This window comes from Sminthopsis crassicaudata, chromosome 5, assembly GCF_048593235.1.
Source record: "Sminthopsis crassicaudata isolate SCR6 chromosome 5, ASM4859323v1, whole genome shotgun sequence".
Classification (NCBI taxonomy): domain Eukaryota; kingdom Metazoa; phylum Chordata; class Mammalia; order Dasyuromorphia; family Dasyuridae; genus Sminthopsis; species Sminthopsis crassicaudata.
Window position 1 is genome coordinate 217816993 of NC_133621.1, and position 52851 is coordinate 217869843.

At 44.3% G+C, this 52851-nt stretch overlaps 4 protein-coding genes and 1 long non-coding RNA gene across 11 annotated transcripts; 3 read left to right on the top strand and 2 right to left on the bottom strand.

The window, feature by feature from the left end:
- Nucleotides 1–5274: 5274 nt before the first annotated feature.
- On the top strand, nucleotides 5275–20086 carry DCTN2 (dynactin subunit 2). The gene is made up of 14 exons (XM_074269883.1): nucleotides 5275–5560; nucleotides 7660–7728; nucleotides 15947–16043; nucleotides 16309–16370; nucleotides 16631–16729; nucleotides 16874–17034; nucleotides 17174–17324; nucleotides 17655–17720; nucleotides 18167–18205; nucleotides 18361–18438; nucleotides 18527–18598; nucleotides 18885–18987; nucleotides 19108–19199; nucleotides 19652–20086. Exons 1-14 carry the CDS (start codon nucleotides 5525–5527, stop codon nucleotides 19736–19738), a joined length of 1212 nt encoding a protein of 403 aa, XP_074125984.1. The 5' UTR covers nucleotides 5275–5524; the 3' UTR covers nucleotides 19739–20086.
- A 180-nt stretch (nucleotides 20087–20266) lies between these two features.
- MBD6 (methyl-CpG binding domain protein 6) lies at nucleotides 20267–27427 on the bottom strand. 4 transcript variants are annotated; one of them, XM_074269871.1, is made up of 13 exons: nucleotides 27167–27427; nucleotides 26253–26314; nucleotides 25915–26051; nucleotides 25520–25622; nucleotides 25227–25389; nucleotides 23908–24963; nucleotides 23050–23699; nucleotides 22687–22840; nucleotides 22338–22507; nucleotides 21784–22194; nucleotides 21639–21691; nucleotides 21345–21405; nucleotides 20267–21223 (listed from the first exon to the last, which is right to left on the bottom strand). In XM_074269871.1, exons 3-13 carry the CDS (start codon nucleotides 26025–26027, stop codon nucleotides 21149–21151), a joined length of 3009 nt encoding a protein of 1002 aa, XP_074125972.1. In that variant the 5' UTR covers nucleotides 26028–26051; nucleotides 26253–26314; nucleotides 27167–27427; the 3' UTR covers nucleotides 20267–21148. The 4 variants fall into 4 exon arrangements, with proteins under 4 accessions (XP_074125972.1, XP_074125975.1, XP_074125976.1 ...); XM_074269874.1 differs by having other exon boundaries at nucleotides 25915–26078; XM_074269875.1 differs by lacking the exon at nucleotides 27167–27427 and adding an exon at nucleotides 26650–26954 and having other exon boundaries at nucleotides 25915–26078.
- Nucleotides 27428–29752: 2325 nt separating this feature from the next.
- Nucleotides 29753–32391, top strand: DDIT3 (DNA damage inducible transcript 3). 2 transcript variants are annotated; one of them, XM_074269885.1, is made up of 4 exons: nucleotides 29753–29896; nucleotides 31173–31220; nucleotides 31516–31671; nucleotides 31860–32391. In XM_074269885.1, the coding sequence occupies exons 3-4, from the start codon at nucleotides 31534–31536 to the stop codon at nucleotides 32232–32234; spliced, it is 513 nt and encodes a 170-aa protein (XP_074125986.1). In that variant the 5' UTR covers nucleotides 29753–29896; nucleotides 31173–31220; nucleotides 31516–31533; the 3' UTR covers nucleotides 32235–32391. The 2 variants fall into 2 exon arrangements, with proteins under 2 accessions (XP_074125986.1, XP_074125985.1); XM_074269884.1 differs by having other exon boundaries at nucleotides 29755–29890.
- Nucleotides 32326–44166, bottom strand: MARS1 (methionyl-tRNA synthetase 1). 3 transcript variants are annotated; one of them, XM_074269877.1, is made up of 22 exons: nucleotides 43991–44158; nucleotides 43030–43120; nucleotides 42523–42601; nucleotides 42307–42441; nucleotides 42072–42147; nucleotides 41731–41903; nucleotides 41434–41546; nucleotides 40981–41097; nucleotides 40221–40424; nucleotides 38881–39082; nucleotides 38542–38616; nucleotides 38290–38460; nucleotides 37953–38048; nucleotides 37661–37778; nucleotides 35382–35595; nucleotides 34095–34226; nucleotides 33875–33979; nucleotides 33602–33788; nucleotides 33030–33101; nucleotides 32839–32862; nucleotides 32647–32730; nucleotides 32326–32565 (listed from the first exon to the last, which is right to left on the bottom strand). In XM_074269877.1, exons 1-22 carry the CDS (start codon nucleotides 44097–44099, stop codon nucleotides 32419–32421), a joined length of 2724 nt encoding a protein of 907 aa, XP_074125978.1. In that variant the 5' UTR covers nucleotides 44100–44158; the 3' UTR covers nucleotides 32326–32418. The 3 variants fall into 3 exon arrangements, with proteins under 3 accessions (XP_074125978.1, XP_074125979.1, XP_074125977.1); XM_074269878.1 differs by lacking the exon at nucleotides 32839–32862 and having other exon boundaries at nucleotides 43991–44166; XM_074269876.1 differs by having other exon boundaries at nucleotides 32647–32862.
- Nucleotides 43250–44231, top strand: LOC141544118 (uncharacterized). Its single transcript, XR_012482545.1, has 3 exons — nucleotides 43250–43343; nucleotides 43730–43825; nucleotides 44115–44231. It is a non-coding gene; the product is annotated as an uncharacterized LOC141544118 (long non-coding RNA).
- The last annotated feature ends 8620 nt before the right edge of the window (nucleotides 44232–52851 follow it).

Below are 52851 nucleotides of genomic sequence, written 5' to 3' on the forward strand. Positions count from 1 at the left end.
ATATTTAACATGTATAAGACTGCCTGCCATCTAGGGGAGGTGGTGGAGGGAGGGAAGGGAAAAGTCGGAGCAGAAGTGAGTGCAAGAGATAATGTTGTAAAAAATCACCCATGCATATCAATGCATGTCAATAAAAAGTTATAATAATAATAAAAAAAATTCTTAAGACTGATGATTCATGTGCAAAAATGTGGCAGCCTTTTTTTAGTGTCAAGAAACTGGAAACTAAGTAAATGTCCATTAGTTGGAGAATATCTGAATAAGTTATGGTATATGAATATCATGAAATATTATTGTTCTATAAGAAATGATCAGGAGGATGATTTCAGAGAAGGCTAAGTGAAATGAGCAGAACCAAGATAACATTGTATACAACAACCACAAGATTATGATGATCAACTCAGATGGACATGGTTCTTTTCAACAATGAGAAGATTCAGGCCAGTTCCAATGGTCTTGTGATTGAGAGAGCCATCTGCATCCAGAGAAAGAACTGTGGGTACTGAATATGGATCAGAACTCTTTTTGGTTTTGTTTGCTTGCATTTTGTTTTCTTCCTAAATTTTTTTTCCTTTTGGATCTGATTTTTCTTGTACAGAATGACAATTGTGGAAATATCTATAGAAGAATTGCTCATGCTTAACATATATTGGATTACTTGCCATCTAGGGAAAGGGGTGGAGGGAAGAAAGGGAAAAAAAATGGAACACAAGATTTTGCAAGGGACAAAGCTGAAAATTATCTTTGCATATGTTTTGAAAATTAAAAGCTTTAACAATTAAAAAAAAAGACTTTCCTGGTGGTTGTTGTTTTTTTAAATAATGACAAGTACCTTTCTTCCCTCCCATTCCTACTTCTCAAATACACATACAGTGAAAAACAAAAACAAAAACAAAAACTAAAACCTTATAATACATACGTATAATCAAGTGAACAGCTTACAGCATTGGATGTGTGTGTGTGTGTGTGTGTGTGTGTGTGTGTATGTGTTTGTGTGTGTGTATCTCAAATTGCATTCTGAATCTATCATCTTTCTATTAGGAGGCAGGTGGAATATTCCTCTGGAATCATGATTGGTCATTTCACTGATTAGAATTCTTAAGTCTTTCAGAGTTGTTTGTCCTTAAAAGTATTGTTGCTATATAAATTGTTCTTCTGGTTTTGCTCACTTTACTCTGCATCAGTTCATACATGTCTTTCCCTTTCCATTCTATCTGGGTCAATTTCCTCCTCTATAAGGGGAAGAGTTTAGACAAAAATCCTTACAACAATATGTATAGTCAAACGAAACAAGTTCCAGCTTTAGGTATGAATAAGGATAAAAAATGTATTCAATATGTATTCTGGGTTTGCCAATTTTTTGTCAAGAGATTGATATTGTGTTTGTTTTGTTTTGTTTTTAACTAAGAAGTTTTAAATCTGAGGGAGATTTTCTTAAAGTGATTTTATTACAAAATGAATAATTTTGATTATATTAAATTAGGAAGTTTTTGTGCAAATAAAATCAATGCAGACAAGATTAGAAAGGAAGGAGAAAACTGAGGGAAAAAATCTTACATCTAAGGGTTCTGATAAAGGTCTCATTTCTAAAATATATAGAGAACTGACTCAAATTTATAAAAACACAAGCCATTCTCCAATTGATAAATGGTCAAAGAATATAAACAGACAATTTTCAGCTGGAGAAATTAAAACCATTTATAGTCATATGAAAAGGGGGTTCTAAATCACAGAGAAATGCAACTCAAGACAACTCTGAGGTACCACTACACACCTCTCAGAATGGCTAAAATGACAGGAAAATATAATGATAAATGTCGAAGGGGATGTGGGAATACTGGGACACTAATGCATCATTGGTGGAGTTGTAAACTGAGCCAAACATTCTGGAGAGCAATTTGTGGAACTATGCCCAAAAAGCTATCAAATGGTGCAAACTCTTTGATCCAGCAGTGTTTCTACTAAGCCTATATCCCAAAGAGATCATAAAGGAAGGAAAAGTACCTACATGTGCAAAAATGTTTGTGGCAGCCCTTTTTTGTGATGGTAAAGAACTAGAAACTGAATGGATGACCATCATTTGGGGAATGGCTGAATAAGTTATGGCATATGAATGTTATGGAATATTATTGTTCTGTAAGAAATGATCAGCAGAATGAATACAGTGAGACCTGGAGAGACTTACATGAACTGATGCTGAGTGAAGTGAATAGAACCAAAAGAACATTGTACACAGCAACAATAAGATTATGATCAATTCTGACTGATGTGGCTCTTTTCAACAATGAGGTGATTCAGGGTAATTCCAATAGACTTGTGATGGAGTGAGCCATCTGCATCCAGAAAGAGGACTATCAGGATTGAATGTGGACCACAACATAGTATTTTCACTTTTTTTGTTGTTCTTTGCTTGCTTTTTATTTTCTTTCTCATCCCCTCTCCCCCGTTTGTTCTGTTTTTTTCTTGTGCAGCACAATAAATGGAAATATGTTTAGAAGAACTGTACATGTTTAACATATATTGGATTGCTAATTCTCTAGGGGAGAAGGGAGGGAGAAGGGAGGGAGAACAATTTGGAACACAAGATTTTGCAAGAATAAATGTTGAAAACTATTCTTTGTATGTATTTTTTTCCATTTTTATTTTTTAAATTAATTTTATAATTATAATTTTTTGACATTACATATGCATGGGTAACTTTTTTACAGCATTATCCTTTGTACTCACTTCTTTTCCAAATTTTCCCCTCCCTCCCCTAGATGACAGGCAATCCCATACATGTTACATATGTAACAGTATATCCTAGATATATGTATGTAAAACCGCGTTTCTTGTTGCATGGTAAGAATTGGATTCGGAAGGTATAAGTAACTTGGACAGAAAGACAATAGTGCAAACAGTTTACACTCATTTCCCAGTGTTCCTTCTCTGGGTGTAGCTGATTCTGTCCATCATTGATCAACTGGAATTGGATTAGCTCTTCTCTATGTTGAAGATATCCACTTCCATCAGAATACATCCTCATACAGTATCCTTGTTGAAGTGCACAATTACCTCCTAGTTCTGCTCATTTCACTCAGCATCAGTTGATGTAAGTCTCTCCAGGCCTCTCTGTATTCCTCCTGCTGGTCATTTCTTACAGAACAATAATATTCCATAACATTCATATGCCATAGTTTACCCAACCATTCTCCAAGTGATGGACATCCATTCATCTTCCAGTTTCTAGCCACTATGAAAAGGGCTGCCACAAACATTTTGGCACATACAGGTCCCTTTCCCTTCTTTAGTATTTCTTTGGGATATAATTCCAATAATAGCAATGCTGGGTCAAAGGGTATGCACAGTTTGACAACTTTTTGGGCATAGTTCCAAATTGCTCTCCAGAATGGCCGGATTCTTTCACAACTCCACCAGCAATGCATCAGTGTCCCAGTTTTCCCACATCTCCTCCAACATTCATCATTATTTGTTCCTGTCATCTTAGCCTTTGTATGTATTTTGATAATAAAAAGCTATTTAAAATAAAAAAAAATAAAAAATAATTTATTTCGATATGATGGATTTTCTTTATAATCCTATGTATTTATTTTATTCATTTAAAAATATTATTCTGAGGGGAGCCCTGAATGTCTTTTTTTTAAAGCACTTTTGAAGTGGTTTATTTCAAAGAACTTTGCAAAAGTATCTCATTTTATCTGAATAACAACTTTGGGAGATAGGTGCTAGTATCATCCCAGCTTTACAGATGAGAAAACCAGGCTTAAAGAAGTTAAGTGATTGGGGGCAGCTAGGTGGCGCAGTGAACAGAGCACCAGCCCTGAATTCAGGAGGACCCGAGTTCAAATCTGATCTCATACTTAACACTTCCTGCCTGTGTGACCCTGGGCAAGTCACTTGACCCCAGCCTCAAGAAAAAAAAAAAAAGGCATAAAGATAATAAGTGTCTCAAGCTATATTTAAACTCAGCTCAGGTCTCTCCTGATTCCAGGTATAGCACTCTATTCACTTTTCTACTTATCTGTCTATAAAATGAAATCTCTCCTTCAAAGGAGAGATTGCTGTATTAAATATATTAAATGCTTTCTAGCTTGTCTATTGACAACCTGGATGATCTGGGATAGTAAAAACCACAACAATATTGTTTAAAGTTTGCAAAGTATTTTACATGCATTTTGTCATTTTTTATTTCATATTTTTATTGCTTCCCAGTGACGTAAAATAATTTTTAACATTTTGCCTGATTATACCCGTACATTAAATTTTAATACACATATATGAATCATGTTGAGAAAGAAAAAAAAAAAAAAAAACAGAACAAAAGAGAAAAACCACGAGGAAAAAAAAAACAAGGAAAAAAAAGTGAGCATAGCATGTGCTGGTTTACATTCAGAATCCATAGTTCTCTCTCTAGATCAAGATGGCATTTTCTGTCCAAAGTCTGTGGGATTGCTTTGGAGCACTGAGCCGCTGAGAAGAGCCAGGTCCCTCATAGTTGATCACAGGACCAGCTTGCTGTTACTGGGTACAATGTATTATTCCTGGTTCTGTTTGTTTCGCTCAGCATCAGTGCGTGCAAATCTTTCCAGGCCTTTCTAAAGTCCGCCTGTTCCCTATTTGTTCCCTATTTGTTAAAGAGCAATACTCCGTTACTTCCGTCCTCCATAACTTATTCACCCAGTTGATGTAAGGTCCAGTTTCTCTCACTCGGTTTAATTTTAGCGCCTCCTTTCTGAGATTATCTTCTCTTTCTTGTTCCTACGGAGTTCTCCCACACGGACTGCGAGCCTCGGGGAAGCACAGTCTGCCTTTGTTTCAGAGTTTGCTGTTCACTTGTGTCCCGCTCTTCAATACCCCATTTGGGTGGGGTTTCTGGCAGACACTGGAGGGTTTGCCACTTCTTTCTCCAGCTCGTTTGACAGGTGAGAAAATGGAGGCAAACAGGGTCAGTAACTAGCCCAGGGTCACGCTATTAGTAGCCACTTTTAACCTCGGTTCTTCCTGACTCTAGGCTCTGGCTCGATCCCCTGAGTCGCCTAGCTGCTCTATGGGCTAAATAAATGCCTCGGTTTGCGCAGTCAAAAAAGGAGTCTGCTTTTTCGTTTAAATGATTCGCCTTCTAGCTGTACATCCATGATCCTGTTTCAAAGTCTTCAAAGGAAGCTAGTCTCCGATTAGCCCTCTAACTACACATCCCACAATCCTAGTCGGCACCCTTTCCCCATTACCTCATCTCTTTGCCTCGTTTTTGCTAGCTTCCACCTCTCGGTTGGTGGCGGGGAAGCGACTGAGAGGCCTGAGTTCTCGCGAGATCAGCTTCTGCCTCTCTCGGCTCAGCCTACTCCCGACCGTTCTTTCGCGAGACTTCGTGCCCCTCAGCCGCCCCTGTCGCCGCATCTGACTAAACCCCGGACTGGGATCCCGACCGGCTTCTTCCGCGGGCAGAGCTTGAGGCTCGGCTCCGGCCCCGCCGAGGCCCCGGACCCCCCCCGCCCTGTCTTCCCTGCCCTCCTCTGCCACTGTCATGGCGGACCCCAAATACGCCGACCTTCCCGGCATTGTGAGTAGAGGGCCCGGACAGCCCCCGCCCCGCGGCCCGGCACGGTCCCTCCCTGGCCACACAGCCTGGCCACCGCCGGGGACCCGCCCGCGGGCGCCGGCTCGAGCGCCCCGGCTCGCGCGTGGGCCCCGACACGCCCCGGCCGCCCGGCGGGCGGCCCCATCCCTGCCGGACCTTCCCCCGGCACCCCCTCCCCCGTCCCGGGGCGCGGCCGGCACAGAGCGCTGAAGCAGTCAGAGCCGAGTCCCGGTCCTGCCTGGCTCCCTGGCTCCCCACGCACCGCGGGCAAGTCACGGAACCTGCTTTGGACCGCCGGTCCTGCCTCGGTTAAACCAGGGGATTGCTCTAGCTGCTTTCCCAAAGCTCCCCCCTGTGGCTTCAGTCTGTGCCTCCGTCCTCCCCCGGGGCCAGCGGTAGGCCGGCCGCCTCTCCGCAGCTTCTTCCCGGCCTCCGCTTTAAATCACTGCTTCTTAACCTCGGTCCCTGAACTGTTGTTCTGCATTTTGATAACTATAGAATTGATTCCTTTGTAATCCTAAGTATTTAAAAAACTGTAGATTCATAGGTTTCATCAAACTGTCAAAGCTGTTTGTGATACAAAAAAAAATTAAGAAACACCCGCCCTTCTTTCTCCCTCCCCCCTTCCAAACCCGTCCAAGGATTCCCCCCCTTCCTCCTGTCAGATCTTCCCTCCAGGCTTCTGTCTCCACCCATCCTCCTTGTTTTGTAGCCCTCGCCTGAGTATTCTGACCACTTAGCTCCCTACATGAGCTCCTTTCTGTCTACCTTTTTTTTTTTTTTTTTCCATTTAATAAGCATTATTTTCTTCCCCTTTTCCCATTGGAAAAGGGGAAGGGAGGATAAAACCTTTATAACAAAATATGCATACTATTTTTTACAAGTATTTTTTTGGGGGGGGTAGGGTGAGATTAGGAGAGCCTGGAGGGAGAGAAAAGAGATGTTTGATATCTTTTAATTTTAATATCATAATGGTACCAAAAAATATGCAGTTAAACAAAAATCCCTATAGTAGCCTCCTCAAAAAGCGGTATATCCCATTCTTCCTCTGCAGTCCATCCCCTCTCTTTGAGGACGTGGATGGCATGGAATCTACCTCCTGGAATGCTAGCTGGTTGTTGTTGCATTGGTTACTTTTTAAATCAAAATAGGTTTGTCTTTACAATATTGTCATATAAATCGTTCACATTTATTGTCATATAAAAAGCTCTGTGAGAGCTTTCACCCTCCCTTTGTTTTCTTCTCTGTTAGTGTGCTCTTTCAGACTGCCAATAATTCTCTTACAATGTAGTTTTCTTAGACTATTCCTACACCCAAATTTCATCCACCCTCAACTTGTACCTTAGAAACTTGTCCCCTTCTCACAATAAAACTTGATTCCTTCCTCTTCTCCTATTAACCAGAAAGGATCCTCTTTTCCTATCTTGTCTTCCCACTCATTTCCATTGCATTCTGCCTCTCCTAAACTGTCCCTACCATTTCATATTTTCTATCTATTACCAATACGCCCCCCAGCCTCCTGTACCTGATATTTCACCAAAATGAAACAAATATTGACTCAACAGCCTTTGACACTCCCATATTATGATCTGTGTACTCCTTGCTGCCTATTTCCACTTTTGCCAGAAACTTAGGACTGACTAATGGTGGATATGAGGTTGGAGCAATGTTCATTCTCAGATTGGGTTTATAACTCTTTGTCTAAAACTCTAAAAACTGCCATCCCATAAAAATACATTTGATGTACCCTGTAGTTGTGCTGTTATCCCCATTGACACTAGTATGGTGAAAAGAGCTGTCCCTGTCCATCTCATGCTGTCTTCTCAGATTAGTCAAAAGTACAGTGCTTAACCCTCAGCTGCATACAGTCTCTTTGTCATAACTCACATTCATCTTCTACCATTTAGTTTCAGTTGCTTCAGCCACCAGCCTTGTGAAGGTTCCCTGGGCTAGGTGAAGGATAAGGGACAGGTGATATGGGAATCATCCTGTCTTCTCTATTAGCCATGATTAGTGGAATAAGGAAGGGAGTTGGTTGATACTTTGTCATGAAGTGGGTTGGTCACTTCTTCTACCTGCAGGCCAGAAATGAGCCAGATGTTTATGAGACCAGCGACCTCCCAGAGGACGACCAAGCAGAATTTGATTCGGTAAGACCATATGTTGCCCCACAAGTCCCTTGATACTTGACCTCTTATCCCCTTTGCTAATAAGCCACAACAAACAGCTGGTGTTCTAGTGTATTTTGAGTTGTTGGTCATAGAAAGCATTTAGACTTAACATTTAATCTGGAGCATGAAGGAGAAATACCAAAGACAGTTAATTCTGACCTACAAAACTCTAATCTTGAGTTCAGCTGGTACAATCTGAGCGAAATAACTGAGGTTAGGAAAAACTCATACTCCTGGGACTTGGTTATTGTTTAAAAACAAACATGAAACCTGAGATGCTATAAACTTTCCAAGGTTGAGTCATGTCTTCAGACAGTATTTCACTCAATATTCTCTTTCCTGGGAACTGGTGACTTACCTAGTGCAGAGCTTCATAGGTTGAAGAAAGGATTGTGGTTTTGGAGCTTTTTACAGAGAATGGGGAAAGGTCATGATAAAGAAAGATTACAGAGGAATTGATTCATTTAGCAAAGTTAAGAGAATTTTAAATGTAGGAAGATGTTCGGAGAAGAGAGATGATATGGGGAAAACTGTGGATGTGGTCCCGGACAACAGAACATTTAGCACATCATCTATTCAGGACTCCCTTATATAGAGAGCTTTGTGTAGTAGAAATGAAGAAATACAGTCCTTTTCAAGGAACACAGCCCAAAGAGTATATAAGACCTAACAAAGAAGTGCATATTAAAAGGTACAAACTAGGGTGAGGGTACCAAAAGCTATCTGATTAGTATATCTTGCCAGGGCAAGACAACCATCCATGACAAACAGTGGTGCCCTGAGAGGCCTATGGCACAGCCAGCAGTGTCCTGGTCTCTTATGTAGCTTGTTCAACCTTTGAAGATAGGTAGAATTGACCCTTCTTTATCTCTGAAAAAGAAACAGCAGGTTATTTCCCTCCCTTTTGTGGGGGGGATAAAGAATATGCTTAATTGTATTTATTAACACATTTATTATGTGTTTCTGGTATTCCTACCATGTCCTGGTCTAGAGTGAACAAAAAACAGTATGGCTTACCATCCTCAGGAGGCAGGCTTCATATATATATATATATATATGTATGAATCTTTTGGCTGTATTTGGGAGTTTTCTGGTCAATTGGGGGGGTGCTGAATGCTGGCTGATAATGTGTGGCTTGGCATACTCACTTTTTCCGTGTTTGGCTCTCCCACATGGCAGTAGCCCTTGATTTGCAAACAGACCTTATCTTCTACCCCACCCCACTTTCTGTGGTGTGTGTCTCTTGTGGCATCTCTCTCCCTAGTTGCTCGCATGTCATGTCCCAAAGCTACAGTCATATGGAGTTGGATGTAATGTGATGCAGTTGTCCAAAGAATAATGTGTGAGTGTGGCTGAAGCATCTTTTATTGCTCATGAGATATTCTTACCTGTCACTATAAAGGCTATTCTTAAAAGTCCTGCAAATTAGTCATCTCTTTCCTCTTTAAAGGTCATAAGTGGGAGGTGCCGAGCACATCACCATAATGCCACAATTCAGGAATTCTGCCAGTTTCAGTTTTGGCCTGTTTAGAATCTAGAAGAAATGTTAAGTTTTCATGGAGAGATACTGAATGGGACTCTACTGATGACCAATAAATTCAAGGACAGAAATACATTTCAGAGGAACCCTACCAAGATGAAAAATAGTGATTTTTTTCTTTTGAAGTATTCCTAGTGTCCAAGGAAGTTTCTCCTTAAGAAGCAGAGCCACTGAGCCGAGGGTAACATGCCTGGCTATGCCTCACTAGCCAAGGAATAGGCTTAATAGGCTGATAAGTACCTGAGAAAGAAGAGCCAAAAAAGATGTCCATTCCTGGTCAGCTGTTTCTCCCCCAGATAGAACATAAATAGGTCTTTTCCAGACTCCAATAATCTCTTACAGCAAATAAGAAAGATGAGTAATAATACTTATTTCCCTGAATCCTTTGTTCAGTATCCATGAATAACAGGGCTAGGAAACTGGGGAAATGATGACATAAGTTTACTTGCTTTCCCTCAACATTCCTTTTAGTGACTCTAGCACTGAAAGTAGAGAAATAAGTATGCCTTCAGCTGCTTTAGGAGTGGCCAAGGCTTTGGATGTTTTCTGCCATAAAGCTAATGCATCTGATTACAGCTTGTCCCTTTGGACCCTGGAGAGATGGTTTGAAAATGAAGCCAAGTAATGGCTCCACTTCTGTTTTTAATTCAGATTTAAATTTGTAATGAGATGTGTATGAATTAAAATTTCAGCAATTTTAATTTCTTTGATAGCTGTACTTCTCCCAGTGTCTGTCTCCTTAAAAGATATAAGGTGGGAGAAAGGCACACATTATCATCATTATTGAGTCTCTCACATAAATTCATATAAAGCCCCTATTCCACTACCCTAAGTAATGGTATTCTCTAATTCGATCTCCAGACTTTTGATTAAAGGAACAATGAAGTAGCTTTAGCATGAGTAACATCAATATGGTAACATCTATTAGTTCATTGTAAATGAAACTTTGTCTGGCCCAGCGATCTTAAATTAAGCCACAAATAGTGATGGTGACTTAAATAAATAAAATGTATCCAGATTTTTATAATTGTTACTTCATAGTATACTTGGAAAAAATGTTGCTATTCTCAGAAAGCTGTCAGTGGAAAGGTATATAAATGGTCCTAAATTCTTCACAATGCATTGAAGTAACTTCAGCAAGAAATGATATTTCAAAACAGGAGCGAGCCCAGGGTGCTGGGCCAACTAAAGGGCCTTGCTGATCTAACCATATCACTCCTCTCATACTACAAGTTATCCTTCACTGCTCTGCAAACACAAGTTTGGTTTTCTCAGGCCAAGTTCCAAAATAATTGGGAGATGTATATTTTTTTTTTGGTAGGATTAAAAAAAAAAAATCGAGGAAAGTTAATTCCCTAAGGTAAACTCTATCTTCCACACTTTACCTGTCAGTACTTGACTTTAGCCTATGAATTGGTCTATTCATGGTTTTTGAATCTACTAGAGCAGGGAAGCAAGAGAAAATTAACATTCTTAACTAATAAGCACATAGGCCATATATAAGTCCTCAATGTCAGGTAATGGGAATCCTACTGTCCCCTTGCAAATTCTTGAGAGGGCTGTGGCATAGCCAATAGTTTCCTGGCCACTTAAATATAGCTTGTTCATACTCTGAGGAGGATGGGTAGGACTGACTGTTTTCCATCCCTGAAAAAGAAACAGCAGGTTGTTTCCCTCCCTTTGGTTTGGGGATACATAGAATATGCTTAATTGTGTTTATTAACTGTTGATGCACATGAACTTATCTAAGTTTTTCCTAATGCTTTCCCCCTCCCTCCTCACCACCTTGCCTGGACACTAGTTTGCACAAGTAAGACCATTCAGTGCTTCTACTTTGCATGCTTCTTGTTTTCCATCTTGCATGCCAGTGCATTGCCCCTTGTCCTTTTGTTATCACTAATCCTTAAACATCTGACTGGGTGACTTTGATGCCTGCCGGCCTCCTGTTTAAAGATGGTTAGTCAAGTTTTGGATATATAAGTCTAAGTGGATTACTATTGCCATTTCTCTTTGTGAGCATCTTAGTTCATACTATTAAATGGAAGATAGTACAAGGAGATAAAAGACTATCAATACATTTGGGTATGAGGATTCCATTGACTTAAGGGGCAGAAAATGGGAAAATAACACACTTCCTTTTCCCAGCCTATAAGGAGACCAGTAGATATAGAATAGCTTTGATCTATGTTTGGATCAAGGTCCTATCACTTCAGGCCAGTGCCTCTTTCTGCATCAAAGGAACATCTCTGGGAAATAACTACCAGGATTTTTAAGTTGTGTATGATAGAGATCCATGGAAATTTTTATTTCCCATATTGGCTTTCTCTAATTGCCCAGCACATTACCTCTTCTGAATGGAGGAACAGTTGGTATGTGTTTGGAATTGCAAATTAAATTTAATATCCACTTAAGCAGTTAAATCTTGGGTTTTGGAGGATAAAAATGAGGGAGAATCATATGTATTATAAAATCAAGTATAGTCTTTTTTATTATCTATGACACATCTTCATACATTATAAATTCTAAAAATAGCCTCAACCTTGGTCCCTAGAGTTTGAAGAGTGATTTAGAATTTGTTTAATTGTACCCCTCCTTTAGAATGAATAGTTTTCTTTGATTTTATAGGTAAACACTTTAAGTTATATTCTCCAGCAGTAACCACCATGCACCTATAGTTTACCTAGCTATTTCTTTGGTATCATACCAAAATCAGAACAAAGAGTGAGCTTTTGGCCTCCTCCTTTGATTCCTTAACTCATATTCACCACTACCAGCCACCCTACTCCCTGGTCCCCCAGCATTTGTGTAATCATTTGACCAAATGCCCCTGGTGAGTTTAAAGCTTGACTAGAGTGAGGAACAGAGGCATACGAAAAATCAAATGTCCCAACTGGGACCCATGATCAAGACATCTGAGACTTTTCAGTCAGGATGACTGGTATTTTATGCCTATTTGATCAATACAACCCCAGGTAATGGGAATTATGTATAAGATTTCATTCTCTCTCTGATACATCCTGGAGACATGATTTGAAAACTAACCCATCACTTGGTTATTTCCACTGGAAAGTTTTTGGTTTTTTTACCTCCTGATGTTCATTCTTCATGGTTTAGATTTGAACTTGGGCATTACTCCCTGATATCTATTTACTTTTCTCCCTGAGCCAGCTTTATGTCACTGGGACAAGGATGAGAAGGGCATGGTCTCTGGGTTTGCATGTGAGCACCTATGCAAGCTTTCCATCAAGGCTTTACCATTGAACCCTCCCCTTGCTAAGAGAGCAAAACTGAAAATGGAGCTCTAATTCAGGTTAAAGGGGGAACCTTGCCTGGGCCAGAAACAGGCACTAGAGGAAGTGACTGTGGAATGAGGAATTTGATCAGGATATAGCTATGCCTGAACTACACGGAGGAGACTTAAGATCCCAGACACCCATCCCTAAAATCTGCCCCTTTGGAACATCTTTAGGGATTTTGCACTCCCAGAGGTTCCTAATTCAGCAATTCCTGAGGACAGGAACCATCTATGGTAGCCTAGGTTTATAGCAACTGTCTTTGTTTATCCTTCCTCTCCTTCCGGAAATAGATAACAAGGGAATTTGGGAGCTGAATATTTAAGTTCTTTTGAACTTTGGTCTCCCCCAGCTAGTTCATCACAGCAAAATTAAGCTGGTTGATTCAAGGAACAAGGAAGTTATTTAGCAGTAACCAAAATTAGGTATTCATAGGACTGGGGGAATGAGAAAAGGATTGGAGTTAGGGACCATTTTACCACTACTTCAGCTGTAGCAGCAGCTGAGAAAATAAGTGTTTCACAGTTCTTCTCTCTTCCTTTGTCAGCAGCTGGCATCAGCTGTCCTGCCTAACCTGAACATTTGCTTCTCCCTTCCCTTATGCTGTCATCTTAACTGTCTTGTGCTCCCCAAGCCTCAGATACCAGGGTAGTAAGAAAACTCATGCCAGGGGCTAACCACTCAACCAGAGGCCTTTGGAATGGCCAAAGCATCTCCTTCACACCCTGCCATTCTTCTGGGCTACTATTTCTTCATTTATAAAGGGAGAAGTCCTTTCTAGCTCTGAAATGCTTTAATTCTTTTCCTTAACCCATGTCACTGGCTGATCATATTGAACTACTGATGTTCTATTTTTTTAGTAATCATCCTTTTACTTAAACTCCTATATAGCCTTGCCACCTTAGGGGAGGGTCGGGTCTTCCTATTTCCCACTCTTTTTGAGTATGTGGGAATCTCATTCATAATTAACTGTTACCAAGGTTTTGCTAAGCTTCCCTGGGGCCCTGTGGTACAGTATGTTTTAAGAGTATCATGTAGTGCATGTGACAATGTGCTAATAACAATTTTGTCTTTTTTTCCCCCCAATTTTCCCATTCCTTTTCCTCTTAACCTCTTTTGACTTTCTCACCTCTGGGGAAACCGCCAGGAGCTGGTAAGAAGCCTGACCTTTTGTCTGCTTTTTTAACGGGTGTGCTATGATGGGATGGGTGTACTTGCTGCCCTTTTGTCTTTACCAAACTTCTCATCCTTCCATTCCCTGCCCATATAGCTGACTTGAACTCAACCCCATCATTCTACTATCATCTTATATACCTCCTGGACCAATTTGATCTAAGATAGACCCTAGAATGTTAAGAGCATATTTACTGATATATGGGATAGGGTCCCTCAACACTGTTCTCCTGCCCCTTCTAGGGATAACACATACTTAAAAGAGGCTCCTGATGCCACAAAGTCACGCATATTGCTGTTCTAGACTCATTGTCAGTGCTGCTAGGTGAGGGGCAGGGCCCTACACTGAAGACTGCAGGTGAATTTTCTGTCTCATTCTATCTCACATCCAAGTCCCAAGCTGTAACAAGTTAGTGCTGATCTCTGTTCAGATATCGTAAGATTGAAATTCTCTGAGATTGGCAAATTTTTTACAACCCCCTCCCCTGCCCAAGGAATTCTCTCTCCTTGGACTGAAGGACTGTTACTCTTCAAACTTAAAATTTTTAATAGCGCTTTTAACTTCACTTTCCTTGCTAATCAGGGTCCTATCTAGGGAAGAAAGGAGGGGATTCAAGGGAGGACTAAAGAGAATATAGTTACCTCCATGCTTAAACTTTATCCTAGATGTTTCAGGAACTTTATTCCCTTAATTTGAGTTGTTTTCCAGTTACATGTTAGAGATCAGAGACCAAGATATTCATTGATTGGATACCTGGGATGTGGTAGTGCTTTGGGCACAACACCCCAGAAAGGACTGGAAAAAGGATGCTTTTGATCTCAAAAGTGTTTTTGTTTTTCTTCTGGTCCTGGGCTCTTGACCCTATGTTCTCTGTTCATCACAACTGCCCATGGCTTCCCCTGGAGAAGAGGTAAAGACAAAAGGTTAAATGTTTCTTTCCCTTAATGTACTTCCCATTCCCCCCCCCCACACTTTTTTTTTCCTTCCCATAAATCTGCCACTAATATTCTGGTTCCTTCTCTGACTAATCCCAAAGAATGGTAAGGTACTTGGTCAAGGATGGAGCTCTGAAGATCTGAGTTGCTTTCTCCCACCACTTCTCTATGTTCCACCCTCAGGTTGGAAGAGAAGGGAGAAAAAAAAATCTCTCTCTCCAAAATAAGATTAGCCAGGTTTAAAATACTGGCTGAAATCTGCTATACTATAGGGATGGATGTCAGACCTCTCAAGTATTTGGGGAGGAAACACTGTCCTATAAGACATTCGAATCAAGGAGTAGAGATGAAGGTAGATTACAGTATTACAGTGGGTTAACTACTTTTTCCATCTTAGGAGTTCGAACTGAATCTTTTTACTCATTTCGCATTCCTTCCACAGCAACATCCCCTTTCCTGAAAAGTCTTTGTAGCGAGGTTATTCCAGAATCAGCTTCAATCCATGAAAAGGCAACTTCCACTGGCATAAATCATGGATTCTGTCTGTGATTTATAGTTTTAGCTTTTCTCTGGATTGAACTGGACATCTTTTCTGCAGGCCAGGCATATAATGGGTTCTTGCTTCTGTGTTATTTTTCAGAAGACAATCCCATCTAAATTTCTCAATCTTATCTTGACAGATTAGGGAATGGCCATTGACACACACCACCCCCCTCAAATCCTAGGGAGCATTGCTCCAACTTTGGGCAGTACCAGCATGTTTTAATGCCTATACCAACAGTTAGCACTGCCTGCTAGCTTGTTATCCTTTTCATCCCTTTGTGACAAGCAGATTTGGGGTGAGACTAAGTTGTGTTACTAGATCTGGATTTGGGGGGAGGGCAGTATTTAGAATACACGCAGTGGCTTAGACAATACTGCAAGCTCCTGGAGTTTGTTGTTGAAAGTAGAGGAGATAATCTCTGTTATTCATTCCCAGCTGAAGCAAAGGATTGCTGTTTACAGAGAACTAAGGCTGTAGCTTTGGTACTAGATCCCTTGTTTCCGTATACATCTTCTTCAAACTGACAGGAAAGGAAAATTTATTTCCTCTCTTTGGACTGAGCTAGAAGCATCAAAGTGAAGAGTTGTTTTTTACCCTTTCCCCCAGTGAAGTAAAACACAGAGGGGACATTAATTGATAATTTGGGTGTGGAAGAGACTTTGGGTGAATGGTTTGGAAAGACTTCTTAGTCTAAAATACCTGTCTTTACAGGAGGAGCTGACAAGTACAAGTGTGGAACACATCATTGTCAACCCAAATGCCGCCTATGACAAATTCAAAGACAAAAGAGTGGGGACCAAGGGACTTGGTGAGGCCAGGCTTGGGTGTGGGATCAGACAGAAGGATTGATAAGGGTAAAACTAAAAATGAGATGGGTATGTGTTTGGGGGGGGAGGGGAGACAAGGCCCAGAATCGACCTCCTGCATTCTGTGGAATTAGTCCTGGAGAAGGCCCTTTTAAGGATCTCTGGTGGAAACAATTCTCCAAATCCCCTCTCTTTCCTGAGACTTAGAAGCTGTGACAAATGGGACAATTTTTCTGTTCCTTTCTCCTCTCTTTTCTTCCCATGCAGACTTTTCAGATCGTATTGGGAAAACCAAAAGAACAGGATATGAATCTGGAGAGTTTGAAATGGTTCGTAATGGGGGGGATTTCTCCTCTAGGGAGGCAATTAAAAGGGAGAATTTCAAATGTTACTCTGGTTGTTGAGGCTGCTTATTAAAAGGGACATCCATAAGTTGGTGTTGCTCTTTACCATGCTGTTATTCCAAGTCATCAATCTTGGGGATATTATGAACTAGTGATTGAGCATAACACTTTGTGATTGGATTCTGGGATTTGGGCAGTTCCCTGCCGTGAGGGATGTGACACCTCCTTTTGTTCCTGATCTCTAGCTTGGAGAGGGACTGGGACTGAAGGAGACACCTCAACAAAAGTACCAGCGACTGCTACATGAGGTGCAAGAATTAATGACTGAGGTGGAAAAGATAAAGGTATTTTACTAGCCTCCATCTGCACCCCTACCCTCACCCCAGGCCTTTGTCCCTTTGACCATGGGAGAAAGAGGGAAGATACCTGGAACCATATTCAAGACTAGAAAGAAATGACTGACCAATTTTTACCTCTTCCTCTCTCAGACAACAGTGAAAGAATCAGCTGCTGAGGAGAAGCTGACCCCTGTGGTGTTGGCCAAACAGCTGGCTGTTCTGAAGCAGCAGCTTGTTGCTTCCCACTTAGAGAAACTGCTGGGACCTGATGCTGCCATCAACCTTACTGACCCTGATGGAGCCCTGGCCAAGTGAGTACCCCGGGCTAGCTAGCCTTTGCAAGCCCAGGCTGCAGCTGTGGTGGGGAACAGAGAACTAAAAGAAAGTCACACTTGTGCTCCTGCCCCACATGTGAAGTGATTTCTTGTTTATCTTTTCTCCTTGGCCTAGTCGTCTACTGGTGCAGTTGGAGGCAGCAAAGAGCAGCAAAGGAGTTGGGGTAGGGGGCAAGGATGCTGCTGGGCCCCCCTCTGACAGCAGCTTGGTCACTTATGAGCTTCATTCTCGGCCTGAGCAAGACAAGTTCTCCCAGGCTGCCAAGGTGAGTGGCCAGAATAATCACTCTGCTCCATGGCAGACAGAGAAGCTAAGTCTAGCTTGTATATTTCTATGTCAATGAATATGATAACTCCCAGCGTTTGGCACTTAGGGCCAATTAGTTTGGCAGAATCTGACTAGCTGGGGATGTAATAAACTATACTGGGTGGGGCAGCAATTTTCCATGGAGGTTCTATATAGAATTACCTCAGGGTTGGATTGTAGATTCAGTCAGTGGCCGGGAAACGGGTCTCATTCTTCCAGTTTTACAGTAATAAGGGGGCCACCCCTTCCTCTAGTTTAGGGGAGTCTCTTACCCTTGCTTTCACTACAGGTTGCAGAGCTTGAAAAACGGCTGTCAGAGCTGGAGGCAACAGTGCGCTGTGACCAGGACCCTCAGGTCAGATACTCTCATGCCCTGCCAGAGCCTTTCCTTGTTTCCCACAACCAATACAGGAAGGTCAGGAGTCTATATTCTTGGAACTGAGAAAGGGGGGGTGGGGGGGATATAGTACCCTACTGTGCCAGGCAGTGTTCTAAAGCACTTTTTACAAAAAATTCTCCCAACAACCCTGGGAGGTAGGTGCTGCTATTAACCCCATTTCACATACAGGGCAACAGGTTAAGTAACTTGTCCAGTCACACAGTGATAAACACCTGAGGCTAAATTTGAATTCAGCTCTTCCTAACCCTTGGCCCAGTATTCTACCTCCGGCACATCAGCTGCCTCTAAGGGTATAAGAAACCTGTTTTCAAAGTCCAGCAAAGGTGGGAATGCCAAAATGGAAGGTGGTAGTGATAACAGAAAATGGAGGTATCGCTCATTCTTCCCATCTCTCCTTCTAGAATCCCTTGTCTGCAGGTCTGCAGGGATCCTGCCTGATGGTAAGCAGGGAGGGAACTATATGCACTATCAGGATTCTGGAGGAATTGGTTTTCTCTGAGGATTAGCTAGTCAAATTTCTGGCTGCAAGTTCATTTATCTTAGTGATGGCCAGAGTATATATTCATAATCTCTGGCCCTCTCCTCATTTCCCCAGGAAACAGTGGAGCTGTTGCAGGCAAAGGTGAGCACCCTGGACCTTGCTGCTTTGGATCAGGTAGAAGCAAGACTACAGGTACTCATCGGGAGAGCTGGCAGTGTTATAAGCATTGATGGTAAGAGTTATTTTTGTCTTCATTGCCTGTCATTATTTGTGCTTTCAGAGTGTCCTGGGGAAGGTGAATGAGATTGCTAAGCATAAAGCTGCTGTAGAGGATGCAGATACACAAAGCAAGGTCAGAGCCACTCCCCTGCCCCATTATTTCCCTACCGTATCTCACTGGAGGCAGATGGGGTGCACACACCCAGCCCTTTTGCCCACTGCCTTCTGTCTCAGGTGTCTCGTTGGCTGTTGCTGGGCTCAGCCCCACTTCTTCTCTGTGTCACCAGAAATATCACTTCCATCATGAGCCAAACCAGGCCTCACTGCATGGGAAGCATCATTGCTTGCTTCTGCTTCCTAGCAGGCAGTGCAGTCACTGTCCACGCCCTCAGAATTCCTCCTGTTTCTCAATTTCTCAGGTACATCAGTTGTATGAGACAGTTCAACGCTGGAGTCCCATTGCTGCTACACTTCCTGAGCTAGTACAGCGACTTGTAACCATAAAGCAGCTGCATGAGCAAGGTGGGGAGCCTGGACCAGGAGGGCACTGGGAGGGATGTGGGAAGTGAGCAGTGGAACCTTTTGGTCCCTTCCCGAGGCGTGCTACCAAATCCTAATATTGGTCTTCACTTCTAATTGTAGCTATGCAGTTTGGTCAACTCCTGACACATCTGGACACCACCCAGCAGATGATCGCTGGTTCTCTCAAGGACAATGCTGCCCTACTGGCTCAGGTTTGTATCTTCTAACAAAGCATACTCCTGTGCTCTCCCTATCTTGATGTATATAGATGAGACTCTTAGTCCATCCTTCAAGCCCAAGGCTGAAAGTCCCTTTGCTTATCTCTCTCTTACTTTTCACACCATAACTTTGTTCGATGGGTTTGGACAAGTTGTAGCCAATTCCATTTCCTGTAGCATTGGTGGGGAATGAGGAGACCGTGGTATTAGTTCTGTGTCTGCCATTTAGCTCCATGATTTTTTAAGCAAGTCTCTTCATTTCTTTGGGTTTTGTTTCTTCACCTGTAAAGTGAGGTTAGACCAGATGAGGTCTCTTCCAGTTCCAGAATTGTATGATGGGTTACATTCCATTTCTTTGCCTTCTCCAGTCAGACGTTTCCAGCATCTTAAAAGTATTCCTTCGCAGGCTATGACAAGAAGTTACTGAGCTCATCATTCATTTCTAGGTGCAGGCCACTATGCGTGAGAATCTGGTCACGGTGGAGGGAAACTTTGCCAGCATCAACACACGAATGAAGAAACTAGGGAAGTGAACAGAAGTGGGGGGGCAGTCTCTGTGGGTGTGTATCCTGTACTTATCAACTCAAGTATGGCTGTGCTCCCTCCTTCCTTAATTATAAAAATCCCAGGTCCCCCTCTCCTTGGAAAGGAGAGGACCTCCTGCATGTGGAGTGTATAGCCCGTTGATAACATTAACCAGTGGTGGTCAAAGGGAAGCATCTCCTCTTAGCTCCTGGAAATGGGGGGAGGGGCATAGAAATAGCCATCTTCCTAACCCATGTATAACACTGCTTTACTGGGATGTGGTGGGAGTAGGGGTACGCAGCTGCTCTGTGACTAACTGTACAACTTTCTGATCATTAAATGCTGTTGTGCCGTAAGTAGCCCGTGCGGTTTTCTAGCAAGGTAACTTCACCGAGAGTTAGTCATGTCTACCCCGTGTCCAGGAAAACCAATGTGGATGGCAAGAATTCTGGATAGCTTTCCCAGAACAAAACAAGAGGAGGGAGGATTTTAAATATAAGCTGTTCCCAATAAAGAAATGAGCATGGACCCAGAGCCAGAGTTTCAAAATATTCTTATCTGTTAAATTAAGAGTGTCTCCCATAGAAAAGCGGTGGAGGCCCCACAGGGCGAGTACAAAACAGAATTAAAACTCCCGAAGGGTCTTGTCTTTACAAAAGAAAAGGCATGAGGCAGCCCCTGGACGGCTGGGCATGCTGGCCACTCCGGTTGGACTGCGTTGCATAATCCTTGCGTCAGCGTCATGACAACGTCTCTGAGCATTTTTGATGGGGGAAAGGGGGCACTGTAGTGTGTGTGGGAAGGGAGGCCTCTTTCCCCCCTTACCCCAGAGGAAAAGGGGAAGGAACCTGGCTTACACCCTGAAATGAGGCTTCCGTGTGTTTCAAACCGTGGGGGTGGGAGTGGGGATGGGGTAGGATCTGTGCTTTGAGGCACCTGAGCCAGAGGGAAGGGGGCTAGGGGTGGAAGGGAGTGATGCTTATTGCTTTGTGCCTTTCGCTGGGAAGGAGGGCAGCAGCCAACAGTGGCTCACAGGTTTGTAAACTGAGCCTGCTGGCTTGGGGAAGAGGGACAATGAAGTCGAATTAAATATAAAGAGTCATTTGTGCAAAAATAACTTAAGCAAATAAGACCTGGAGAAGGGTATGCTCCCCTTAGTACCTGGGGGGGGAGGTGCCAAATACCCCCCCAGACCTTATCAGTGACATGGCTTTGGGGTGAGGTGAGCTTCTCTATCCCCTGGAATGGCTCAGGACAAGATTATGGGGGGAGGGAAATGCATTTGTGCTTGGGGGCTGGAGGGGGGGAGATATACAGCCCCCTACCCACTTCTGTCCACAGGTACAGATGGTTGGCAGGGACTCCCAAGGCTCAACTCCCCCCAGAGTGGGGATCAGGTCCAGCTCCAGGTATGGCTGCTAGGGGGCCAATTTCCTCCTCTTGTTCTTGGCAGGACGACCAGGACGGGGCCGGGGGGGCAAGGGAACAGCCACCTGGACAAGTAGAGAAAGGTCACTAGCAGCTGATAACAAGGCCATCTTTCTTCCTCCATCAAGCCCCTCAGCCGACGCTTTTCTTCCTCCCCCTCCACCATTTCCTCATTCTCCTACTTACCCCAGCCATGTGGCTAGACTCCAGGGTAATCTGTCGGGAGCTGCTGCTGGTTCGGGAGGGGCTGCAACAAGGAGAATGAGGAGATAGTCAATCTCCCAGCAAAAGAGGTGAGGCTGGTGAACTGTGACCATGGCGAAGCAGGGGGGACCTGTTCTGTACTGAGGCATTAAGACTCCCGAATCATTCAAGTGAACATCCATTCCTTTTGGAGACCACAGCTATGAAACTCAAAACACAAATGCAAATGGGCAAAGGCTTGGATACAAAAGTCACTGTTGGGGATCAAGCACTTACTTGTTCTTCCTCCTCCTGCCCCTACGAGACTTTCTAACTCCCCCAGGGGGCACCTGAAAAATTGTGAGATGGGATCAGGAAAAGGAGTATTTCCATGATTCTTTTTGGAAATTTCCTGAAATTGGGCCCCTTCTCCTCTACTCACCTTGAGCTCATCTGGCTGGGGCACGGGAGTGGGTAGGTCTTTGGGCTCAGTCCCCCCTTCAGCCAACTCCCCATTATGCTGCCAGTGGGGACCTCGGGGGGACCGTTCCATCTGTCCATTGAAACCACCTCGTCCTCCCCACCTAAGGGCCAGTCGACTAGGCTCTCTCCGGCTACCAGGCTTTCGGCCCCGGCCTGGTCTAGTCTCCCCATTAATGCCCCTTGATCCCCCACCTCCCCGCCGTCCCCGCTTTCCTGACCCCCTCCCAGTCAACAACTCAGGAGCTGGAGGGTCAGGGAAACCCTGGGGTGGGGCTAAGGCACTGAGGGGGGGCCGGGCAGGCTCCGGTTCAACAGTTGGGCTGGGACTCTCAGGGGGCAGGCAGGGAGCTTCTGGTTGCTCAGTGGGGAGCTGCAGAGCAAAAGAGAAAGTCCAATCAGTCCAAATCGCAGTGCTGACATTCCTGATACCACCCACAATAACCTAGGAAATCAAATTCTTTGCCTCCTTCCTCCAGAGAAGAAAACAGGTAGCAGCTAATATCCAGAACTCACCTGGAGACTCTGCAACAAGCAGGTCAAGGGGCTGGAAGCCCCAGAGAGAGGTGGGGGGGCACCTCCCCCAGGGAGGAGCTGGAGCCCAAGCTGGCCAGGGAAAAGAGGTCCTGGAGGGGTCAGCAGGCTGGGAAGGGTCCCAGGGCTGCTAGTCATCGAAGACAAGTCACCTGAGAATGAGCAAAGCAAGTCAGGAGGCCACCTGTGCAAATGATGTAAACTCAGACCATCCCATGAAGTATTCAGGGGAGGTGAGGCATTTATTCTAATCTTTAGAAGGCAGTCTCCCCAATGATCACTCTCTGCAAAAGTGAGCACCACTTTTGAAATCTCTACTCCTTGGACTTACCCAGCAGGCTGGCGCTCAGCAGAGGGCTGAGGAGTGGGGGGGTTCTCCCTGAGGTGGAAGGGGCCTTGCCCAGAGAGGAGGCCCCGGGGTCAGTAGTTGCCGTGGTGACGCTGGAGGTAGGTGGTCCAGGTTGAGGGGTGCTCAGAACACAGGGCTGAGACGAGAGACATGGGTCACAGAAGGCTAAGATCCCATATTCCAGGAGGAGGAGGAGCAGCAGCAGCAGCAACAACACTGTTCCCCCTTCCACTCAAACCCCTACTATCCTCTGGGGAATTATTTATCTAGGAAAATGAACACCTCCCTTCTCCCTGGCATTCCTTTTCCTAATAGCACCTACTGCTTTTCTTTCCTCATCCTTACCTGGGAGGGGTTCCCTGCAGGGGAGTCCAGGCTGGCAGCCAGCAGCGCAGAATTTAAAGCTATGAGGGCAGGTGGGGCTGAGAGGGGGGGAAACAGCAGGGGGGGCAGGTCTCCCAAACCTGGAAATGACTCCCCACTTGGACCCCCAGCCACCTCCCCAGGTCCTTCCCCATCCCCTGATGGAGGACCCAAAGCCAGTAGGGGTAGAAGTGAGGCAAGGAGGTTGCTGGGAGGGGCTGGAGCAGGGGGTAGTAGGTCCGAGGAGGGCGGTGGGAGCAAGGAAGCCACCAAAAGTGATGGTCCCTCGGGATCGCCGGGGGCCAGGGGAGGGCCCGGACCCCCAGGAGGAGGCAGGAAGGGCTCAGGGGGAGGCTGCCCCCCACCCCCAGCCAACACACCCAACAAACTGTGGCTAAGCAATGGAGGGGGAGGAGGCTGCCCCAAACTCAAAGGAAGAGGCAGGGCCCCAAGTAGTCCTGGAAAGCCTGCTCCACCCAATGCCAAGCCCTGCTCTGGGCTGGGAAAGGGGAAGGCCTCCCCTCCACCAAGGGAAGGAAGAGGGCAGCTTGGACCCATCCCTTCAGGGGTGCTTCGAAGGACAGGGCTGGGAACCGGGGGGGCTTTGGTGGCGGCTGGAGGGGCAGGGGCACCTGAGAGAAAAAAAAGAGCAAAGAATCAGAAAAGAGAAAGGAAAACCCCACCCTATTCCCCAGGGAAAACAGCCTCTCTGTCCAATTTCAACCCAAACAACACGGAAGGAGTTCCCCTCTAAGCTTCAACCCAAACACCTGGGGTGGCTGATCTGCCCCAACCCAGTCACTCATGGGGAGAGAAAGCTGCTTCATAACATCCATGTACCTGGCATGCTGCTGAGGCTGCCACTGCTAGTCCCAGGTAAGGAGGGCTGGATGGGGTGCATGGGTTGGGGGGGGCTCCCTGAGGAGAGGGGAAGGGTTGGGGGAAGGGGCACATCAGACCCCGAAAGGTTAAAGCTTCCATCGGAATGGGGAGGGGTAGAGAGTCCCAGCAGGGATAGCACAGAGGGAAGGATTGGGTTAGATGGTTCAGAGTGAGGGAAAGATGGTGGGGCAGGGGCACGAGGGCGGGTCCTCCGGGGTATCAAAGGCCCTCCCCCTTCTAGCAATCGCAGAACAGTTGGAGGCCTGCGGGGGCGGCGTTGGGAACGGGGTGAGGGCTGATGGGGAGGAGGAGGCGCCTGGGCTCGAAGCCTTCGGCCCTGTAAAGTGCTGGGGGGAGGCAGTGAGGGGCGCTGTGCCTTGGCTGCTGCAGAGAGTAGGCTGCTGGCGAGGAATGGGGGTGCCCCAGTCCCCTCTACCATGGGACCCCCTCCCAGAGGCCCCAGGACCAAGGGCAAGGGCAGGTGCATAGAGGCTGAAGACACTGGTGGCTGAGTGGGGGGTCCACAAGAGCCAGGGAGATTATTGCTTGGAGGCAGGGGAGAGGGCGTTAAGGCATCACTGCAGTGGAAAGGGGGATCCAGAGGGTGCTCGCCACTCCCCGTGGGTGGTGAAGAGGAAACAAGGGGTGCAGGAGGAGAACCCAGATCTGGAGGGACCAGGCTGGGTCTGAGGGCAGTCCCCCAGATGTATGGGGAGGCATTGAGACTGACAGCAGGGGGTGGGGGTGGGGCTGGGGAGGGGGCATTGCCCCTCGGAAGGAAGCAGGGGCTGTTGCTGCCCCCTGGGGTACCTGGGTCAGGGGGCCTTGGGGGTGGAAAGACACCCCCAGGGCCTGATAAGGGGGGAAAGGGCTGAGGAGATGCAGAGAGTGGCTCTGGGGGTAGAGTACAGGGTCCCCCATTAAGTGGGGCTATGGGAGGGGCTCGGCAAGGGGGATGGGCAGTCGGGGGACCTGGGGACACAGTGTGGAACAGTTGGGGGCTTGCTCCCCCTCCTGCAACAGATCAGAAATAAGAGGGTCAAAGCCAGGAACCTCTTCGTTGGAGAACTTCTCATTCCTCAGTTCCACTTCTACCAGGTCTCCCCGAGCCTGACCCCTACTCTCATTCCAGCCCCCCCCATCCGTAGCAGCCCCACTCCATTCATGCCTGTCTTCCCCATATCCTCTCTGCTCAGCCCTCCCAGACTTGGAAGCACCCTCCCCTGGCTCCTTCACCCAGGTTCCAAGGCTCCCTCTAATCCCCCCCTTTCTCTCACCAGGGGAGGGGTGTGAACAGGTGGTCTCCATGCTTCTGTATAGCGTTGCCATGGCGACAGCTTTCCGCCTGTGGTTGCACAGCTTGGTCATGTCCTCCTCAGCTGCCGGCCCCACCCCTGCCCCGCCCGGGGTCACCAGGGCCAAGGGGTCAAAGTTGAAAACCTATACGGCAGAGGGTACGGACAGGCTGAGGAATCGGAGCCGGGGGTTGGTTGCCAGGCTTGTGACTCCTGGTTAAGGTTTTGGGCTTTCTCCTCACTCCCCCGCCCCGGCTAACCCTCATGGTGCTGACCTTGGGGACATTGAGTGGACACTCCAGGCCGCACTTGCAGGTCCCATCACTGAGGAGGTAGCTCCGGGTTTGCTCCAGGGAAGACAGCTCTGTGCCACTTGGACTGGGGAGGAATAGGGTCAGGAAGGAGGGGATTAGGGGGCACAAGGTCAGCAAGTACTCCCGAGGGGCAGAGCTACTTAAGCCAATTCCAAGATCCTCCTGGGTGGGGCAGCATAATCTAAGAGGAGGGCTGAGTGGGGGAGGGGGCCGGGGGAACTTCCACGGATGCAGGAGTGGGGCTCGGAGGGGGTGGCTGGGCTGCTCGGGCTCCGAGCTGTGAGTGAGCGGATTGGAGAAAAATACCGAACGGGAAAGGCAGGGAAGAAAGCACCGGGTCGTGGGAAGGTCCATACCTGACATAGAGCACGGCACCCTCCCGCACACAGCGCTGCCAGCCAATAGGGACAGGGGAGGCCCCAGGGCCCCCAGCTCTGTCTGCTTCGCTGCTCTCATTGCCCCCATTCATTGTGTGCGCTCAGCTCCCATTCGCCTGACAACACAGACACTCTGGTGGGCACTGGCAGAAGGGCAGGGAGGGACACAGGACAGGGCATGAGGGAAGACTTGGCCAGGAGAGGGAGAAACCGGGGCGAGTCGCATGCCTACATGGGCCTAGGCAACCCCTGGGAAGAGCCCGGGGCAGTGAGAGCTCGGGAAGGAGAGCAGGGGAATGCCCGCGGCGCTCGGCTACCTGAACATCTCTGCAAACATGGTGGTGTCCAGTCCAAGCCGGGCCTCCGGCTTAGCCCACACCTGCAACACAGGGCATGGGGCCTGTCAGCAGATGACAGCTCCCGACATTCTCCCCGAGGTCTCGGAGAGCTCCCCCGGGGCCCGATCTTCGGATCGTTGCCCTCAGCCCCGGAGGGTGGCAAGACCACCACAAAGCGGTCTCTCCCGAGAGGACCGCCGTTTCCCCCGGCTTCCCCCGCAGATCACCAGGATTTAAGTGCCCCAAAGCCCTCTGGGGGGAGCTCCCTCCGTGTCCCCGCGGCCACCCGACGTTTCTCCCCACACACTTGGGAGGAGCGGCGCCTCCATCCCCCTCCCCTTTCGTGGCGCCTTCAGGGTTCCTGCATTTTCCCCACCCTGAGTTTCGATGGAGGGCACAGCAGGCGGGGAGGGCCCCGGGGCTCCGCCGCCCTCTCTCGACACTCTGACGGCCTTCCCCGAAGCCCCCCGGCGCCCCTGTCACCCCGCGCCGCCGGCCCGCCTCGGCCCGGGGACGCGAGGTTGGCGAGTAGGAAGGAACTTGGGGGGAGGGTGGAGGGGTGAGCGCCGTGTCGGGAGGAGGAGGAAGGAGGCGGCGCAGGAGGCAGGAGACAGACCCAGAGGTAGGTGGCGGGGGAGGGGGAGGGGAGGGCGAAGAAGGAGGAGGAGGAGGGGAGGAGGAAGGGAGGAGGAGGGAGGGAGCAGGTGAGAGGAAGCGGCGCGGGGATGGGGACCGAGGGGAGGCGAAGGGGAGAAAAGGGGAGTAGGGAGGAAGCAGGGACGGAGAGAGGGAGGGAGGGAGGGCAGAGCGGGGGGAGGGGGGAAGGAAGAAGCCGAGGAGGGAGGGGGCAGAAGGGGAGGGGGAGGGGCGGGGGGCCGGGCCCCCGCACTCACCGCGGCCCATAGTGCCGGCCGGCCCCGCCCTGCGCAGTCGCGGCCCGGTGGGTGAGTGTGAGGGGGTGGGGGTAGGGGGTCGGTGTAGCCCGAGCCTCCGGCCAGTCCTAGCAGGAAGCACCGCCGCTGCCGCGGATCACCGAGCGGCCTCCCGCGCATGCGCCATAGGGGCCAGGGGCAGCCCTGGGGATTCCGTTCCCAGAAGGCCCCGCGCGGGTCGCCGCTCCGCCGCCGTCGCCGCCGCCGCCGCCGCCGCCGCCGCCCGGACGGGAGAGGGGCGGGGTCAGGCCCCCCACCCCGCGGTCCGCGACGAACCAACGGGAGGGGCCGCAGTGCGCATGCGGACACGCGCCTGCACCGCCCTCCCCCCATCAATCCCCCGGGGAACAAACCCGTCCCTCCACCCCGCGGGGATCTGAGTTAATTCCCGGTCCACCAATGACCTCTCCCGGTCCCCCTCCCTTCCCCCCCCCCGCCCCCGACCGAGCCCGGGCCGGCCGATGAGAGAGAAAATGCCGGAACCCCCAGCGGGCCCCCCCCCCAGAAGAGGAGGCACGGTACAGGATGGACCGGGAGTCCGAAGACCTGAGTGCGAGTCTCAAAACTTAGCTACTGTCTCCACCGAGGCGACATAGGATCGGTCAGGCTACCTCTCTGATCCTCCCCTAAAAGTAGAGGGATGGGCGGCTCTTAATCCCAAATTTCCCAGGACCTCCCTCCGCCTGTCACCGATCCATGGCTTATGGCCTCTGCGGGGATGACAGCTCAGCTTGTCAAGATCCTCGGCTGGTTGTGGGATACAGGTCCCCAAGCTTATCCCGGCACACCTGTCTCTTGCTCGGATGACAGCTTGGGCAGTGTCATCTCAGGAACACAGGACCCCCGCTTTGCAAGGATGGCACGAGTCAATTCTTCCCTCTTTGTCTAGTGCTCCAGCAACGCCTTTGGATCGGCTCCATTCTCATTTTCCTCATTTTACAGATGGGGAAACTGAGGCACCCAGAGCTTACGTAATGTGGGTAGGGTCTGGCGCTGCTCACACCCAGGCCATCCTTCATATAGACTCTGGCCAAACTAATCTCCCTTATGCAGAGATCTGGATGCATCACTTTTTTTTTTTTTTTAATATCCTTCATGAAAAGAAATTAGCATCCATAAAGGTACTTACTTCCTCGTCTGACCTCACTACTTTTTCCATCCTTATCCTTTCAAAGATCATTAATCGGGATAGTGAAGCTTCCTCTCTTCACTTGCTGGATTCCCAGCCCATCTTTTACAGTCCAGAACTGCAGAAAGGAATCTCGCATCAGAACCTCAGCGGAAGAATGGACTTCATGCATTTGTCACTTTAAAAAAAATTCATATACAATATCGTATATCATTTTTGTATCTATGTTCATATCTTATCCTCTTCCTAGAATGTAAGATCCGTGAGCAAAAGGACCGTGTCTTTTCTCCCCAGGAACTTGGCCATGCATCGAACCCAACAGGCATTTAATGTTAAAGCATTTTAAAAATTCCTTTCAATAAACATGTATTATGTGTTCAACTTATTGGTATGCAAAAACTACTGTGTCCTACAACTTCTCGAAGTAGTTAATGATTATAAACTATCTTTCCTCCATAAGTATGGTTAATAGCCAATGTACTGAAGGAGCATCCCAAGTCCCCGTGGTCCAAGAGGAGGAAAGTCCAAACGGATAAGGATGATCAGAGCTAGGGGCAGAAATCTTGAGGTGCTGCATTAATAGCAGGGTCTTGTTAAAAGAGGACGCTTGCAAGACCCCAAAAGCGAAAGTTAAACCTTTCTGCTTTTGTTGGGGATTGGGGAGGGTGTGTGCAATTGTGGTAATAGATCACACTCAGTAGTGAGATAGAAAACCGTGACAGCCCTGGGGATCGGAGCTGGAATTTTTGACCTCCACTCTTTCCCTGCTCTCTCACACAACCCATTTTACAGATGAGCAAAAGGAGGCCTAGAAGGTGAAAGGTGAGAGAACTAAGATTTGGGGCTGGAGCGGGTCCAGGCCTCCTTCTACCCCAAGCTGCCCCGTCTGGGGGAGGTGGAGCAGATCGGGAAGGCTCCCTGCCATGCCGGGGCATTCGCAGGGCTCAGGGTGGGGCGGTTGGCCGCTTCTGGCAGTTGGGAGCCCGTGGCTCCAGGCCTCTCCGGCTCCCGCCTCCTGTACAGCTCTCAGGCCGTGCGCGTGCGCGTGCGCGCGCGCGAAGGCACCGGTTGCCAAACATTGCATCATCTCCGCCCTCCTTTCCTCGCTTACTCCATCTCCCTCCCTCTTCCAGCCCCACACCCCTCCTCCCTCTCCCTTCATTCCTCTCTTCTCCTCCCAGTTCGAGCTCGTGCGCGCGCGCGCACGCGAATGACTCACACATCTCCCCAATGCCTCGTGACCCGAAGGCACTTCCGGGTATAACGCGACTTCTACCCCCTCACTGAGGGGGGTTGGAGAGGAGGGCCCTAGGAGCTGCTGAGTGGTGGAGACCAGGGGGCGGGGCGGGGCCGAAGCTGGCGTGCCCCTCGCCTATTGGGCTGAGTCTTGAGATCCCGCCCCTCCTCAGGGAAGAGGGTAGGACCGCTTTAAAAAGCTTGGACCGAAGGCCTAGCCGAGGTCAGACGCTTCAGTACCAGACAAAGGATAGATGATGATGAAGATGACCTGGTGGCAGCGGCAAAGCCAGAACCAGAGCCGGGACCCGAGGAGAGAGGCGAGTGTCAGTCCCTACCTTCTCCCCTTTCGTGTCACTGCTCTCCCCAAATTAGGGACTCCACCCCCTACTCCGGGTGCTGCGTCCCCAAAACGTGAACTTCTCTTCCGGGGTCTTTTCTATCCATTAAGTATAAAATCCTAATAAATTCAGGCTCCTGGAGAGCTCGTAACTCCCCCCAAAAAGGTGTGGGATTATCTTGTCTAAAATGGGAGAGGTTTTATGCCCCTCCTCCACCTTTGGAAGGACGATCCTGCCCTCCCTCCAGCCGTACCCCGTTAAATGAGTCTGTGGGATGCTGTTGTCTTTGGGTACCGGGGTGCTTCCTTGGGCGGAGAGGTGAGCTTGGTCTGCAGAGGGGAGGAGACTGACCTCCGAGGGGAGCATGTCACAATTCGGCCAATCACAGGGAGAGGTGTCAGGAGCCCTCCCCTCAGCTGTTGCCCAAGCTTTGGATAATTTGGGATTGGGGCTGCAGTTGAGCTCACTCTTCTCTCCTTCCTGGTGTGCTAGCCAGAATCTGAGCTCTGTTTATTTTGTTGATTTGTGCTCTTGGGCCCTGCATTCAACATGTTTCAGCAAAGAGAGAATTTTAGAAATAAAGGACACTTGGAAAATTGAAAAGATGACAACTCCAAGAGTGATTTCCTCTTATCCAGGCCTGGGAGCTTTATTAATGTAGCACAGATATTTCTCCAGTTTGGGGCACCCAGAATGTGATACTTCCAGCAGACTGGATTTTGCTTGCACTCCCTATAGTGCCCCTTTCCAAGCAGCCCGATGTAACCATTGCATCAGGCCAGCCCCCTTCCTGACTCTGGAGCCCTCTGGCCTGGGGCCTCACTGCTGATGAAAGCCCAGTCCTATATGCAGGAAGGCAAGGAAAGTCCCATGAGGAATTGACAGCCCAGCAGAGAAATACCGGGGGCGGTATTGCATCTGCAGCCTCCTGGGATCCCTGAAGCTGCTGCTGCTGCTTGCCACCTCTGGGCTGCAGCTGTCCCTGCCTTGTCAAGGGGACTCAAAATCAGCAAAGTGCCAGTCCGGTCCTTTCTCTAGCACTTAATTGTGTTCTAATTTGGATGTTAAGGCTATGGTTTGCCTGGGACTTTTTCCAGTATGCCATCAGGATGACAAATGCCAGCAACTAAAAATAAAGGGAATTGGGCTCTTTGACAAATACTGTACATACACCTTAGAAAAGGATGTATAGATTCTAATAGACCAACTTCCAGATTGAGAAAGAATTAGCTTATCTCTTTTTTCTCTCTACTCCCTACAGTGTTCTAGAAGAAAGTCTATCTTCATACATCACCATACCTGAGAGCAGGTAAAAAAGGCTCATTTCCCCTGGTCCAGTAACTCATAAATTGTCTGATTCACTATTCTTTTTAATGATTTTGCCACCTTTTATTGGAGGGGTGGGGGGTAGCTGGGAAATCTCTCCTCACGAATAGAATTTGGGGGCCTAGCTTCCATTAGGGTAAGAATAGCATAAATGACAAGTTACCATGGAAACCTTTTTCTTCTATCAAGTACTATATAATAGTTGAGGTATTACCAGGAATGAGTATTTTTCCAGCTCATTTTGTGAAGCATTCTCATTGGCAACACTCTTTCCCCAGAGTCCGATCTAAGCAGAGATGGCAGCTGAATCACTGCCCTTCTCCTTTGGGACACTGTCTAGCTGGGAGCTAGAGGCCTGGTATGAGGACCTGCAAGAGGTGCTGTCCTCTGAAGAGAACGGAGGAGCATATGTCCAACCCCCTGAAACAGAACAGGTAAAGCTGACAAAAGCAATTTCCCTGTTAAAAACCCTGGGGTAGGGAATATACCTATTATTCCCAACTTTACAGATGAGGAAGATAAGTAGCCCTAGGCCATACAGCTACCGGGCACTGCAAGGTAAGATATGGGTTCTTTCTGGTGCACAGAAGGTTGTGTCACACGATCTTTTGCTTTCTTGTAGGAAGAACTGAAAACCTTTACCAATCTGGACTCAGCCTCCCTGGTGTGGCTAGCTGAGGAGCCTGGGCCAGGGGGAATTACAAACAATGGCCAGAGCCCTTGCTCTCCTGAATCCAGCCAGAGCTCACTGGCCCAGGAAGAAGAGGAGGACCAGGGGGAACGAGGAAGAAAGAGAAAGTGGAGGAACAGTGAGCAGTCCCCAGCTAGAAGTCGGAAGCAGAGTGTGAAAGAAAAGGAACAGGAGAATGAACGGAAAGTGGCCCGTCTGGCTGCTGAAAATGAGCGCCTGAAGAGAGAGATCGAGCGATTGACCCAGGAGGTAGACATGACCCGCCAGGCCCTAATTGACCGAATGGTCAGCTTGCCCCGATCATGAATGACTGGGCCTTGGAGGCCTTTCCCTCTGCTCTCCCAAGTGCCAATCAGCAGCCCTACATGCCCCAAAGGAAGGCCCCATACCATGTATATAGATATTTGATATTATATTTATTACAGCTGACCTGTGGCATTAAAATGAATTCTACTCAATCACATTCTGAGTGTGTCCTAGGCGCTCTTTGTCATTTCTTCTTCTTGCCCTTTGGGGCTTCCAGAGGCTTCCCTTCAGCCAGTGCCAGTTGTTGCTTTAGCTCCAGCAGCTTAGCCACCTCAGCAGTCACCTGGGCTTTGTCTGCCTTCTGGGCCTTCAGCTCTCGGACAATGTTGCCCTGAGAGGTTACAGAAAGAGAGGATGAGGGAGAGTGGATACAATCCTCATATTGGCCCTCCCCCCTTTTCGCTGAACCTACCTGTTTTGTCACTGCATCTGTTAGTAGCTTGATCTGCTCAGGATTTGCTAATTCTATGGGGGCTTCTGTCTTGGAAACTTTAGCCTCAGGAAGAATAAGGGGATCATTTTTACCCAATGCATAAATTATCCCTCCCCACACAGAAACATGCTTGCAATTATCCCTTTTAACAGCTTGAGGGAAAGTGATTACCTTCAACTCCAAGGAATCTTCTAGCTAAGACAGGAAAAAGAGAAGCTAGAGGTGAGCTACCAATAGGATGAAAACAACAGTGGGAGAAGGAGGAGAGGAGGGCTTCTTGGAGATAGACTGGTAGGAAGTTGTGACAAGGACTACAAAACTAGCAGAGGAAAATGAACATGGCTTCACTCCCTCTTCCTTACCTGGCCCCCTCCAAAGCGCTTTCTCAGGCTTTCAATCTGGTCATTTTCTAGCTTCTGAAACAAGGGACTGACCTGTGAGCAAAGAGAAGGTGCATCAAAGGAATGACAATTTTGATACCTGTCCCTCCTTGAAAGGAAGCTTTGAAGGAGTTTTAGAAGAAATAAAACCCAGATAAGGAATAAAGACTGATACCTTTTAGAGAAGATGATATACAGAACTCTAACCTAAGAGACTGTAGAGGCCAAAGTATAAACAGGCTTAGAAGGAAGAAAATCAGGAGAAATCAGGAGATAGTGCTATCAATAATATCCTGACAAATAGAGGGCTGGGGCCAGATTAAATCAAATTTAGGCAAATCTAATAAACACCATTTTTTAAAAGATGACAGTGAAAGTAGGTTGTAGAATGAAACATATCAAGCTTAAATTCAAAAGAGAATGAGAATCAGAAGTCTTGGGAACTCCATCCCTAAAACAAGAACTTGGGGGAAGGAAGGAAGGATAAAAAAGCCAAAGCTTCAAAGAGAACAGAGAATTTCTGAAATGGTTTGCATGACTGAAAGACAACCTACTATACCAATCTGGTGCCCAGCAGGCAGAAAGCATGGGAAATCGGTAGGCAAGACAGCACAGGCTGCAGGTGGAAGCTGCAGCTGGGTCTGGATAGTTGTGCTGACTGTAGGCATGTAGGGCTGCATCATGATGGAGAGCAGGGCAGCCATATTCACTGCCACACCTGTCACTGTGCCAGCACGGAGCCTGGGGAGGGTGAAAATGATGTTAGTCTGGTGTTATAGGCATCTACAGCCTCTTCTGAACAGGAAGATCCACCAAAAACATTTTACCTATCAGCCTCATTGCCCTTGATCCGCTTCCAGGGCTCATTCACTTGAATGTATTGGTTGCCATGTCTGGAGATAGTAAGGATACAGCGAAGGGCATCTCTAATCCTACAAGGGAATAGGTAGTTCAGAACAGCCAAAGGTTTAACCCTAGAGGAATGAGGAAAAAAAGCTTTCCCATTCCAGATGATTTGTGGAGGGAAGATATAATTAGAGTACTCACCGAACCTTCTCTAGCAGTTGGTGGTATTGATGTAACTCCAATGTGACATGAGCAAGTAATCGCTGGTCATCTGGTGTTAGTGTCATCTTAGGCACACAGCCCCCAAAAAACTTGCACACAAACATCCCAGCTCTTTAGGGGCAATGAAGAAGGATGGGAACAAGATGAGTTCAGACCCTCCCACTGAGGTTCAGCCAACAAACAAACAAAAAATTCCACAGCTCTAAAATCCCCATTTCTATTAACCCACATTCCTTCAGCATTGGTAATGCAAGTTCTGCGTCGTGGAATCTTAAAGGTTATTCACTCTTAACTAGGTACTCTAGGTATATGTTTTAATGTTTCTTCTGTTTTTCCCCACCCCTCCTATGGGAGATTCAGCTCCCCAAGGCAGAGGCTATACTTTTCTTTCTTTCTCCCCAGTGTTAAGCCTTGGCTCCACACAATGGACATTCAATGTATATGCAATGGTCACTTTGTTTTTATAAAGTTTATCACTTAAATAATTTAAATAATTTAAATAAAATTATTATTTAAATAATTTAAATAAAATTAAATAATTTTAAATAATTTAAAAAGTAGACACTGCTAAATTTACCAACCGCTGATATTGTAACCTATATTACTACCTGATATCAAAGAAACACAGGGAGAAAAAAGAATGGGAGACAGAACTAGACTGCCAGTTTCTTAGTTAACTACCCTAGGAGTTAAGAGGATCTCATCCATGGAAGTCATTCCATGGCCTAGGCAAAGGATAGGGAGTAAGACTGGGAAGGAGATCACAAGGTACCAAAATTGCTACAGTTTGATGAAAGCTGACAGAAGCACACTCCTATCTTTCATAGCCACCATTCTTAAAAACTTACTTGAGAAAAAAGTTATCTCTAGTATATTTTTTCCTTTGGGGCATAAGATATTTGTAAAGATGTTTATAGTTTCATAAAACCAATAAAAGGAATTATTTTACATAAATTCCATTAAAAGGTGAGAGAGTCTATAATTCATGTTAACCTTCACTTTGGCTCCTGCCTCCCATCCCATCCCCATCTTCTAACCCCATATAACTTTCTAACAATACCCCCAAAATCTAGATATTCCCACTCTGCTCTTTCAATTGCTTAACTTGGCCTCAGCCTCTTAGTTCTCAATCTTCTCCAAAAGAAGGAAGTCAAATATCCCTTGCCATACTTCTCCCACCAGCTCCAAGAAACAAGAAAGCCACAGAACAAAGTTCTTCCCCAAGTCACCTCTTCCCCCTAATTATTTTCCCATATTAAATCTCACCTGTTGACAAAGTTACCCAAGTTGTTAAGCAATTCAGAATTATTCTTGAGCATCAGGTCAGTCCAGGAGAATGAACTGTCCTGTCCTTCAGGGCGAACATAGAGCAGGTAGAAGCGCCAGATGTCTGAAGGGATGCCCGTGTTTTGGGCCATATCCCCAAACACCCCCACACCTCGGCTCTTAGAGAACTTCCCATCCTCATAGTTCAGGTATTCTAGACAGGAAGGAGAAAATTAAGATGAGTTTTTCTCTTCCTCTTTTCCACACATGGTTGGCACCCCTTGAATCCACCAATCATATTATTCCCACATTAGCAAAATTCCACCCATTTCCCATAATGCTAGATATTCTCCCCCCCCTCATATTAGGGAAATCTAATTGATTATCCATAATACACGGACATTATATACAAATCTTGTCTTCCGAGATTCACCCAGGACTATAAGAATCTAACTACAAAACACTCTTTGCAGATAAAGTCAGACCTAAAAAGTTGGAGAAACATGAATTGCTCATGGGTTGGTTGAGCAAATATAACAAAAATGACAGTACTGTACAGGACATGCTGGACCCTAACCCTGGGGACAAACTTATGAAAATTACAAAAACATTTTTTAAAATCACTAGACTTGTTGGGCCTACAGAAGAAACACTTGCTCAGTAAACTATTTCTTGAACCCAGGTTCAAGTAGCTGAGCTACTATCTGGAAAAGATTGTTTTTAGCAGCCTTAGTATTTTCAACATGGCTAAGAGCCAATACTTTGTTATAAAAGCTTTTTTCCCCCAACTCTAATTGACAATTATTCAGGCTATTTGGCCCTCCCTCTTTGTTGAAATAAATCTTTGACTTAAAGAGAAATCTGTTCAAATGTTCTCACTTCCAACTTGAAATCAAATGCTCTCCCACAGCAATACGAAATTCAAATGGAGAAATAAAAGGATAAGAATCTCAAGAGTAATAATGGGGGAAAACCAGTGCAAAGGAAATTAGTTCATCAGTACCAGATTTCAAACTATGCTATCAAATAGTAAATATTTAAATGGATCTGGTACTTGTTGAAACAAAAAAGAAGCTGATCACAGGAACAATTATGTACAAAAAGTAAGAAGAAAAGACATAATAGCAAAGTGTTTGACAAATCCAAGATCTCAGTAGCTGGGGGAAGGACTCACTCACGAAAACTACTAGAAAAATTGGAAAGCAATATGACATACCTCATATTATATACCAAGAGATTTTTCAAAGGAATACATGACTTGGATATTAAAGTCAAATCTTAATGAAATTAGAGGAATAAGGAAGAAGTCTATGAATGGGTAAAAGTTCATGACTAAACAAATGGGAGAAAAGGATCAATCACACAAAATAAAAAGCACAATTCTGATTAATTGTACATAAAATTTTAAAAGTTTTTGCACAAACACAAGCTAACAAAAATTAGGAAAAACCTAGTAACCAAGAGAAAAAAATCCCTGCAACAATTTTTTCTAATTGTAGGTCTCATTTACAAGACACACATACATATAAATACGTATGAAACTCATGCAAAATTATAAGTCTAAGACCCCCAATGACAAATGATCAAAAGATATGAACAAGAAGTTTTCAAGGGAAGAAATCTAAGTTATCAACAACCATTGAAGGTAAAATGATAACAAATTGAGAAGACCTCTGAGTTAATTGATACAGAGCAAAGTTTACAGCTTGAAAGATTCTAGACAGCTGATGAACCCAAAAGCATGAAAATAAAACACTCCACATCTCCAACTAGAAAGGAGAAAGACAGATGTTCAGATATGTATGTAAATGTATATTGCAGGATTTCTTCTAAATTAAAAAAAAAAAAAAAAAAACTTGCTTGGGATAGGACAGTAAGCAAAAAGAAGAAAAATTGATTTTTAAACTATGTGGTTTGGGGGAAATGTTTAATTTTTAAAAGCAAAAAATAATTTGGAAAAAAAAAATTTAATAATCTTTTCTATACAGCCATGGTAAGAAAAGTGATAATTCTTCACTAAGTAGATCAGGTAAAATCTGCCCCTATGCTGCTGAGCAGAAAAGGGTAGCTTTGTTCTCCTATGTGCCCTACACCTGGCCCATCTCCTTCAATTCTCTGGAATTTCTTAACTCTTTTCTCCTTGGCATAGATCTTAGTAGTTCATTTCAACCCCCTCTCCAAAAACATTACCAAGACAGACATGGTCACTGACTTCATCCTCCCACTGTCTTTCAAAATCCCACTCTTACTCCTACACCCTACCCCATCACTCAGGGCACCTGTGGCAATGAGGTGGCTGACCAGGGTATAGTTGTCTTCGGCTCCAAGGGCTGAGCAAGGGAAGACCACACTGTGGAAAGGGACGTTGTCTTTGGCCATGAACTGGTAGAGTTCTACCTGGGTAGAATGAATAAAGAGAGAAATCTCAATGAAATCAGATATTCAGGAAAATAGAGACCACCCCTTTCAACATACACATTCTCATTCTCATTCTCTTTCTCTCTCTCTCTCTCTCTCTCTGAACATTTTTCTCCACCCATCCCAAAAACAGTAATCTCAAATACAACTTACCTGTTCTGGATTCTTCCACCATCGTTCCCATTGGTCAGTATAGTTGGCTGTGATGGACAGATACCCAATTGTGGCATCAAACCAAACATAAAATACCTGGAGAATTCAAAGAAGGGATATATGTTAAGATGAGGATGGAGCGGAATGAGTGACGAGAGAACAAGAAGATAAAAATGGTAACTGACAGTCAAGACTCATCAACCCAGCATCCACCTACTAAAACAATATAATCTCCCACAAACTCAATCCTTTTGGGCCAAAGCCAATCCCAGGGCACAAGGACTTCACAGCCAGTTTATTTGGAGAGGGAAGTAGGAAATTGTGCCAAACTTCTGACCTTGTTCTGGAAGCCTTCTAAGGGCACAGGGGTACCCCATTTGAGGTCACGAGTTATACATCGCGGTTTGAGCCCATCCCGGAGCCATGAGCGTGTGATGAATCGAGCATTGGGTGTCCAGTCACTGCTAGCTAAAGTCCTTCCTAACCACTCCTCCAGGCGTTTCTCCAGCTGAAGGAGAAAAATGCAATGCTAAAAGAACAGAGAACATAAAAATCAATGACATAACAGGAAAATGATGGGAGAACTTACCTTGGGCAGGTCCAGGAACAAGTGCTGGGAAGATTTCACCACAGGAGATTCCCGGCAGATCTTACACTGAGGCTTCTGTAAGGAGAGAAAAGACAGGGAGAAAACCATAAATATGTAAAGCAAATTAGGGACATGATCCCATGAACTTAAAGGGAAGACAAGAGGTCTTGGTGGGAGCAAAGTTTAGCTGGTAGATAACAAAAACAAGGCTGAGGTGGAGATGAGAAGACAAAGGAAATTTGTCTGAACTCTAGCTGGAGAGTAAAAACAAGGAACATTATCAGACAAGGAGCTCAGTGAGAACAAGGAGTCCCATGTATGTCTTAGGTTCTTTCTCACCTTTAGCTCAATGGCATTGATGAGCTTGCCACATTTGTCACACTGGTCACCACGGGCTTCCTCATAACCACAGAAAGGGCACACGCCCTCCACAAATCGGTCAGCAAGGAAACGAGCACACCGCTCACACCGAAGCTGCTCTACTGTGTCCTTGAGCAAGAAGCCTCTCGACAGCAGCCTCTGGAAGATGTCTTGCGTGATCCTAGCAGGATACAAGAGGAAGAAGGGACACACAGGAAAAATTAAGAGGAAATGGGGCCAAATTAGCATAGACTGCTCTGGTGCTTAAACAAACAAAAAGAGCCAGGGGGCCCAGAAAGGACTTGGCTTCACTGCTGTTCACTTTTTCCAATTAGCCTTTGGGTCACTCCCCAAAATACCATCATAATCTTTGATGAAAACCTTTTCCTTCAATAAACTCTAAAGTTTGTATTTCTGTTGGCAATGCATATTTATTTTGTCTAATACATGATCATAGATTTGGACACAGAAGGAACTTTAGAAACCTTTTAGCCCAAATCCATACAGATGAGGAAACTGAGGCCTAGTAACTTGCCTAAGATCATAAAACTAATAACAAGCAGAGCCTGGGATCTGAATGCTTATGTATTAGAAGGACAGTGCTAAGGAATTAGAGACAGTATCTACTTTTTAACTCGATCTAAGGCATAACTACATCCAGAAACTCATAAGACAAGGAGTTTTGAGAGGGATAGTAAAGCATAATTTCTGCACTTTATGAACAAAGGGAAGAAGGATAAGGGAAACAATAAGAAAAAACTTCCTAGAATAAATCATGCTTTTTTTCCTTTTCTTTTCATCTCCCCTATGATTAGTATTCCTGCACTGAAAAAGTGCAGGCTATATACCTTTTGAACTTTGTTTTATGTATGTATACTTTCTTTTACAACATGGCTATTATGGAAATGTTTCATGTGATTTCACATATAGAAAGCTATCATAGGGCTTGCCCCTCAGGGATGGGGGAATCAGGAACTTAAATTTTTTTTTAAAATGAGTGTTCAAGGGGCAGTTAGGTGGCACAGTGGTTAGAGCACCAGTCCTGAAGTCAAGAGAACCTGAGTTCAAATCTGGCCTCAGACACTCAACACTTCCTAGTTGCATGATCCTAGGCAAGTCATTTAACCCCAACTGCCTCAGCAAAAAAGAAAAAAAAAATGTGCAAAATATTTTTACATATTTAATAAAATTGATAAAATGTATTTGAAAAAAGAAAGTAACATTTTCCCAGCAGTTCATCAAGCCCCAGGCCTAAGCTCCCTAAACATTTATCATTTCATATTCCCAGTGATCCCACCCACTCCATCACAAAAGCCTACTTGGTCTGAAGGGGAGTGGTAGTCCGACCAAAGAAGTCAAAAGAAATGTTAAACCAACGGTAGATGCTGGCGTGGATAGCGTGGTACTTGTCACAGATCTGTTGGGGTGTCAGACCCTCCTCCATGGCTTTGGTTTCTGTTGCTGTCCCATACTCATCTGTCCCACACAAGTACAATGTATTCCACTGGCGTAGTCGAGAGTACCTTGAGGGCAACAGGGCAGTCAAAAGGCAAAATCTATGCCCACACCAATCTTGAACCCCAATTCCCCCAAAAAGCACATTTATTAAAAACCAATTGTATTATATTGTATTTAAGATATACTTTGACATGTTTAACATGTATGAGGCTGCCTGCCATCTAGGGGAGGGGGTGGAGGGAAAGAAGGGAAAAGTTGGAACAGAAGTGATTGCAAAGGTCAGTGTTGAAAAATTACCCATGCGTATGTTCTGTCAATAAAAAGCTATTTTAAAAAAATTGTATACAAGGAATGGTTCTAGGTACCAGGAATATAATCATAAACACAGTTTATGCCTTTTACAAAGGCTTTTTTTCTAGGCCCTACTTCCTGAAGGGTAGATTTTACCTTCCAATCTCTCAGGCATTCAAGAGAGAAGGGCCCTCTCCCAGTCCCAAGATGTTTGATTTTCCCTCAGAGGCAATTTCTCCCTTCAGCAATTCCTCTTCATATCCCAGGAGTCCCCTACCAGCCCCTCAGGAGCTTCCCCACTCCAGTCTTTTCCCCAACATCCAGATCTACCTGGCAAAGACATCAGCACTAAGGACACAACCAATGATGTTGCCAAGATGCGGGACATTGTTGACATACGGAAGGGCGCTGGTGATGAGCACATTCCTTTCTCCAGCTACAGGTAATCTAGTGAGAAGGGATGGGGGGAAAACAGGACAGAGTGACAACCTGGCAGTTTGGAAGGTTAGATTCAAGACAAAGGGACTGAAGGACCTAGTTAGAAGACAAAGTACTGAGGTATTTGAATTGCTTTAAAACATTAATACTTACAATAATGTATTCTTTTCCTGTGGGTGCTTTCTACTTCCCTTGCAAGGCTACATACTAGGTATCACAAAAGCCTCAATGCAGTTTTTTTGTTTTGTTTTGTTTTTTGGAAGGAGTTAGGATTAAGTGGTCATCCCCCAAAAGTCCCTGTACAATGAGGTAGAAGGAACAAAGGAAATACAAGTTCCAACTCACACTGGATTCTGCCGTGGTCTAAGTGGAGGCAGAGCTTCCAATCCTTGCTCCCAAATTGTTACTGCCATGGTGATCTCCTCCTCAGAAAGTGTGTGAGCGGGCAGCTCATCTTCCTGTGGAAAGGAACCCCAACCATGCCCCACCAAGTAAAATCAACTGCCAGGGTACAAGAAACCTCTCTTTCCTAGCAACAATGTCCTCAAGTAACATTAACAGAGTCTATCTTCTAATCACCCTCATATACCTCAGGCTTCCCAATCAAAGACCCACAAATCTTTTATTCTTCCCACCCCATACCTCAGGCTCATTACTGACAGGCCTCTCTACAGGAACACTGGGCTGTGGCTGTTTTTGCAGATATGACCGGAGAGCCAAGATCCCCTGCTTTTTCAGGACAGATTCAACTGCCTGCTGGCATGGTTCCTGAACACTCAGGGTCCGGAACCAGGTCTGCAAGGCAGCAAGTTCATCTAGGTAGGAAAGGGGGAAAGAAGTCAAAAGCTTAGAACAAGGAAAGTAGATCCACTCCTGGGATCCTTCGCCCTTAATAGGCATTCCAATGTCCTACTTCTCCTATTCAAATCCCTTAGCCCTAGTTCTTAAAGACTGCAAAATTACGTGATAAGTGCAGTTCTCACCAGGAAGGTAAGTTGGATCCTGGAGTAAAGGGTACAGCGCTCCCCACAGAACAATATCAGCCAAAGATTCCGAGTCCTTTATTGGGAAGAGGAAGAAGAACAAGTCTGACAACTTGGCTCTTCATAGAAAATTCCTTTCTCTTAAGAATAAACAATAACAATCTCTCCCACAAAAAAAAAAAAAAAAAAGAAAAAGAAAATTCCTTTCTCCCTATACCTCCAAGCCCCAACTCACCCCAACCAGGAAAGGGCAGCTTCGTCGACTCAGACTGTGGTCAATGTGGATCAATGCCCTTCGGACTGGAGAGAGGACATCCTCTCCCTTCTTTCCCTGCACCACCAAGTTGTAGAGAGCAACAGAAAGTGCAGGCTAAATGGGAATGGAGAATAACAGAGTCACTATTAACAAATGGCTCCCAGCCCTCCTCACCTGTCAGGCCTCGGCCACTACCTGGAGCTCTGTTGTCTCCCATTCCAGCCACTGGTTAGTGAGGTCATCTTGTTCCCAACCAGATAACAGAAAGAAATACCTGTGGGAAAAGAAAAATATGTGCTATTTTTTGTTCTGGTTCCTCTTTCCCACTATGACTCATATGAAAATAAGTTAAAAATGATTGTATACCTATAATCTATATCAAGTTACTTGCTGTCTTGGGGAAGGGGAAGGTAAAGGAAGGTGAGAAAAAGTTTGGAATTAAAAAATCTCACAAAAGTGAATGTCGATAACTATCTTTACATGTAACTGGAAAAATGAAATACAACTAAAATAAATATTTTTAAATGAAAAAAAGAGATGGGGAATGAATTCAGGGATGGTGCCATCTGCCTTTGCACAAGATGGACTGGTCCTCTTCCCTCCCACAATAGCACAGCGCCAGAAAAGAGAAGCCCTCCCGCGTTATTTCTTAATCTTCACCCACAGCCTCCTCCCTCTTCACTACCCACCAGCCGGACTTACCTGCAAATTGCACTGGTAGAAAAGAGGTAGCGGTCACTGTCTAGTTTCAGGACTGGAAGTTTAGGCCGAGTCAAGTAGGGGACAACCCGCTCTGGTAAGGGACAGTAAACAGACAGGATGAGAAGTGGACGTGAGCTCACCTACAACACACAAGCCCAGGGGGAGGAGCGGGACAGAACAACCTTAGCCGAGAATCCCCACAGGAGGATTAGTGCGGGAAGGTGACTGGCGCTGACCCGAGAGGCACGGGGACTGAGAAGAATTCCCCAGAACACTCTGCCCTTCACCCTCACAAAGCTCAGAGCTGGTGCACTGTAACTCCTTTCACTCTATTCCGGTGATCTTTATCCAAAAGGGCGGGAGCTTGCCTTAACTTTGCACTTCTCCGGGATCCCGGAGTGAAAATGAACGCTTGTGGGATTAAGCATTTGTAGAAAAAGGCAGACTGGTATTAGACCAGTGGCAAGGGCTGGAGACAAGTGTAACTGAAGGAAGGAAGCCCTTCCAGTCCTCTCTCTGCAGCAGAGAGGGAGGAGACTGCTTGGAGTCGCCCAACTAGTAAAAGTCAGAGGCAGGATTCGAATTCAAGTCCTCTCGTCACATCAGGGGAGAAGGCCCGGAATGGAGAACCGACAGTGAGGCTTTGAGTTTGTTTGTTTGTGTTTAACACCGATAAACTTTTTTCTTTCCTTTTTTTCAGACAGTTCTTGGGAGAGAAGACCCAGGAGAACGTATCAGCGCCACAGAGGGGAGTGAAAGCAGTGGCTGCAGGAGACTCCCCAAAGAAGGAATAAAGGTAGATGGGGGGGGATGGGACCAAGTGGGAGAGGTCCAGCAAGGGCTGAGAGAACCTGAGGGAGATGGGGAAGGCGGTGGTAGAGGAGACGTCATGGAGAGAGAGGGAGCACGGGGAAAGGGAGTGAAGGAAAGAATCTGGACTCTTGCGGCCCATTCCCGGTACCTTCGGGGCCCACGGTGTGGATGAGTAGCTTGCCTCTAGCCCCAGCCCGCCCAGCCGCGGCCAGGACAGGCAGGTTCCCCGGGGCGCCGTCGCTCACGAAAAGCTGCATTTTGCCTCCGCGCAGCCGCCGACGCAACAGGAACCGGCTTGCCAGCCCCTCGCACTCCTGCCTCCGCGGATTTAACTCTTCAACCGCCGCAATGCACGTAGGGAAGTGGAGTTTCCAATCCATCAGCGCCAGGGGTTTCCAGCTACGCGGAGACTTCAACTCCCACAATGCATCAGCAAAGGAAGCGGAAGCGACTGCTCCGAAACCATAGAGACGAGAGTTGATGATAGAGCAGTCCGCTTCTTTCCGTGCCTGACCTGTTTTTCCTCCTAGACTGAGCCTTTGTACGCTCGTGGCGCACGCCATTGCAGCTACGAAGTTATACCCTATAAGCATTTATAACAGGTTTATGGAATCCCCATTCACTTAGACTGCTACTTGAATGCTTAACGTACTAATATTTATCATCCCGAGTTCTAAAGCAATCCGGGGGGGTGGGGGGATGGTTGGACATTTTCTCATTAATCAATAAAATTGCAATTGATCGAACCATTAATTTAGAGCTGACCGTTAACAGTGTTTATTCACTAAATAATTTGGAGAAACCTCTTTAATAAGCAGTAGCTCATATCTCTATATACCAAAATCTTTTTTTTTAAATTTAATATGAACAATATGATAAATAATAAAAATAATTACCATATTTTAGGAATGGAAAAAAAATCACTTTTAATTTAACTATTACAAAAAGTGAAGATGGAAAAGGGTTGGCAATTGTCAGTGCTGTAAAATTACCCATAGTATCTGGTAAATAAAAACTATAATTAATAAAAAAAAAAATTTAAAAAGTGAAGTTGAATTCACCATAATAGCCACTCAGGATCCCAAGCAAAGTCTCTTTTTAAGGATTCTTTCCACCCCTTTCTCATATGTCCCTTTTTCACTTTCTTTGAGACCGCCTCCTTTAGTTCTCTTTTGTTAGTCTCCTCAAAAACCTGCCCAAAATAATCTCATAGAATGACAAAAGCTGTAAAAAAGATACGGGGACATTCTCTAATATCCCTGCTCCTAGATTGCTACACCAGAAACTTCTAGGAATTTCTCTAGGGTGAGATTTAAGACTTTCGGTTGCTTGATCCCAATGGAAACGTTCCTTCACTTTGTACTATCTAATGTATATTCCCATATGTATACCTGTTATAGTTTGTTTTGATACAATTTGAGTAAATGAGTTTCTTTGTTACCTTTTGTGTGCTCATAGTGGAACTGAAGTAAGAAGGAGGTAAGCCTTAGATACAGAGCTTGGAGTTCCACTTCCCCCCCATAATGAAAAAAAAAAAAAAAAAAAAAAGGCAATCAGAAATTAAATTGACCTTAATCACATTACCAGATAAATAATATTTAAGAGAGTAAATAGATACAATTCTAGCCTGATGCCTTCTCTTTCTGAAGAGAGCAGAACCCAATTCCAACCTCAACTTCCTACCCTTCCTTCTGAGAATTCAATTAATTAAATAATTGGCCAAGCTCCCCCCTGGAGAAAGGTAGATGGAGAGAAAGACTAGAGATGTCTATTCTACTTCCTGAGCCACACAGTGATACAGGCTGGAGTAGAAGGAATAGACCTCAGCTTATATGAAGCCTTTCTACCTGTGCAAGAAGAGATGTGCCTCTGGGTGAGAGGAGATCTTTTTGTAGCTATTATCCTTGCTATCCCTTTTTTGTAAATATCCTTTTGTTAGAAACTAATTGATGTCTTCTGGCTAATTAACATTAAGGAACACCCTAGATAGGGGCTTGTGAGTGATCCAATTAAAAGCCACGACCTCTCAATAAAATCTCTCTATACACAAAGACACTCTAATTCAGGCCCTTATCACATCTTGAGTAGGTTATTACAATTGGGCTCCCTGACCCAAGTTTCTCCTCATTCTAATTCATATTTCTCTCAGCTTTGAAAGTGATTTTCCTAAAGTGTAGGATCATATCACTTTTCTGAGCAACAAACTCTAATGGTTCCCCATTATTTCAAAGACCAGATGAAGAAATCATCTGGGAATTTAATCTGCCAGTGTTGAGTTTGAAACTGAGAGAGAATTCCCAAAGGGAGTCCGATACTACTATAGGGTTTAAGCCCTAGGGAGGTTATTGACAATAAGAAAAAATAAATATATTCATACCAATGCTATTTGAAAGAGCAAAACAAACCACACAAAAAAAAAAAAAACCCCGGAAACAAATGATGTACCTAAAAATTGCTTGATGACTGAGCAAATCATGCTTATGTGAATGTCATTGAATAATGTTACATAATAAAGAGCAAGAAATATGAAGGATTCAAAGAAATGGGCAAAGATTTGTATGAAGTAATGCAGTCAGTGAAGCACATACAATATAATCTGTACAACAGCTCCAACTAACAAAAGGAAGGCAATTTAAAAACTAAAGAAAAAAAGATTTTTGTATTTACATACAAACCATACAGGCATGCTTTCTTTTAATAAAAGGGAATTACCTAAATGTAAAGTTTCATAACAGCCTTATTAATCACAATCACATATATATAATATGTGTGTGTGTGTGTGTGTGTGTGTGTGTGTGTAGATAAATAGATTTAGATATCTTATTTTCAGGAAATAAACATTTTGGTGAATTTATTTAGAAGTATTTAGAAGGGACTTGTATGATATGTTAAAACAAAAATATCAATAAAAATATGACCAAAAGTGAAAGGAAATCCATTACCTCATTCCATTTCAGTTTTAGAAAACTCCAATTGTTGAAGTCTTTTTAAATTAATATTATATTATATTACAAAGATTAAAATCTTTTCTTCCTCCTTTTCCTCCTCCTTCTCTCTCCCTCCAACTCTCCCATCCCCTCTTTCCCCCTCATCAAATCCCGTGGATTCAATTATCAGCTCTATATGATGATTTCCAGATGTCCAGCCCTAGTCTCTCTTCCAACCTCCAGTCTCATATCATCTACTGCCTATTGTACATTTCTCACAAAGATGCCTTTTTGGCATCTCCAATTCATTAAACCACAAACAAAACTTTTTTTTTCCCCTAAAACCAACTCCTTTTCTTTTTTGTGTGCAAATAAACACCATCCTTCCCATTTCCTGGCTCAAACAAAACTTCACAGTCATCATCAATTCCTTATTCAACCTCCATATATTACATTACCAAATTATACCAAATTATCAATCACCAAATTTTGTCATTTCTACCTTCTTAGTAGTGCTAATGTCTCTCATTATAATAATCTACTCAAGAAGTGATAAGGGCCTGAATTAGTGTGTCTTTGTGTATTGAGACTATACACAAAGACACTCTAATTCAGGCCCTTATCACATCTTGAGTAGATTATTACAACTGGGCTCCCAGCCCCGTTTCTCCTCATTCTAATTCATATTTCTCTCAGCTTTGAAAGTGATTTTCCTAAAAATTCCTAGGATCATATCACTTTTCTGAGCAACAAACTCTAATGGTTCAATTTCCTATCATAGAAAATGAGTGGAAGCCCGCCATTTGGGGGATGGCTGAATAAGTTATGGTATATGAAAGTAACAGGCTGATTTCAGAAAAGCCTAGAAAGACTTATATGAAATGATGCTGAGTGAAGTGAGCAGAACCAGGAGAACATTGTACACAGCAACAGCAAGACTATGCGATAATCAACTACGACAGATTTAGCTTTTCTCAGCAATTCAGTAATCCAAACCAATTCCATTAAACTTTGGATGGAATTTGTCATCCATATCCAGAGAGAGAACTATGGAGACTGAATGCAGATGGAAGCATACTATTTTCACTTTTTTTTCCCCATTTCTGTCTTTTTCTTTCTCATGGTTTTTCCCTTTTGTTCTGGTTTTTCTCTCTCAGTGTGACTCACATGGACATATGTAAAAAAATAAAATAAAGTTCACATATAACCTAAAAAAATAAAATAAATAAATAAAACAAATAAAAGTCCTGACATTTAAATTTCTTTACAATTTGATCCCAATCTAGATTTCCAGACTTTTCACACATTATTCTCTTTTACGTCCACTGCGGTCCAACAAATATTTATATCACACTCCATCTTCCATCTCCATGCCTTTGAATTGGTTGTCTCCCAGAAATGGAATTCACTATCTCCTCACCCCTCTTTCTCGCAATCCCTACTTTTCTTCAAGGTTCACCTCAAATTTTACTTCTTAAAAAAAGCCTTTCTGGATTTCCCTTTGTTGATGGTAGAGCTATACGCTTTTCCCTAAAATCATCCTATGCCATCTGTAGTCTCAAGAGCTCTCCTCTCATACTTATGTTCTCTCTTACAGGACAAGTGACCAAAACTCATTAACAACTTGTCCCGTAAGAGTCTAGGAATTAACTCTGAGAGACAGTGGAGGGAGTATATTTCTAATGTTATAATTCACAAAACCCCTCTGATTTCTTTCTCTGTTGTTTACCAATTGATATCAGTCAGCCAGACTTAATTAGCAAAGAATTCTTTTTCTCCCCTCTTTTAAAATTTTTTTGTTTTTAAAAGATTTTTATTTTCAAAACATATATATGGATAATTTTTCAACATTGACCCTTGCATAGCCCTGTGTTTCAGATTTTCCCCTCCTTTCTCCCAACCCCCAGATGGCAAGCAATTCAATATATATGTTATATATGTTTAATCCAATATGTGTAAACATATTTATACAATTCTCTTGCTGCACAAGAAAAATTAGATCAAAAAGGAAAAGTAAATGAGTAAGAAAACAAAATGCAAGTGAATAACAACAAAAAGAGTGAGAATGCTATGTTGTGATCCACATTCAGTTCCCACAGTCCTCTCTCTGGGTATCAACGGCTCTCTTAATCACAAAATCATTGGAACTGGCATTAGTCAGATATCTCATTGTTGGAAAGAGTCATGCTATCAGAATTAATCATCCTATAATATTGATGTTGCCATGTACAATGATCTCCTGGTTCTGCTCATTTCACTTTGCATCAGTTTATGTAAGTCTCTCCAGGCCTCTCTGAAATCACCCTGACGATAGTTTCTTTCTTTCTTTTTTTTTTTTTTTTAATAACATTAAAACAATTTATTAGTTGTAAAAAATTTTTTTCCAGAAATGCTGCTTATAATTTTTCATTTACAAGGGAAAATACAGACAAACCAACATACAGCTTTATTATGGGACTAGTGCAATAGATAAACCAGGAAGGGCAAGGGGCAAAAGTCTCTTATCTTTGCCAGTGTGACACTTGCCTTCCCCAAAGACATTCATGAAGGTGAGGTAGGCTGGGGGGTAGAAAAAGGAAGGGAAGATATTCAAGGATCACCTCTCCTTTTGTCCAGTCTCTAGCTGTCTAAAGCTTTGGCCATTGGAGTTATGTGTAAATATCCTATTCTAGAACATCATGGTCTCTCCAGATCCAGAAACTACAGAGAGTTCTTATAGAGCAGTAATATTCTATTACATTCATATACCATAACTTATTCAGCCATTATCCAACTGATGGGCATCCACTCAGTTTCCAATTTCTTGCCACTACAAAAAGGGCTGCCACAAACATTTTTACACTTGTGGGTCCCTCTCCTTTCAAGAAGAATTCTTTACTAAGATCATAAGGTAAGAACACTTGGTATCCCTCCATAAGTCTGTGACATACTCTATCTCCCCAAAATATAAAGAGATCATAAGAAAGTAGGTGCAACCTAGAGATCACATGTAGCAGCTACTGGAAGTTCCTTCCCTGGAGTCTTTGACATGTACGAAGTGACTTTTCTTCTGGGATACTCACTGAACCTTAAGTTGGTCTTTCTTCATTGTGTTCAGGGGGTTCTCACCTCCTAATACCTTTTTTGAAAACAATACCAAGTCTGATGGCAAGATGGGAAGTCCATATTTGAAGTTCACAGAGACCTCCTCTGGCAAAGATGGAGACAAGGGACAGGCAGAAAGGGAGGTCAAAACTGAGTACTTTCCTTTCCCCTCCTCCTCCAGATTCCTCCTCTGAGTTTTTCTGGAAGGACACAGCTCTATGCCACTTTATAGTTGAATCTCCAGTCCAGAAACCCATGCTGTGTTATAGACTGTCCAGGCAAGTATGATCAAGTTTTCTCAACCAATAGGAACACACTTCCTCAAGCAATATCAATCTAGGTCCTTCAGTGGCTTTCAAAAAAAAAAAAAGTCTTTCAGTACTTGGTATAGTGTTTGAGTGAGGTGTGTTCGCAGCTGGTGAAGACATCTTGTCACTTAAAGTGAGGTATCATGATATAACATTTTACTACTTAGTTAAAATGGGGTAATAGAATTATTTTTGGAGGCAATTGAGATTAAGTCATGGGGTAATAAGATTTTTTTTGAGGGGAAGCAATTGAGATTAAGTGATTTGTCTCAGGTCACACATAGCTAATGAGTATCAAATATCTGAGGCCAATTTTGAATTAAGCTTCTCCTCACTATAGAACTGGTATTGTATTCACTTAGCTACTAACTGCCCTACTAGAGGTGGGGTAATTGAGAGAAAGATTCAGTGTCCTCCTTACCTTAATATACAAACATGTATTGGTAAATGGTGAAAAACAGTATGAGGAAAGGAGTGTTAGAGAAGGGAATAATAAACACACTTTTAAGTTTAATCTCCACAAATAACATTTTGTCCATCACTTTTTGGAGACTAGACAATCCTCAAAACAATAAATCAAGCCCTGGTTTGTTGGTTTGTATAAATTGAAAAATTAACTATCAACTCTTGGGAATCAATTCCATCTGATTTCAGCACTTGTATATGCATATATCTTCTCTAGATTGTGAACTGAACAAAAGGAATGTTTCGCTTTTGTTTTTGAATTCCTAATACAGTACCTATATATTCTTCTATCTACATATGTAAATTGGTTGATGGTATATCTCACTCACTGTCAGAATTCTAAACTTTATGGTTTATCTTTGTCCCAGAAGTGACTGGGAAGCAAGTTGAGCTTGAATCACTATTTCAATATCATAGTTTCCTTTTGAACCTCTTTGAGTAGTAATTTTGTAACAAACTGAAACATTGTTTCTTTTTTTTATAAACTGTAATCCTTTTATCTATCTCACTTTTCCAATTCCTTCTTCAACTGAGCTAACATAATCAAGTTCATTGATCTGGTTATCATATCTGTTGAATGTCTACTTCAAATTTTTTCAATATTCTTTGCACACCAAAGTCTTTAAACAAAACTATAATTTTGCTTCAATTCTCAATCATAAACTAGGCTTCCAGCCTCAAACCATCATTTGTTTTTTGTTTTTAATAGTATTTTATTTTTTCCAATTACATGTAAAGTGAGTTTTCAATGCCCTTTACTGTTTTTTCCAACATTCATTTTCTTTCTTTCTTTCTTTTTCTTTTTTTTTTTTTTTTTTTTTTTTGAGGCTGGGGTTAAGTGACTTGCCCAGGGTCACACAGCTAGGAAGTGTTAAGTGTCTGAGATCACATTTGAACTCGGGTACTCCTGAATTCAAGGCTGGTGCTCTATCCACTGCGCCACCTAACTGCCCCCCAACATTCATTTTCAATAAAATTTTGTGTCCCAAATTTTTCTTCCTTCCTTCCCAAGACAGCAAGCATTCTGACATATTAGACATGTGCAATCATGATAAATACATTTCCACATTCATGTTCCACACAATCATGTGAAAGAAGAATCAGAATAAAAGGGCAAAACTATGATTAAAAAAAACCAAAAATGTTCATGATTTAAATATAAAGGATGATTTATCTCTCAGATTGTGGAGAAGAAAGAAATTTATGACCAAAGAAGAGCTAGAAAACATTATGAAATGCAAAATGGATAATTTTGATTATATTAAATTTAAAATATTTTTGTATAAATAAAAACAATATAGTCAAGATTGGAAGGGAAGCAGAAAACTAGGAGGAAAAAAATTGTATCCAAAGGTTCTGATAAAGAGAAAATCTGTATTTTCTTCTAATATTATATAGAACTATGGGAACTGAATATGGATCATTAGCTTTTTTGTTATTATTGTTTATTTGTTTGCTTGAGTTTTGCTCTCATTTTTCCCTTTTTTGATGATTTTTCTTTTGCAGTAGGATGAATATGGACATACATTTAGAAGAAATGTATTAAATATATATTTCTAAAATATATAGAGAATTGACTCAAATTTATAATAATATAAGCCTCTCCAATTGATAAAGGGTCAAAAGATATGAACAAATAATATTCAGATGGAGAAAATTAAAATCTTTCTAGTCATGTGAAAAAATGTTCTAAATCACTGTTGATTGGAGAAATGTAAATTAAGATAACTCTAAAATACCACTTCACATCTCTCAAAATGGCTAATATGACAGGGAAAGATAATGATAAATATTGGAGGAGATGTGGGAAAACTAGAACACTAACACATCGTGTATAGAGCTATGAATTGATTTAACCATTCTGGATAGCAATTTGGAACTATGCCCAAAGGACTATCAAAATATGTATACCTCTTTCCATGTATTTTGAAAATAAAAAGTTATTGTTATTTTTTTGGGGGGGAGGATGTTTAATTCCCTTTAAAATTTTTTTTTATTAATTTTATAATTGTGACATTTTTTGACAGTACATATGCATAGGTAATTTTTTTTTTTTTTACAACATTATCCCTTGGACTACCTTCTGTTCCAAATTTTTCCCCTCCTTCCCCCACCCCCTCCCCCAGATGGCAGGCATTCCCATACATATTAAATATCTTATAGTATATCCTAGGTACAATATATATGTGCAGAACCGAATTTTGTTGTTGCAAATGAAGAATTGT

What these genes read in the sequence shown, in the direction of transcription:
- DCTN2 (XM_074269883.1), top strand. Translation starts at nt 5,525, where the DNA reads ATGGCGGACCCCAAATACGCCGACCTTCCCGGCATT. An exon ending in CCTGATGGAGCCCTGGCCAA is followed by an intron (nt 17,035 to 17,173) that starts GTGAGTACCCCG and finishes TCCTTGGCCTAG; the next exon opens with TCGTCTACTGGTGCAGTTGG. An exon ending in AAAGCAGCTGCATGAGCAAG is followed by an intron (nt 18,988 to 19,107) that starts GTGGGGAGCCTG and finishes TTCTAATTGTAG; the next exon opens with CTATGCAGTTTGGTCAACTC.
- MBD6 (XM_074269871.1), bottom strand. Translation starts at nt 26,027, where the DNA reads ATGAATGGGGGCAATGAGAGCAGCGAAGCAGACAGAGCTGGGGGCCCT. An exon ending in GTCCACTCAATGTCCCCAAG is followed by an intron (nt 25,390 to 25,519) that starts GTCAGCACCATG and finishes TCTGCCGTATAG; the next exon opens with GTTTTCAACTTTGACCCCTT. An exon ending in CTGCAGGGAACCCCTCCCAG is followed by an intron (nt 22,841 to 23,049) that starts GTAAGGATGAGG and finishes CTCTCGTCTCAG; the next exon opens with CCCTGTGTTCTGAGCACCCC.
- DDIT3 (XM_074269885.1), top strand. Translation starts at nt 31,534, where the DNA reads ATGGCAGCTGAATCACTGCCCTTCTCCTTTGGGACACTGTCTAGCTGG. An exon ending in AACCCCCTGAAACAGAACAG is followed by an intron (nt 31,672 to 31,859) that starts GTAAAGCTGACA and finishes GCTTTCTTGTAG; the next exon opens with GAAGAACTGAAAACCTTTAC.
- MARS1 (XM_074269876.1), bottom strand. Translation starts at nt 44,099, where the DNA reads ATGCAGCTTTTCGTGAGCGACGGCGCCCCGGGGAACCTGCCTGTCCTG. An exon ending in TGTTCCTGGACCTGCCCAAG is followed by an intron (nt 38,461 to 38,541) that starts GTAAGTTCTCCC and finishes TTTCTCCTTCAG; the next exon opens with CTGGAGAAACGCCTGGAGGA. An exon ending in TAGAAGGCTTCCAGAACAAG is followed by an intron (nt 38,049 to 38,289) that starts GTCAGAAGTTTG and finishes TGAATTCTCCAG; the next exon opens with GTATTTTATGTTTGGTTTGA.